Source organism: Carassius gibelio, chromosome A17 (assembly GCF_023724105.1).
Source record: "Carassius gibelio isolate Cgi1373 ecotype wild population from Czech Republic chromosome A17, carGib1.2-hapl.c, whole genome shotgun sequence".
In the NCBI taxonomy this organism is placed as follows: domain Eukaryota; kingdom Metazoa; phylum Chordata; class Actinopteri; order Cypriniformes; family Cyprinidae; genus Carassius; species Carassius gibelio.
This window is the reverse complement of record NC_068387.1, coordinates 15,483,104-15,553,739: the sequence shown is the minus strand read 5'-3', so window position 1 is coordinate 15,553,739 and position 70,636 is coordinate 15,483,104. Positions and strand designations below refer to the sequence as shown.

Here is a 70,636-nt window from a genome sequence, read left to right as displayed (position 1 = left end):
TCCGCCGAACTGGATCCCTATCACTCACTTCCGCATAGAGCGGTCATAAGCCCCGCCCACCTACTTATCATAATAACCCAAAAGTGTTTATTTATGAAAGATATAGGCAAATCGCGAAATATTATGTATAATAAGTACAATGTAATATGCACATGTATAATATGTACTTAATATAATATGTACATTTTTTAATATTATTAATAATAATATTATTTATTAATAACGCAAGTTTAGTGCCCTAATTGGAATTTTCTTTTAAATAATTTAAATATATGAGAAAGCAATGCAGATTAGCAATGTGTATTTAATATGTAATTTTAACAAATAAATAAATAATATTAACGTCATACGCACGCACCTGCACTGAATAAATAAATAAACTGACCAGTCCAGTATTTAATTTTCACTTTACTGCTGTAGGAAAACCATACAAAGATATTTTACAGATAAAAACATGAGATCATTTAAAATCATAGCCTACTTCTAATTCTTCCCGTGAATGACCAATTAATATGTTCTGTAAAAAGTTTTTTAGAAACACACAGAAGTTGGTCTGACTAAAATCTAAAGTAAATTTATCCAATATACATTTATACATTTAAGGGCTTGATAAGATTATTAAAACGAAGTGAAAAGCAAAACTGATTTTCATATGTGACAATATTATGGCAAAATTTACAGAAAGAAAAGTATAATAATAATAATAATAATAACAATAATAATAAACATAAACATTAATCATTCAAGGAATGTAGGAGACAAATTAAAAAGTCAGTTATTAATTGAAATAACATTATCTACAAACAAGATAACACACACAAACACACACACACACACACACACACACACACACACACACACACACACACACACACACACACACACACACACACACACACACACACACACACACACATATATATATATATATATATATATATATATATATATATATATATATATATATATATATTATGGACAAATCGACATCCAGTATAATATTTTTTAGGGTACTAAAAATAGTATAGGAACACTTTACATCTTGAGGGAATACTTCTCTAAAAGGCACTATTTTCTTTCGTCGGAATATTACTTTTTGCATCAAGTCCTCGGTCTTTGTTGACGCCAGGGAGATTTCGGCTCGGCATGTCACTGATTTTATGATTGGCCAGATGAGACCTGCAGTCCGCTCGTGACTGTAACAGCGTCTCTGATTGGTTACGTTAGACCTGCAATGCGTCAAGCCGTTGCTCTCAGTGTATCCCGGATCACGCAGCACTGGAACCGGCGGGTCAACAAGCCCTTCGGTTATCAGGACGAGGCTGATTCAGTTTCGCTCCGGGACCAGATCTCATATTATAGCCTCACCGTGAGACTCCTTCACATCCATAACGTTAAGGTTTAACTAAGTTTTATAGAAAGCAATGGTAAGCACTGAATACTGTGCTCTGTAAGTCTAAGTTTTATAAAGCGAATTGGACACAGTCGTTAAAAATAAATTAACACTTCAATCAGGGTGAAATGAGGGTCTCTGGAACAGAAATAAATAAATATATCAAAGTGATGATGATGATGAATTAATTTCACTTGTTAGGACCAACTTTTTGTTAAATGTACGCAGTAAAGTTTTGCAAAACAAGTAACGTTAACTTACTATTATTGAGTTTGTTCTTAATCTACCGTGCAATAAAATTGCTTAAAATATCTTATTCACCAGGGACATTTTTTTCATTCACCATTTCCCCAACTATTTTCCCTCAGCGGTCCTAACAATGCATGTTCATAAACTGGTCATTTTTTGTGTGTCAAATACTTTGAATTACGATTCTCTCACACAGTGAACCGAGTCAGTTTGAGAGTTGATCGAATCAACAGTCGAGCATCCGATTCGTGACGTACTGGTTGATGATACCAGCTTTTGGATGATTTAATGGGGAAATGCTGCTTAACTATAACATCATGAATATTACAAAGTAAACGAACTGGGAAATATATTTATAACTTGACCTGTGTGATATTTTTATCAACACGCAGAAGAGTTTGTTTAAAAATGCTTGAACTTTTTTGGAGGTAGAAGATTAACTTTGCTAATTTTGTTACTGTAAATTATATTTAGGTTCTAAATAACTGTTTTTGTGTTGTAATTATATCAGGACACAAATTAACTGCTGAATGATTTCTCGAACTGGCTCTTTAGGACAAACTGTTCGAAAGAACCGATTTGCAGAAATGAGTCATTTCGTCACTGCTTGCTTTCTTTCCAGGTCGCAGGCGGATGACGTAAGCGGCGCGCGTCTGTTTTGAGCTGTGGGAAGTAACATGGCTCTTTTCCCGTCCTGCGCTGAACTGTCAAGCAATAACAGCTCTACTGGGGATAGAGGTAAGCTCTCTCTGCGTTCGGAGTTTAATACAGGATCAGGCCAGGTGCACTTGAAAACGAAGCCTAACAGTTGTGCTGATTATTATTATAACTGCTTCATGGTTTACTGTATCTGTGTGCAGCTGCATTACACGTTGGTTCACTAGTTTTTTGCTTTTTCTGAAAACGGTTTTGCCTGTGTATGAAAATTGTCTTTATGTCCATACGCAAACATGTGTGACAAGTAACACTGGAAAGTTAAATTTTGTTTGTTCAAAGTGAGCAAAAGTTGGAGTGATGCTTATAAGCACTGATGAATAATTAGCAAATATTCTGCGATCTCAAATGATTTTGTAGGCCAAATACTGGAACTTGGATTTGGCTGCAGTTCATCGCAGTGTAATCAGTCAGCCGTTCTGTTTGAGTGGATCCCATCTTTGAGCACTTAATAAAGTAGATGAAGACACAGATCCCAACTAATCAATATAAAATTATTGGGTAAGGACCGTTCACACGTTGAGTACAGTAGAAAAGAACACACTACTCTTGCATGCAGAAAACTTCTGCTGCCATAGGGGATTTGTGAAGAATATCGGCCAGGTCAGCAATGCGTCTGGCTCCTTCCCAGGCTGTCCACAGAGTAACAGAATCACGCTTCTGTCCTTCTCACTGCTTAAGGGATTCAACCCTCTTTAATGGACAGTTGTGTTTTTGTGTGCAAATCACATCAGTTGCACTCCTCTGAGATTTTACTTCATTTAGACAGACTGTCTGTCTTAACTGACTGGTTTATCAGTTCTTAAGAGGCCAGCATAGCTAATTTGATTTGACTGAATTTTCATCTCTCAGCTCCAGCAGATTTGGAATGGCTGAGTAATCAGAGCTTCAACAAAGAAGATGCTTTGAAGACTCACCAGCGGGCCACAGAGAGAGCGCAAGCAGAGGCAGAAGAACCAGCAGGCATAAGGTCATCTGGTCTTTTGAAGCACAGTCTAGTTATTTACTCAATAAATTATCTTTATCATCTGTGGAACTTAATGTGCTTAAAAAACTTACCTAATAGGTTGCAAAAGGGGATCTGGATTTCAAGCTAAATCTTGTGTGAATTATTATAATTTTTTTTTTTTAAATATAGTTTTCCTGTAGCTCAATTGGTAGAGCATTGTGCTATCAAGCGCAAGGTTGGGGGTTCGATTCCCCGGGAACACATGATAGGTAAAAATTGATAGTCTGAATGCACTGTAAGTCGCTTTGGATAAAAGCGTCTGCTAAATGTATAAATTTTAATTTAATTTTAATTTAATTTAAATATATATAAAATAAGAAGATATGCATGGACTTCAACCAAAACTGAAGCTAATAAGTTAAATGTTTCATTGTCCTTCCAATATTAAAGTGTATTAAGTAACATTGAAATATCATGTACAAGTAAATTAATCATAAATGTGTCTTTTAAAGGCTATTTTAATAATCCTAATTAAAAATCCAAGTACATTAATATAGGACTATTATGCATGTTCTAGACCAGGCTTGAAATGCAGGACCCAGTTTTATAAATATTTACACATATACATATTTATACACATTAAAATATTAGCTTGACTGTAAAAGATATACTTCTACAGAGTGCCTGTTTATCAGAGGACACCGTGAACTTGCTTTTCTATGTCTGTGCAGAGAGCAGAAGCATAAAGAGAGAGAAGATAGCCATGGCAGATCGAAGAAGAGAAAGAAAGAAAAGAAGAAAAAGCAGAAGAAGAAGAAGAGCAGAGATAACTCGGAGAGCAGTGGATCTGAATCAGACACAGTTTACCCCAGCGACCTGCTGAAAAAGGATGCTGACAGGTGTGTTCATAGAAAAATCCCACGGTACATTGATCTACAGTCAGTCTCTGATCTTTGTACCCACTTACATCTATATCAGACTTAAAAGGCATCACGCATTTAATCTCTTAAAGGGACAGTTCACCCAAAAGTGAAAATTCTGTTATTATGTACTCATCCTCATGCTTTCTCAATCTGTATGACTCTCTTTCTTCCACTAAACATTAAAGTAGAAATTTAGCAGAATGATAACGCAGCTATTTTTTACACAGCTAAAGCAATTTAAGCACAACTAGTCTTTTTGTGGCATGTAATTTAAGTTTTTGAGTGAATTGTTTCATTTGGGGGAATGCAAAAGATTTGCGAGTTCTTTGCATTGTTACTTGCATTGTTTAAGAACATTGAAATGTACAAAACATCAACCATAATTTTAGACTTTTTGTTTAAGAAACTTTCAACCCTGGATTTTTGGATAATGGTGTGGGTTGTTTTTTATGTCCTTGTCTTTCATCTTCTTGGCTGCAGAGAGGAAGCTCAAGTTCGGGTGAGCGAGACCTTTATGTGGCTGGATGACCTCCAGACCCCCTCTGACTCCCCCTTCTGTATTGACAGAAGAGCTGACCGTGCCAACTGGGAATATAAATCCCTTTATCGGGGAGACATAGCAAGGTAACTTTACTCAGTATCTCTGTGTGTCTGTCTGTCTGTCAGTCTCACAGACGGATGCTCTCCTCTTTCATTTTTTCTGTTTGGCTCTGTGAAGGTCAGCCAGTCTCAGCAGTAGCAGCAGGTGCCAGACGCTCCATAATGCAGGAGAGAACGAGAGAGCTGCAGTGCATATTGTCTCCATGTGTCTCTTTCAGCTGCTTTTATAACCCCAGCTTCTGTTTGCAGAAACCCTTTGAAATCCACATGAAATTTTTTGCATCCCAACTCCAGAAGTACTTTTTTCTTCCCTTTGGCACACACCGGTTCAGTTTTTTTTTTGTGTGCTTCTTTTTTAATCTAAAATTGCAATTTATCCAATGATTAACATTCAGATTTAAATTTTTGTTTAGTAGATAATACTTGTGTACTTATTACTCAGAAAAAAGTGTGACATTTGCCAAAAAGATATAGAGACTAGTCGGTTGAACAATATTACTGCTGCTTGTTGACATTGGAAATACTTGTTTATGCTATAGAATGTCAAAAGATTCTATTTTTTACTTAAAGGGGTCATATGATGCTTTTTTAAAGATCATTATTAGGTGTTTTGGTTTAACAGAATATGGTAACAGTCTTTAATGTAAAAAAAAAAAAAACAAAAAAAAAAACATTATTTTTCAAATATTGTACATTAATGTAGGTCCTCTATGCCAGATTGTCGTAACAAAATTTAGAATTACTTCCTCTCCTAGGTTCACGAAATGGTAAAATGCGTTGCTGTTCTGTTGTAAGTAATCTTAAAGACTCCTAAATACATCTACTTTCAGAAGGCCAAATAAAGTGCTTTTGCTTTCACTTAGATACACACAGCATCTCCCTGACATGGCTGCTTCAACACTAACTGCGGTTACTGAAACCACACCTTCTTTCTTTGCGTCAACATTTGGGTGGCATTACGCAAATATTTCCACACAGTGACGTAGACATTTGGGGGCGTGTTTGAATGAGACGTTTAGGGGGCGTGGCAGAGTCTTAACTTTGATAAATAATATCTCTTTGGATTTGAGACTATAGTCTTTGCAACTTTACAGATCTTCTTTATGCACAAAGAGCTTGTAACACTCCAAAGAGAGAGGAAAAATCAAAGTTGCATCATATGACCCCTTTAATATCCTTACAAAAGCTGTTTAAATTACTGTATTGCTAATTTTACATTTAAAAAATCTGAAATGTCTACTCTGAAAATGAGCAAGGTTAAGGAGTATTTTTATCAACACAAATCTTTTAAGTTTTATCCTATGTCAAACTGGTATATTACAGTTAAGCTCGCTTAAAGGCTATTAAGCAGTATCAAATTTTATAAAGAATTAGGGGAAATACTATGAATTAAACTTACTTAACACTGACAACAGCACTAGATTCTATGTCCATATCCTAATGAATAGAATGTTTCGCTGTTTATATGTAAACACCTTTACTGGTAATCTGTTAATATGCATGTCTGTTAAGATGCATGTTTTGATAGTTATCAGGTTGAACGCACTCACTTTTAAAATGTTTGCCTGAGAGTTTAGCTGTAATCCTTAATAAACACACCTAAACCAAAGGAATTCGGGCTCATTTGAAACTTTGTTTACAGTGGGTATGGAAAAGGATGTTCTTATGGTTCTTATGACTCATTTATTTTATGCAAAATCAAAGCTTAAAACTTAATTTGCTGACTTGAAAGCACTGATGTTTTTTTTCTAAAACATTTAAATGATGTGATGTCAGCTTGCAGCTGTAGTTAAAGTTCCGTACCCCTGCTTTCCATAAGCGTCGTTCTGAGTCTTATTTACTCCAATGTTCTGGCACTGCAGGCTAAAGTGATGGCTTCTATCAGCTTTAAACTGGTGTCAGAGTTGCCATCTATAACTTAAGAGACCACGATCAATTCTCAGATTCTCTCTCACTGTCCCTCTCTCCTGACATCCCCCTCTGACACAGAAGTCCCCATACACACTACTCTAAAGCTGATTGGTATCATGCATGAAGAGTGTGTACAGAATAAGTGTACAGAGGTGCATCACAGCACTCTTTTTTTGAGAAGGGCAAGTGCTGCACTAAAGAGGATACAAGTCCCTCATCTTCGATCCCTTTCCTTCACTTTCTCAATTTATCTCATCCTGACTCAGACACCTGCCAACTGCTGTTTTTATGTTGTCCTTCATCTGTCAGTAGGCCCAGATGGAATCCAAAAAGTTTTGTCATATTTTCTGCACTGGAAAAAGCTCATTTGTTCTTCCCAGGTTCAATATGTTTCATGACACTTATGTTAACAACTTCTGCTTTTCAGGTATAAGAGGAAGGGATGCTCATGCCTGGGGCTTGACTTCAGGATGCAAGCTGTGAACTGGAACGATGGAGGCCCAGAGAAGAAGCGAGTGGACAAGAAACCCGAGCGCTATTTCTGTCTTTCCACCCGTCAGCTGCTCCGTTCAGATCCGTTGAGTCTGCCTGCTTTGCCTGTACTCTCTGAGGGCAGTGCTGTCAGCACTGAATCCTACATTAAGCTCTCAGCCTGCAGTGTAGAGCAGGGCTCTTCCACTCAGGCACCCGTATCATGGGTAAATCCACTGGGCATCTATGACCGTGGAACCTCTCTATGGCTGGAGGGCAAGGGTCAACCAGAGGTCAAGGGAGATCAGCCGGATGTTGAGGCTCAAGGGAGCAGCAGCAGCTCCCTTCTGAGTGCACGGGTGGAAGAGTTTAACAGGAAGCTACGGGAGAATCCCACAGACACCCAGCTGTGGCTGGACTTTATACACTTCCAGGTAGGCCTCCTGAGAAGAAACGTTGCCGGTTTCATTGTTTCCTTACCTAACTTTAATTTCTCTCTCTTTGTCTCTGATCAGGATGAACTGGCCTTTGGTTCGGGGTCATTCTCTGCTGCCGGTGACACTGACAATGAGGGTGACATGAAGAAGATGTCTCTTCGTGCCGTGCTGGAGAAGAAGCTGTCCATTGTGGACAAGGCAGTGGAAAGTAACCCTGCCAGCGTGGAGCTGAAACTAAAGAAACTCCACCTTTGCAAGGAACTATGGGAGCCTGCCACCCTGCAGAAAGAGTGGAAGAAACTAGTGTTCATCCATCCAAACAGCGCACCTTTATGGAAGAAGTATCTTCTCTTCACACAGAGTCTTTTCAGCACTTTCTCAGTGTCAAAGGTCAACAGCGTGTTCGGAAAGTGTTTAAGCACGCTCAGTCCAGTCCAAGATGGCAGCATGGTATCTCACCCTCCACTTCCAGGCACCCAGGAAGACCTCTTAGGTATAGAATATTTTATACTTGTCAAATATAGATAGTCATATAGATACAGATACTCTCATCATGTTTTTAGCATCTTTTAGACTCTCCAGATACCTTGTCTCCAGGTTCTTGTTAATGTCTCCTAGTGTCCTCAGATCATATTTTGCATTGCCATCGTTTGAGTTTCACTTGTTTAGATGTGAATTTGCAGCCTGGGTTGTTTTGTCTCTCCCTCTCCTCATATTGCTGTTACAGCAGTTGGTAGAAACTGTAAACATGTTTTGATTACATGCGTAAATATTTGTAGAGTCAAGCAGCTCATGTAAAATTTGTGCAAGTGTATGTTTTGGAGTATGTTTTGGGCTGTCCACCCTTTGTGTGTGTGTGTGTGTATGTGTGTGTGTGTGTGGCAGGGATCGGCTGACAGGGAACAGTAAAAGGTGATGATGTGGTGTTTTTGAAGTTGATTGGCATGTCGTTTGTCAGCTAGTTTAGAGGGTGTTTTGTGTGGGTCTGTTTAGAAAGAGACGGACAGTGAGTGGGAACACAAACATCACTGTCCTGGGCTTCCCCGTCCTGGGATTTGCCGAAATGAACAGGCGTTAAAATCTAAAATGACATTGTGTGTGTGTGTGTGTGTGCGTGTGTGTTTGTGTGGATGAATGATCAGATTTTAAGCCAGGGCACTCGCTGTTCTGTGCTGTCTATTACTGGCTTCTCAGTTATCCTAATTAAACAATTTCCTCCATAGATCAGGTGAGTGTGCAGCGTGTATCTGGAAAATCACTCCCTCGGTCCACATTTTCTGAACTGAGCTGAAATTTACACTCATTCATACAATTAATTTTTACACAGATTGGGCCGAATTCATTATTAGGTCTATAGTGAAATGCACATAAATGTGTGACATTGTCATTTTAAACGGGTGCATCTAAAAAAAATGAATATCTTGGAAAAGTTATTTATTTTTTGTTATTTAATTCAAAAAAGCAAACTTTCTTATATCCTAGATTCATTGAGTTTTTTGTTTTAATTCTGATGGTTATGACTTTTGCATGAGGTGTTATTGAAGCCCAGGTTGCTTTGATAGCAGCCTTCAGCTCCTCTGTATTGTTTGTCAGATGTTACTTATCTTTCTCTTCACAAAACCCCATAGATTCTCTGCGAGGTTCAGGTCAGGCATGTTGGCTGGCCAATCAAGCACAGTGATATCATGGTCATAAAACCATGGGCAGATGCTAAAGTCCTGCTGCATCTCCATAAAGCTTGTCATCAGATGGAAGCATAAAGTGCTCCAAAATCTCCTGGTAGATGGCTGCATTGAGTTTGGACTTGATAAAACACATTAGAGCAACACCAGCAGATGTCACGGCACCCAAATCATCTCTGACTTCAGAAACTTCACACTGAACTTTTGATTCTGTGCCTCTCCAGTCCGCCTTGATTTCCAAATGAAATGCTAAATTTACTTTCATCTGAAAAGAGGACTGTGGACAACTGAGCAACAGTCAAGTTCCTTTTCTCCTTACCCCAGGTGAGATGCTTCTGATGTTTTGTTTTTTTCTGGTTCAGGAGTGGCTTGGTTCTAGGAATGTGGCAGCTGTAGCCCTTTTCCTGAAGACGTCTAAGTTTGGTGACTCTTGATGTGCTTCACTCCACTCCTTGTGAAGCTCTCCCAAGTTCTTGAATCAGCTTTTTCTCACCGGCTGTGGTCATTCCTGTTGCTTGTGCAACTTTTTCTACAACACTTTTTCCTTCCAGTCAACTTTCTATGAATATATTCTGATACAGCACTCTGTGAACAGCCAGCCCTCTCAGCAATGACCTTCTGTGGCTTACCCTCCTTGTGGAGGGTGTTGATGCTTGTCTTCTGGACAGCTGTCAAGTCAGTAGTCTTTCCCATAATTGTGGTTGCATGTTCTAAACTAGCCCAAGAGATACCCAGTATTTATACTCAAAATTAACTAATCAAGCTCAAATTGGAATATTCAAATATTTTGAGATACTGAATTTTTTATTTTCCTAAGCTTTAAGTCGTAACCATCAGAATTAAAACAAATAACCTTTTGAAATATTTCAGCTTGTGTGCAATGAATCAAGAATAAAGGAAAGTAAAAATTTTTTAAATTAAAATACAAAAAATAATGACCTTATCCATGATACACTATTTTTTTTAGATGCACATTTACACATACAACTGTATGAGCTGAACAGGATATTGGTCATGTAGAACATATAAAGTCTCTTCATCTCTTACTAAACCACGTGTTGTTCTAAACCTGTTCTATGTTACTTGGGTTAAAAGACATACAGGTTTGGAGCAATGTGGGTGAGTAAAAGATCATTTTTGGGTAAATTATTCCTTGAATGGTTCTGTGACTCTGTGCTGCCCTCTTGTGTTCAGAGCTGGCAGTGCAGTATCAACTATGTATAGTTTTTAGGTAAATTTCATTCATATTTAGTCTCATTACGCATGCACCCCCCCACACACATATATATGATCATAATTCAAATGAAACTAACTGTTCTCTCTTGTCTGCCAGATATCTTTCTACAACAGTGCCATTTCCTGCGGCAGGCAGGTCATACAGAGAAAGCTGTGTGTCTCTTCCAAGCCCTTCTGGACTTCACTTTCTTCAAGCCAGACAGTGTGAAGGACCTGCCCACTAGACAACAGGTACACACACAAACAGAAGAACATTAAAACCCTTCTGTAAAAGTTATAATTTTTTCCTTTTAAAGCAACACCATAAAACTTCAGATGAATGTCTTTTGCATTCTGTTCCATTCCATTCTGCCCAACTTGGGTCAGGTTGACCTAAAACCTGCCTATTTATATCAAGCTCCTTTAACGACAGCATAATCATCTAAAGATGTGTTTGCATGTTCATAAGAAACTGTGGTTGCTCTACCCTCTGTTTCGGTCACAGGATTTGCTGATGTGGCATATTTGTATGCACTGTTGCTTTTTAAAACGAACTTTTTCTTCAACAGCAGAAATATCTGCCCTTTCAACAACCACATACATGTTTTGCTGAGCAAGATCTGAGGAGTCCTAGAGAGTCAAAATGCTCCCTTTCCTATGCTTTTATGAACTTGATATGATCAGAAACTGATTGTTAGTTAAAATTAAAATACCGATTTTTGTATGTATGGTTAACTCTAAATATTTCATAAAGAAATGATGATTAAAAAATGTTTTAAATTCTTATCCAGTAATCGGAAAGAGCTTTGTTGCCAAGTGTGTTAACACACACAAGGAATTAGCTTCCAATAGTCAGAAGCTTCCAATACAGAAAGTAGAAAAGTGCAGACTTGCATATAATTCAAGGAAATAAAAACACTAATAATAAAATATAAAGTCCCTAGACTGTAGACTACTGTCATGACTTAAAAAAAAAAAGTACATTTAATTGGTCAAAATGTTTGGGAACTTTGTATTTTTTGTATTTATTTGTTTCTCTACTTGTATTTTCATGATATTTATTATCTTTGTGTGTCCAGGTGGATTTTTTTGAGCCTTTTTGGGACAGTGGAGAGCCCAGGGTCGGGGAACGGGGGGCTCGGGGATGGAAGGCTTGGATGCTTCAGCAGGAGAGAGGAGGATGGGTGATTCCATCTGAGCCAGGTGTTCAAACCAAACACACACACCCACACACACAGATAGATGTAGATCATTGCCAATGCACTGTAGCATAGCTAGTGGTTCAGCATTTGGTGCAAAGGTATTTCTGACTATTTAACACGGATATGGGTGATAGGGAATGCTTGTGACTTCATGTGATAAAGATAAATCAAGGAGTTGACCAACACAGTTTTGAATGCTGAATTCCTTATATCACCCACAGTCTTTTTTTTATAGATTCTGAGAGCTAATATTACAGTGAACTCTGTGGCCCACAGATGATGATGATGAAGAAGAGCAGGACGACTCCGAGATCAAAGACAAGACCTGGCCTAAGTGGAAGATCTGGTTGGATGTGGAGGCGTCCCGAGAGGCAAACCACTGGTTGCCATGGAGACCAGATAAAACCAAGGGCCAATCAGAGGAGGACTGTGAGGACCCCGATAGGCAGGTGCGATGTTTGACAAACTGATGAGTAGGCCCAACTTAAATATTTATTGAAATGCCGGGAACAAAGTAAATAGGTCAGAGTGCATGGAATAGCATTAGACCTCCCCTTGAAATCTCTTTCTGTCTTCATGCAGGTCTTGTTTGATGATATTGGCCCATCTCTGATTCGTGTGGACAGACCAGATCTTCAGCTACAGTTGATCCTGTCATTCCTGCAGTTCCTAGGTCTGCCTGGACCTTCAGGGAAGTTCTCTACAACATCTTCCTCAAACATTCTACTGGACGATCTAACCTTCCTTGAGGAGGGCCCAGACCCGGAGCGACCGCTGACCTCTTATGACCTCTCAATGGCTGGGATCTGTGCAGTGGGTCACATGACATTTCTGAGGGACTGCAGGAGGCAGGCAGGGCTGTGTAAGGCAGGGGAGGAGTTTCTCCAGAACGTTCTACAGCAAACTCTCCAACTCATCTCCGCACAGGATCAAGCTGCTGTTACGCTCTGCTGGCTGCAGTATGAGAAACTAAAGGTCTGTGTGTGTGTGTGTGTGTGTGTGTGTGTATGGGGGTGTGAGCAAAACTATAAATATACATTTCTTGGGAACTGAACCGGTCATATTTCATGCAAAAAAAAGCAGTACATTGTGACATTATTTTAATAATAATATTGCAAATATTTACATGATAATTAATCAAATCCCACCAACAGTAATATTAAATACAAATTGATGATATTATATAAAATTATGTAACTATATTATATAACTATTTATATAATATGAATATTATATGACATTTCTTTAAAGTTATTGTGAGAGCAACCATTTTTTGTGATTATTTACTTATCACCCAGCTCCTTTGCTTTTCAATTGTAGGTGCTGAGATGTTTACGAAGTGGAAATAAAAGGCGACTGAAGTCTCAGGGGAAGCGTAGTAAACGGCTAGCGAAGCGACTGCTAAAAGAGCCAGATAACAGAGGCAGTCTGGCACTTTGGAGAGAGTATGCACATCTGGAGTGGCTTCTGGGTAATCTGGAAGAGGCACGCAAAGTATTTGACACTGCCTTGGCCATGGGCGTGACTAGAGGTCTTAATGATCCTGTTCTCTGTAATCTCTGTTTTCTCTATGCCCAGTTAGAGGTAGAGCAGGCCTTAAACAGTGGGACAGTCCCCACGTCCAAAGCTGTCTACATTCTCACTAAATTAGCTGAGGGTGCTGCCTATACACCTTTCTCTGGCCAAATCAACCCAGTGACTATCCTGAAGGCCAGAAAGGCCTATGAGCAGGCCCTATTGAGCTTTTCACCTGAGCAGAGCACAGGCACCAATGCTAGAGCTCCAAAGAAACTCCACAGAATGTCCAGCCTAGTTGGATGTTTTGGGCTTTTTCAGTACCTCACTGTTGGGATAGATGCAGCTGATGCTGTGTACAATCAGGCCACCCAAAACCTGATTTCCTGGAACCTGAATTCAGAAGTGACAGATGGATCTCTGAGGAGACCCAAGGTCTTTGCAGACTGGGAGTCTGTTGCTGTCCAGCATGTAGCACTGCTGCGCCACCACGCCAACACCAATGTGTTTCCTCTCTCCCGGCTTAGACTGGCCCTTACAGATGCCCTCTCCTTACTGCCCTCCAGCGCCTCATTATGGCAACTCTACCTTCAAACAGAGAACCGCTATCACAGCGCAGGCCGTGCCCGCAGGTTTTTCCACAGTGTGGCAAAGAAAACTGACAGTGTTGTGCCGTATCTTTTTGCCATTACTGCAGAGCAACGACTCAAACAGATGCTGGACTCTGTTCAGAGGTGAGGAAAAAAATGTGTTACTGGTCTTTTAAAATTTAAAATGACTGGTCTTTAATTTTCTTTCTTCTTTTTCTTTATTCTCTCTTTTTTGGTTTGTTGGTTCCTTTTCATTTCATTTAGTTTCTACAACAGTGATTTAGTGCCACGTAAATGTTTTTATTTTATTTTTTAAATCTAAGATTACTAGATTGAAGTCGGAATATTTTGATAATAAAGTCAGAATTACAAGATTTAAGTTGTAGCAATTATGAGATTCAAATTTTATATGTTGGCCTGGCATCTGATTTGAATATATGTGGGATTATTAGCAGAAATCATACTATGTGTCATATACTCTCAGGCACAGTATGCTTGGAAATAATATTTAACGTTTTCGAATGCATTTATTATTTGTTGTGCGCCAGCCTCCCAGTAATAGCAATAAGCTGTGCTTTTGGTACTTTTAATATAAAGCAAAGTTTTTTAAATTTTATAGCAATATTCAAACAACATATCTTACAGTAATGGGTTTATTTATGCTTAGTATGTATATCAGTGATTTTTTTTATTACAAAGAGGCATAAAACTGTTAAAATATTAGAACTTTAATCTCATAATTGCTATGACTTTATTCTCGTAATTTAGATTTTATTCTCAGTATATTTTGACTTTATTCTTGTAATTTTGACTGTACAAACACTTCTGGCAAAGCTCAGTCTAACACATCTCATAGCCATTGTGTCAAAATACATTACAAAATGTGACACAAATGTGCTGCATTCTCAGCATTGCAGTAAAGGTCACTATAGCAGCATTTTATTCTCTTACAGTCAGTGATCTCATTCAGGTCACCTGACAGCCATGCTGGAAGAACAGTTGGTTGAGGTTTTTGCAGAGCCAATTAATTTACGTTAACAGTAATCTGGTTTATTAGCAATGAAATGGTTTAGTAACTGATGTAATCTTTGTCCTAAGGTCTCATCTTCCTGGAGAAGCCCTGCCTGCCCTGCCAAATAATGGTCTTAGCAACCGTATCCGTTGTCTGTTTGAAAATGCTACGGCAACAGAACATGGGGCCCATTGTCCTCTGCTGTGGAGGATGTATCTGATCTTCATGGTAAAGTTGTAAACACATTACAGTTTAGAAATGGCTACAGGTACAGAGTGGGAACTGATTCCTGGTGTGTTTTCTTCAGGTATGTGATGGGAATGCAGAGAGGGGCAGTGGAATCTTCTACAAGGCCCTACAGGCAGTGCCCTGGGTAAAGGTAAGGTTTACTATACTTACACAAGGTAATGAGAAGCAGGTTACTGTGAAAATGTTTGCACAATTAACACTTCCATTTCAGAGTCTAAATAAGTGTTAAAATCTGTGTGTGTGTGTGTGTATCTACAGGGCTTGTACATGGACGCAGTGCAGCTGTTTCCTGAACGTGTGCAAGAGTTTTTAGACCTTATGACTGAGAAGGAGTTGCGTCTGAGAGTGCCCATGGAGGAGGTGGACATCTTGCTGGAGGACTAGCCATCAAAACCCTTCCTATAACCGATGCCCGACAACCGACAGAAACAAGCAAAAGATTTATTTTTATGCATCGTTTAATGTATTTTTCCATGATTTGGGGAATAAATGATACAATGAGTGTTAAGTCTTTTTTTGAATATAATGTTTGTGAGAATTTATCATGGTTTGTTTGTTGTACGTTTCAGTTAGCTGAGTGACCTGGATGGTTCGAAAAAGAGATGCAAGTTTAAAGCCAGCTGCAATCAGCTATTTATTTTTTTTGGCCAGCAGAGGGAAATCTTTACCTTCTCTCTATTCTCTTGATGTTGTCCTGGTTTGACCCACGAATTAACATTAGGATTATCTTCAAATACCAAGAGGTTATTTCAATGCTGTAATTGATCTTTAGAGTCTGCAGCTTTAGTCTTTTCATCTACCCAGAGCTGAATTTTATGCTCAACTGAGCTGCAGGAGGAGCTGGATTTGAACCTGAAATTGACGTCCATTAAACTGACACAAAATTATTGCTAAGAAAAAAATGCTTGAGTTTTAATGCTTTTTGCATACAATTCTCAATCCAAATTGTCTAAATGTACTCAATATGCTACTGTGAGATTGTCGTAATGACAGAGTGATTTGTTTTGACCTTTATTACTGTAATGTTTGGGGTTTCCATGTGTCTCAAAAAGTATGAGATGGAACTGATGCCATAATGAATTATGAAATGTTACCCAGCATCATCTCTGGGACGGGTACAGCTAAACTAAAGTTTCTCCACATTTCATTCTTTTCATCCTACTGTGAAAGGTCACAAGAAGCTGACTAAAGGGCTCTGAACAACACGGCACATCATAACTCTTATCTAAACACATGATCCAAAGAACCATCATCTGCTAGCTCTCTTCAAGCTTTTTATTCCTTACCATATTATGTATAAAAAGTGATAGATTTTGAGTAACTTAATGTGAATTTTCATGACCATCAGTTTGAGCATCTTCAAAGAGATTACTTTGTCCAGTGTATACCCTCATAATATTAGATAATGAATATACTGCTTATTTAAATACGATTGTATTGCTATGAATTAGATTCGGTTTTTTACAAGATCGTCTTTCATATCATCTGCCATTGTATTTAAGGTGTGGTAATTTCCTGTGGGGATTTCTTCAATGAAACACTTCAACTGAACAGTTTAGTCTGTTGTTACGAAGTGTGGCAGCAAGAACCTGACAACATCTCATGTCATTTTGAGGGGGTTTTACACAAGCATTATCCACTTCACTGCTTTTCTTGGACATATTTCAGGAAGACATTTATGACCACTATGGTTTTTTTCCATGTTGAATCAGAAACGAGATGACTTATTATTTCAGTTAATGACATTATGATCTTCTCGTAGTCTGTAGTTATAAATGTTCAGTATCATCTTTTTGGACAATTTTACTTGAATAAAGCAAAGGTAATGTCTGTTAACCATACGTTATTTTGAATAATTTAAAAGTGATTCACAACTCACTTATAACAAACTACTTATGAAAAGTAATTAATTATTTCTTCGTTTAGGGGAAGATTTTTTATATAAATGAGAAAAGTAATTTGCCTGTAGTTTAAAAAGATACCTTTGTTAGCTAATTACTTTTATGTATTTTTTGAATAGTATTTCCCAGTTATGTTATAACAAAAACAGCCACACCAGTTGAGTTTTGCGATACAGGAAGTATATACAACTTTTATGTTAATACAGTTTTAATCATATTACGAGATGAAGGCTACTTTAGTAATTTGGAGCAAGATAAAAAGGAGTGGAATTATTTTGTAAAAGAACCCCATCTGGTGGTGTATTTAAAAAAATGTTTACCATTTTCTTCCAAAACATCTTAGGTTACATCCACAATGACTGTTAATTTCATCTGTCTTCTTCCTTTAATGGCACCATTTCTGATATATAAACAGTAACTTTAGTTATTGTTGTGCCCTCAGTGTGATGGTGATGCTCAACTATATTCAGTTCACGTGCTACTTATAACATCTATATGTAAACGTATTTATAATTTGGCAAACAGTCTCACCAGTTAATGAAATCTTTTATATCTCGTTTAGTGTTTTCTCAGTTTTTGTAACAGTCTGTGACTGTGTGTGTTGACTGGGGGAAAGGCCACGTCAGACTCCCTCTGATCAGGGTTGCCAGATCGCGGAAGGAAAACAAGGTCAAAACAAATGTCTAAACCTCTCAACAGAAATAACAAAGAAAATTGCTTGGATTAATTGATGCTATGTATTGAACAATGAACTTGCATAGCATATACTTTAAACAAGGTAAAGCTGCATTTTAATACTGACCATCAGAATAAAGGACTAATCAAACTATGTATTCTACCTATGGTAAAGGGAAAAGTGTGTACTTATAATTTGGGGTGAAGCTCTTCAGCTCAGAGAGAGAATACAAATGACAGTAATTTAATTAAACAACATGTTTAACATGGACAACATGTTTTATGTTATATTATTTAGTTGCAAATGAAAACAGTTACATGAGGTATAGACATACTATCAGATTTTTTTATTATTTATAAAACATTAAGTATAAAACATTGAAAGCAAAACAAGCAACCACAACAACAAAAAAACATTTGACAGCTGCTATTTATGGTCAGTCATATTTTGTTGTGGTAGGGGACCAAGCACTTTCAAGTCCAGATATTCTGGAAATAAACACAAATGCAACCTACTTCCCCTATCCATGTGCACCTTTATAAATAAAGCAAGCCTGTGGGAAAAGAGTGGATATGGCAACACCGCCTTTGATCCACCACGTTCTACAGTCCTGCAGTGCCGCCGTGTGGCCGCGAGGGGCGACAGAGAGGCGCCACACGCTCGTTCAATGACTCGTGGCCGTTCGTTCGTAGTATTTCCTTTTATTTAGGTGAGTTGCAGATCAGCCAAATAGAGGAGTGGGTCGAAAACATTGGCAAAGTTTTAATTATTTTTTTCGTTTTTGCTTACTGTAATCGGTGAGTGTGTTCACACAGCATGGGTTCTTTAAGGGATCGAGCATTTTGACATTTAAGAAGACGAAAAAGTCCGATGCAGCTATCCGCCGCGTTTCAAGCTGCTGGCTGTCAACTTGTGCTCTAGCTGCAACGGCTTTGACCGAGTCTTTTTCTCCATTTGTCCTGGAAAATAACTACTGCAGGATAGTAAAAAATAACAACGCGAGGGCGTTTGTGCTTTTGAACCATGACCACTGAAGTTGCGAGTGACTTGGACGTGACAGTCAGTTGTTTGGGCGAAGGGAACCAAAACAAGTCGGACACTGATCGACCCAGGAAACCCGATCGAGAGAGCCACGAAGAGGGTCAGCAGGATCCTCCTCAGGGCGACTCTAAACATCAAAAACAAGGGGTCATGGAAAGTAAAGCGGATGGCGAAAGCACGGACAACACGAACGACAAGGAGAACGAGCAGAATGCATCGAGCCACAAAGCAGAAACTGGCAAGAAAGTGATCGAGGCTCCTCCGCCAAAAGTAAACCCGTGGACGAAGAGGAACGCTTGCCCTCCTAATAATACCACCAACAGCTCGCTACAAACAGGTAACGTTAGGGAGTTTAAGCTCACAACAGCACACATATTTATGCCTCCAACAGTGTTTATTCTCATGCACACATGTGCTCTGTTAGCTCGCATGTGCTACTACTGCGGCCATTAAACTCCCGTCAGTTCACTTGTATGCCCTTTTTCGCTTGACCGTGCACCTGTGCTTTGAAACAAGCAATAACACCGGCCATTCTCTCTATTTATGATAATTCATAAACTTTGTGCCCATATCTGTAAAGTGTGTTATTCATACATGGTCAGAAAAATGGACCAATCAGTGGCGGGGGCGTGGTCTGTTAGCTTTAGCACCGGTGATGGGACGTCCGACTCATTTCAGCGAGTCGGTTCTTTTGAGCAGCTCGTGTGATTGACTGATTCAGCCGTTGTTGTACGTTATAACGTCGTCCCTGGCAACCTGGCGTGATATAATGCCCTAAAACATTTGAATATAAACGTATGAGGACATTTGCTGTTTATTAAACTTGTATTATTTAGAACGTTTATTGTAATTTGATTAAACAACGTTTAATTTGTGCTTAGGAGCTGAATAAAGGGTTCAAACAGTAAACTATAATTAGAATTTACATTACATTAATCAGTCCTATAATTACTGTAAACACGTTGATAAAACTGGCATTAGATTACGATTCATAAACAATTCAGAGATCGCTTTGATCTCATTGAAAAGATCCGACTCTTACGAATTCATTCACGAATCGGACGTCACTATTTAGCAACACCTCAGATCGTTTAATCCTGTAAAGCGATATAAAGCAATGAAAGTCAAACTACTCTGCTTGATTCACATATCTGAAATGGTCTATAAGTGGCTGTTTAACCGTCACTGCAGTGTTTTAGGCTTTTACTCTCGGAGCCTCGTTTGTGGTTTGGCTGACATATGCTGTGCTGTCCTGGCTCGCCTGATTAAAAACACGACTGTTGATAAAAGTTAGATAGTACGTGAAACACGCATATAAGAACATGTCCGTGTTATGTTACTCGTATGTACTTATATAGATTGTTGTAATAGGTTTTAGGCTAGTTTAAGTAGTTTTAGTTGTGTTAAACGCACTGCATGTTGTTGTCAGGAAGCCCGGAGCTTCTTTTTTTTACCATTTGTGATGTGACCAAATATGGTGGTAGTGGGAATAAACGCCCATCAAAAACTCCCGTTCCCACTTGATTCTAACGACTGACCCGTGTGTTGGGTGTATTTGGACAGACTTGCTGATGTGGGCAGATTTAACCCCTCTCCCCACCCCATCTGATCGAGTTGCACTGGAGCACGTGGAGTGCTGAGCACTGCAACTCCAGCAGGAGCTCATGAGAGGCCTTTACACCCTCACCTCTCTACACTGGAGTCTCAACCCCACTCATACAACTGTTAAACACTTCTTCAGCACTTAAACACTTAGTTGTTGGAAATATATATATATTTTTTCAAAAATATATATTTATCTCACCTAAAAGTTAGATCATGCTGTGCATTTTTCTTTACACTCATGCAATTGTTGCACAGTAGCTTAAACTCAGCACAAAAAGTTGCTCAAGCAAGGGGCAAAACATTTAAAATACTTTATCACAAACATTCTAAATTAAAACTGGCCCCTGACAGAAACAGTCAGCTCTAGGGTTGGGCCGACAGACTCCGATTGCTTATTTACATTATGGCTCAAACAGTGCATCTCAGGAAAAATAGATCTGATTGCTTCAGGTCATCATTTGACTTTGCAGTATTTTACATAGTTAAGTCATAACTGGAAAAGTTTTGACAATTAAGGTGCAATTAATTTCACAAAATTTCTGCAAAATTCTGCAGACAAAAAAGGTCCATTGTCTGTTGTCAATAGCATATGAAAATGAAAGCTCACACCAAAGTCACTTAAAACCTGTTGGCCCGCCTGGAAAATTGTATGACCAAGTTGAAAATTAGCGAAATCTGCATGGAAATTTTTTTTTTATTCACACACAACATTTCACAAAGCAACGTTAAGATGGCCACACCTTTATGTGTCTGGATACCAGCTAGACTAGTATTAGAGTGATTGGATGGGTGCCCACCTGATACATAAAGTACACAGTTTATTAGCAATGCATTAAAAGTTTTTTTTTTTTTTTAAATATAGCTGGAAACTTGCTTTTTTTGTAATTAAACTGAACTTTGTGTGATGTTCAGGGTGTTGTGTTCTCAGCTGAAACCAGTCACAGTAAAATTCTTCAGCCTTCTTTTGATTTTTCAGATGAACAAATTTCTACATATTGCTTCTCTAGCATCATTTTTGGTTACAATGAAGTGTGTCCACACTGCCAACTTGTTTCTCTTTTGAAAATGCGATGTTGTGAAACTTTTGGACCATCATTATATTTTGTTTGTTTGTTTTTTCCTTTGTATGCAGTATTGGGTGATAGACATTTTGTCAAATAGAGATGATGTTTTCAAGCCACTCCTGGCCAATCAGTGTTGTGTATGGTGATTAAATTCCTCTGTCAGTCAATGAATGATTGAACCCCTCAGTTGAATTACATTCCGTTGAGTAGGCCTGTCTGAACTACACAGCCAATTTCCTGTTTTTCCTTATGACAAAACAGTTGTTCAGTTTGAATGGAGACGTGTCTTAAATGAGCGTTTCTCCTTTGTGGTTTGACCGAACCAGTACAGTCTGTTGTTGTGTGACTTATGTCAATCCATATGCATTGCACGTGTCATTGTTCTGATGGAAAAAACAGAGCTGTAGATCGTGCTGACCCTGTTAAGCCAAAGCTGGGATTCAAGTCATGATTCCAAGTATTTGCTAATGGCACAGTGCTATGAAAGATGCTCTCAGGTTGATCCTCAGGGATCCATGTTGAAAACAAGAAATGTGTGCGTTGCTTTGAATGATCAGAATGCTGTCAGAGGATATATGGACTGATAACAGGGCTTTAGCTACCATTACTCTGGTCTTAGACTCTGTACACATGACTTATTAGCTGACATTTGAGAATAGGCTGCTCCCCTGTCAAACAACCATGGGGTTTGTTGTAAGCAGCTTTGTCTGTTTAGACTGCAGAAATACCTGAATGTGGTAATTTTTTTAGGTTCTAAAACTTTTGGCTTAATGTGAATACCACATTTTCAAACTCTAGTTTTAGGTGGTGCAATGTTTATGGACAGTAAGATGTTTTTGAGCAAAGCCTTTTATACCTAGACCACAACCTAAATCACTCTATCATCTTAGAAATCATTCTAATATGCTTATATATATATATATATATATATGTATATGTATGTATGTATATGTGTATATATATATGTATATGTATGTATATGTATATATAATTATCATAGTTGAAAACTGATGAATAGAATGTTTTATTTGACCGATACACCACTTGGTTTTAAAACTTTTCTTGAATTATTATTTTTTTAACTATATGAAACCAACATGAACACAAAGAACATCTTGAATGAATTTAAAACTGGATTTGTTTGAATTTAACTTTTTCTTCTTTCTTTTACTTGACAAACTTTTGCTAAGCTTTTATTGATGGGCATAGTAAAAGCCACCCAACTGGTTTTCCATAATGTTTCTGACTTAACATTTTAGTGATTTTAAATGAGCGTTTGCATCAGATTAGGTTATTAAGCCTCAGGCGGTATTTATTTACTGACAGAAAGGTGTCGGCGGGACAGTATCAGTAGGTTTGAATGTATGGTCACACCCCACACTGTCAGCAAGCGCCCAGTGCCTTATCATACAGGCCATCCTTTCAGTAATGATAAAAGACCCCGGACACTCCCAGGAATAGGCGTCCCTCGGTGTTGCCTGTTTAATCCCGACAGCTTTCTGTGGTGTTGTTTTGTTTTGTTTTTAAGTAAAGAAATTTAAACTGGTTTTGTTGGCAATTACAACAAAGTAGTGTTTGATTCTCCCACAGGGAACAAGCTTTGAATGTTGCTGTATTTCTGAAGAATAAAGCTGATTTGATGTGATCGTTTAAGACTAGGATGTTAATCTTAGACGGTTCATGATTGTTTCTCCACAACCACAAAGAATTTAGACTCCTCCTGTGTAATTGTGAAGCCCCCGATGTTGCAATGAACGGATAGACATTTATCAAGAGTCAGACATATGGTTGTGTCACGTACATTGTGCTAACCTCCTTAACGTTCTTGTCTTTGGGCTAGACTACACCAGAATCAACACTGTTAGCTTCAGCATCATATTCCTTTTGCTGTTTTTAAAAACACTGTTTATATCTGCTAGTGTGACTTTGTAGATCTGTTATTATGGTGGGGGCAGTTTGTCAGGACGTGGCCCAACTCTTTGTTGGTTATGTGAACAGTGGCACAAATACCCATAGGGGCCATGTCATTGTGTTTGGGGTGGTGGAGGGATCGGAATACCACTTTCACTGGTCCTCACAGAAATTTTGTTTTCTGCTCCATCTTGCAGAGGAAGTTAATGTTTTACGTGTATGGATGCATGACCTTGCTGTGCAGGTGCTGGCGTGTGGCTTTTCAATATAAGTGAAGCTGTTCCCAGATAATTGACCATAGCACTTCATCCGTATTGACCTGCCACACTGGACACACAGAGAGAGAGAGAGAGAGAGAGAGACGTTTGTAGATTTTAAGTGAAGATCGGTGATACCCGGAGGATGAAAATCCAGGGTTCATTCATGAGTCATGTGTAGGGCTGAACAATTAATTACATTTGCAATGATATCACAGTATTTTACCACTTTGAATTTTGGTGACCCTCCCTCAAGACATGCTTTAGCTAGTTTTGAGTAGCAGTTGGGTTGGTTTTGTTGTGATAACCTGGCAACCCTGGCACACTACATGCGGAAATATTTGAAAACATATATAATATGAACATACTTCAAAATGGCACATTGAGATTACGCAAGCAGTAACAGTGTTACTGTGCATTTCTGAAGACTTTGACCATAAAATTATATATAAAATTAAATATACAGCAGATGCTGGCCATTCTAAAGATAAATGCAGAAAATGGGACGCAAATGTGACTTCACTCACTTTGTCTATATCGGACGCTATAATTGTTGCATCAAGCCACAACAACTGTACACTGGACACAACAAAGCGACCGTTGCAAATAATTGTAACTTTGTGTCAGTACGTCATAAATAGAACAAGGCATCAGTTTAATGTTGGGTTTTGCCGTGTTGTGTCGCCCCCGCGCTGGATCCTGTGTAGAAAGTGTCACTCATTGTTTTGTGTTCTACTGTATTTTGCCACTCTGGTGTAGAAACAGTGTTTAATGTCATTGGTGAGAAAGAAATCCTGTGTCCTTCGTGGACAGCATGAAACCCACAATAAATAAATAACAGAGGGAATAATAACAGTTATACTCTCTATGCTATTTTTTTAAATAAAATAAAAAAAACATACATTTTTCATAATGTTTAGTGAAATAATTTGGCGTGACCAAAAAAGTTTGAAAACCACTGGTCTTAGGTTAACAGACAATGTTTAAAAAGTGCAGTCCACATGTTTACATGTTTATTACAGTGACTTTAATTTGCCTGAAGTAGTGTGGTAAAGCAACAGATTTGTTTTTATATTTCTGCAGTCTACTTTTAATTTTTGTGATTTGTTTATTAATGTTTACATCAGGGTTATTTGTCATTGCGTTATGTTGTCATAATTACTACATGCCTATCACTTTGGAAGTTCAACAAATCAGTCAATATACTGTGATTGTAGTTCATCATGCATCAACTAATTTCATTGTAACATAGGCCTGGCCTACAGAAGAGAACATTTCTGTTTAATCTATCCAATATTGTGTTTGGTCGTACTATACAATGATTTTTAGCTTTAAAATAAATCACAATTAGATAATTTTCCAAAATCATTCAGCCCTAGTCACGTGAATAAAGAAATGCTATATTTACGGTCATAGTTTGAGTTATTAATTAACTAAACTTTGTAGCCTGGAGGTGTTTTATAGAAAATCTAGACAATGGGTCTCATTCATGAAACACGAGCAGAACGAATTTTTGCGTAAATCGCGTGTAAAGTGGTTTTGGCATAAATTTTCGGAATCATTAAAACGTTCGTATTTTCCAAATGTTAGTTGGTACGAAAGAAATCTACGCCTGCTCCCAGCCACGCGTAAATAGTGCGTTTAACGTCTGAACGTTTTGCTCATTAATATGGCTGCATTTTAATTCGCCTTAATCGGGTACATATTTACACAGCATTTTGAAAAAAAATATTATATATATTAATTACGTACGGTTTTTCTTTTAACTTTTATTATGAGAGCCAGTAATAGGATCTGTAATATGCTGCCAAACTTCCTTTTTTAGGACCTGATACGCCACTAGTACGCTTGAAAATAAAATGTGGCGTTTTGAATGAACTTCTGATAATAAAACTTCAATTTCTGCAGCTGAGAAATGTTTCTTTTTCAGTCGCTTTTGAGAAGACATGTTGAAATCCTTCATTTGGTGTCATAATATGATGCTCATATATAGTTGTCAGTCGGATTTAATAGGCATGATTTATGGTAATTGAGAGTGAGCGTGCACGCGCGTCCCATTTACGACTGATTGGAATTCATTAACACACACACACATTTCACCATCACATCTGACGTTTACGAAGTTTTTGTGAATCAGGAGAAGAGTTTTCGGGAAGTTCTCTTTACTCGCAAATCACTCGGATATTTACTCGTATATTTACGAATGTTTCATGAATGAGACCCATAGTTTGCTTATGTATTTAACAATGTGAATGTGTGAAATAATGTGTTGTGTGCCCTGTAAAAAGCCTGGAAAGGTGTTTTACCTAGTGTTATTAAGTAGTGCGATGACATTGCACAAGTCTTTCCCGTTTGAAATTGTTTTAACAGATGGTTACTAACTATATGGATGCATATGTAATATGTAGGAGTTGGTTTAATGTGTAAATGTCCTCAGAGTCATTATTACTTTAGTTAAACTTAGACATTTCAACTCATATTGCGCATGTAGACTAACTGTGTTCATACAGTGTCACTTATAGTCAATAAAAGCAACCAAAGTGCTCTTGAAAGCTGAATTAAATATAGTAAAATATGACAGTGGGTTAAGGTGTTTTTTTTTGTTTTTTTTTTAGCATTTAAGCATTTATTACACTCAGTGGTTGACTAATATAGTTCTGCTTTTATAGTTTTTTTAAGCTTTTATAGTTTTTTTTACTTTGCAAAAAAAACTTTAACTTTGTATCCTCTAAAAGTATCTTCTTTCTTTCTCTCTTTCTCTAATGCACTACATCAAGTATAATCACTCTCTTGTTTTTGTTCAGTGTCCTCTGAACCCCAGAGTCCTACCAAAGTTGTCCGTGTCAGTAAACCCAGATCCAGGAAGACCAGTAAGGTAAGTCATTTTTATGTAGTGGATCACCAACAGCATTTATTTGTTTAATGGAGATGAAATCATAAACTTTAATCCCTGCCATTAATTATAGATACTCTATAAATCCATAAGGACAGATTACCTTCTTTTTATTTGTGTAAATCTGCAGTTTTATCCTCCAGTCTGTTTGTCTGGGTGTCCTGGATCAGGGGTCAGCAGCAGCCAGTCATTGAGCAGATTGGCTTGTGTTTGTATTTAGGTGGATATTTGTTCGCTCTGTTCTGTCTTTTGTGTGGGTGATAGTCAACAGAGAGTCAGCACATGAGTTTTTGACTTTTACTTCAGTGGGACATTCCAGAGAGAGCACATAGAGGACTCAAATTCAGTCCTAAGTGGGGCAGTAGAGTTGTCCCCATGACTGACTCCAAGGCATGTTAGTTTGTCTCCACTTACTGACACATACAACACTCGACAGGTTCCATGGTACTTTCGGGACTCCTAGCATGTTATTCAGTGCTCATTCCTCATGCATGTGACACGTTTGGGTTGTTTTGACCAGCCTTGTTAGTTTACGCTGGTTACACCCTTTTAACTCCAAGGCACTCCAAGGCCTTACAAATTCACTTTCTATGGTCTAGCTTTAGCATCTGGGACACCCAGGACCCATTTCTGGACGATAGTGGAATCTGATACTCTGCTTGAGGAATGATTGACGTTCCTCCGGTAATAGAAGGTGAAATGATCTCTGGGGAAGGAACAGCCACACTTCCCCCATAGCGTCCAAATAAAGTTTTGTGTGTTAAATACTGACAAAGTTTTTGTGTAGATTGAAACTCGACATGAGTATTTGACGCACAGATGTCAGTGGAGTGAAGCAGCTGCCTTTTCATAAATCATTCAAACTGGACGTTGAGAGAGCATGCATCTGCACATTGCTTTTCAGTTGACTGTTATTAGGAAATAATGTTGTCTTTTTATTTTTCTGTTTGTTAAAATTAAATGAGGTGGTGTTAGTTTTCTGCATTTGCCCCTCATTTCTTAACACAGGAATTGGCTGTTGCAGTAATAGATCACGAAGGAGGATGCAAATTTTCAATACAGATGTAACTTTAGTTTTTTCTTTTTCCTTCATTCCCATCTGCAGTCGAGTGACTTCAGTGACATCACAAACTGGCCAACCCCTGGAGAAATCGCCAATAAGGAGGTGAGGAAGACAATGCATTACAATTTAAATCTTCCTTAATTTTGTTCAGTTTCAGGCCTTTATTATTTGATTTACATAATGAAAACAGTGACACTTTACGTTATTACCATGTGATTTTGATGTGGGACATTGTAAAAATGACTTATTTCTTAGTATGCCCATCTTGATACGGAAGAGCAGCTGTGTATGATTTGCTACAAATGGTCTCTTATTAATATTTCTCATTTTAATTTGTTACTTTAGTCTTGGAAGACCTGGATGCTGTATATGAGTGAAGTTTAAAAATCATGGCAAATTTTAAAGAGAATATGATCTTTTTTTGTTGCAATGTCAAGTTCATAAATGTAGAAATTGCTTTTTGTGGAAAAAAAATTAATTAATTAAAACCCTAATCATATCTGGTAATCAAGACCATTCATTGGTTGTAAAAAAATAAAAAAATGTGAAGCCTGAAATACATTTAGTTATTGAAAAAATAAATTAAGGAATTTATTTATTTTAGATATTCAGATATTGACTTGGAATGTGGGTGTCTACAAGTCTAAAAGGTTTATGAAAGGCCAAAGGAGATTTAGAAGAACAATCGAAACTGCTCTTTTCCATTCAACAAAAGTGGATTGGGATGTAGACGTAACACTAGTTATGTAATCAGATTACTTTTTCAAGTAACTAGTAAAGTAACGCATCACCTTTTAATTTACAGTGAAATATTGAGTATAGATCTCCATTCACTTTCATTGAATGAGAAAGAGCAGCCTGGACATTCAGCTAAACATCATTTTTGTTGTTCCATGGAAGAAAAAAAAACTTTTTAAATTAACTATGCCTTCATGCCTCTCTTTCTGCGTATATGTTTTTCATTGTTTATGGCAGAGTAAGATCTATGAAATGAAAGCTTTATGCACTGTCAAAGAGTGTTCGTTCCATATCATTTGCCTGCAGAGACTTGTGGGAGAAATGTATCCGTGTTGGTTTTGGCTGACTGGACTGCTGGCTTCGTCCAGTTTTAATTTACTGAGAGCTTGATTTGATTGTGCCCCTCAGCAGCAGCAGAATGTGATAAACGTGCAGGTGAGGAAAGGGACGTCCGGACGGAGGGAGAGGAAGAAGGATCACGGGGGAGAGAAGAGAGAGAAGGAGAGCGGAAGTGATGGGAGTGACAGTAAGGAGAACAGGGAGGCGCAGTCGGATCCAATCACAGGACTTTCAAGTGAGCAGGAGACTGAGGATGGAGTGGAAACGCACAACAGTGCCACCCACGGGAGAGGAGGTAAGACTAGACAACATTAACACACATAAACAGTGCATATCCATATCTGGTTTGACCTAAAAATATCAAAATTAAAACTACTGTGGAAACAAAGACACCGACATCTTGGATGGCCTTGAAGTAAGCTAAAACATACCAAAATGTAGTTTCAAAGTGAAATATCCCTTTAATATCCTTGAAGTATTACACAATACTAAATACTTAATTAAATGGTTCTTAATTGTTCATTGTTTAATTCAAGATGACTGTAAATATTTTACACTGTTAATTGAAGTACTTATTTTGTCCTTTTCCTTTGTGTGTTCCTCAGGCTGGCGAAGAGAGAGAGATTTCTTTGATGAGACAGTGAGCGTTCGCAGCGAGGGCAACAATATCCGCGGAGGCCTCAGGGGCAGGGGCAAAGGTCGTGGCCGAGGCAGAGGTCGTGGACGAGGTAACCAATAAACATCCCTAAACAAACTAAACATTCATTTTCACAATCAGACTATGTTAACAATGACTAATTAAAGGAGATTTTTATATTTGAAGTAGGGATGTCAATTTTCATCATTTAATGCTGCAAAATGCATCTATTGCAGCAACAAAGGATTTACAAAACCCACTCAAAAAATCTGTGGTTTAGTTTGAATAAAATGCTAGTAGAAGGATTCTAAAATGAATAGAGGTGATTATGATCATTTGATAAAATGAAGAGAGCACGCCATACATTTGAGATAACTTTACTGACCGCTGAATGTGCCTCTTTAAATGGTTTCCTCGTGCTCATTGTTGTATTTTAAAATGCAATTGCAATGTTTTCAACTGACATTAATGCCATTTTTAAAAAAAAATGATCTCAAACGTAACTGTCGTGCGTGTGACTGCGCAGTTAGAGAATCGCTTCCATCGGCGCTGCTGCAAAACAAACTGTTGCTCACATGAAACATTTTTATCTGAGTATTATGACCAGTACTTAATTAGATCCTGCTTGATCCTGTTCCTGAAAATGTCAGATTTAGAGTTTTTGCGTTCTGGTAGGCTTGTTTTTCAAAATCCGGCATTTACAGTGCATTAGATCATGACAGTATGTACATGTGTGCATACGAGGATGCAGGTTTGGCTGGATTTATTTGGAGGCTATTGCTCACGTTGGCACAAATCCAAATGTTTCCATATTCGCACTGTATTTGAATGTTAAAATATTATTTATAATGTAAACTACTAGGCTTGTGCTTTACACACATTCGCATATAGACGGAAAAGATCATCCTCTTCATATGAGTGCATGAGGCTTCAGCGTGATCGAACAGCAGATCTTTAGGTTAGATGTAATTTGCAAAAGTGTTTACTTTCATTTGTGCGAACACACAATAAAAAACAGAAGATTTGTGCTCTTGTAAAATAAAGCAAACAGACATAAAGCGCATTGTCATCCTTTCCTTTCCTTTATGGAGCGCAGTGCCACACTTCTGTTTTAAATCCATCTTTATTAAGTAAGATATATTTTGCTTTTTTTTTTTTATGAAAACAAACTGTTATTTTTATTCTAGGCCTATTACTTACTAGGGATGATTTTCGAATATTCAGTTAGTCGATTTAATTACAGAATATTGTTCAAACCCGTTTTAGGAATGAATAGCCTAACTGTCCTGTGTCCCGCAGCACAATGTGAAATAATTATCTGTTATATTGACTTAGTTACTACATTTCTATTGATTTCCATGTTGAAGAACTTTGTGTTGTTTCTGTTTTAATTTAAATCACATCAAAAAGCTTAATTTGTACAATATGAATGAATGATGATGCATTTATATATGGTCACAGTCACTCACATACTCTCGCATGTGTTTTGCGCACAAGGCACATGTGGCCCAAGATTAAATCGGTTAACCGACCATTGATAGCTTTAATCGAGTGCATCTCTTCTCGACAATTAATCGATCATCAATTAGTCATTGACATCCCTAATTTGAATTTTGTGTGTCTTTATAACATAAAAGTGAATAAAATGCACTCAATTTCCTTTCCTTGAAGAACTTTCCATTTGTTTTTTGTATGTGTTAAGGCAACATAAAGGTTTCCCAGGGCTTGATATAAGCTTATCCTGGTAAAAACAACTAAAAGTGATTAGGATAAGAATCATTTTAAACTTTAAAATCAGTCTTCTGTGTAAAGCGTTAATGGATTTAGTCATACAACTCAGTTTTAGGGTTTAGGTTTCACTTATTCCGTGTCAAGTGTATGTATAGAAATATAAAACCTGTTTTAACTTGTATCATCTCTCTCTTATTTCAGGTCGCTATGACTACTCCCACAGTTACCGGGACACTTACCCGGAAGGGTCCACTGTTCCAGCTGAGTTCGGCACTAACATGGTCTATTACTACGACGATGGCAACCGCGTGCAGATGTATACGATTGAGGAGAATTTACTTAAAGAATACATCAAACGCCAAATGTAAGTTTAGTGTCTCTCTTCTCTTTGAATTCAAACAAAAACAGCACACGTTTTGTTTTTCCAGCTGTCCAGCTTTCAATTTTGCACATGATTTCTTTTTATTGGTCACATCACAGCAAATGTAAGACTTTATGAGGATTTGTACTTTCAAGGTGTGTTTGGTTGTATTGTATTCTCAGTGTTTCATGCATTGCCGCCAGCAGGAGGAGCAGCTGCAGCATTAGGCGGCCTGGCACTGCCTGTCTGTGTGTGTCCTTAATTTAGCTCGTCTGCCTTATGGATGATGGGGAAGAGGTCAGAGAGATTAGGACAGAGGACACTGGGTGCATTGTGTGTGTGGGTGTGTTTCCTAGTTAGTCAGAAATAATGACTTTTACATTTCATGTGGAAATGAAAAAGCGTATCAGTTTTGCATAGTCAAAGTGTGTGTGTGTGTTTTACCCAGCATGAGGTTAGTGTGTGTGTGTGTGTGTGTGTGTGTGTGTGTGTGTGTGTGTGTGTGTGTGTGTGTGTGTGTGTGTGTGTTTTCTTGCCCATGTAATCTTCTCCACGGAGTTCAGCCAAGCTTACTTCACTCAACACTGATCATAACGAGCTGAGAGTCCACAGGGAGTGCTCTCGCTCTCTCTCTCTCTCTCTCTCTCTCTCTCTTAAACACACACACACACACACACACACACTGGCTGTTTAACACTGGTCTTTCAAAAACAGGATCGCTGCTTACTGATGAAAAACTGTTCACAGATCAGTAAGAAAGATGGTTCTTACGCAAATTTTGGTGGGGCTGAAAACACCATGGTTTATAACGGGTAGTCTTTAGTTTCATTAATCTATTATTTGTTAAATATATAAGGTGATTTTATAAGGTAAAATCACATAACTTTATATTTTATATAACTTTAATGGTGTATATCCGAGTGCTGCCTTTGTACTTTTGACTGAATTGCCTAGCAACTTTTGTGATGGCTGTTGGTGTTCAATATTTGAACACTTATTAAATATTATTAATAAATAAATAGTAAATATTACTATTTAGTATTGGGAAGCGGTGTTTGTGATGTTGATTTTTAGTTACATTGTTGTGCCATTAGATTGCAACAAGAGACTTTTATACTGAAAGAGACTGAAACAGCGTTGTAAACAAGAAAGTTATTTTTACTTTCAAATAACACCTTGTAAGACGCAGCAAACAAGTGCTCTGAGCAGTGCGGTCATCTGAAATCACAGATGAAATGAAAGAACGCCAAAGATATCGCTTTCCTCAGCAGACATTCAAACTAATTCTTTTTTTGCGAATATGAAATTGATTCATTTATTCATTAATTTTTTACGTGTTTTTTAATCTTATGAAAAGAATTTGCATTGTTTCCATTCAGAAAGCACATTTTATATATCAAATATATATATAGGCTCTGCGCCCGAACTCTACTTTCAGTGGAGGGTCTGGGATGATTTTTGGATGTATCTTTATTTTTTTATTTTTTTAGGATATGTGTGTGTCCATTTGGCATGTTTCTTAATTCCTTGTCTTGGATGTTCTCAGAGGCCAGTGTCTACTCACACTTAAACATACAAGTGAGTGAAACTTGCGCAACATCTCCGCTGAAACTCCCAAAATCATTTACCGTATGGCACATGGGGCGACCCGACCTCAGCTGACTAAAGCTGCTGGAATGTGAGGTGTGTTCTGGGTGGAGGACACAGCGTTCCTCTCAGAGCACTTCTGCTTCTTACAAGAGTTTTATCAAATGTTTATGTATGTTACACATTAAGGAAGCTTTTGATTGGTTGATGTATATCATTGGTGAAGTCTCTCGGCTTCAATCTTCAGGTGCTTCATCAGGGTACTTTGTAGGAACTTGCGTGCGTTAGGAGAAATGTAATCAACTTTTCTTCTAACCACTTGTACACAAAATCCCTTAAAAATTACCATACAATATTTACATATGAAAATGAGCAGTGATAGTGGAGGTCTGGTCTGCAGTTTTGGTCTCACTGCAATCCTGCAAGAGGCTTTGTGCTGTGTTCCTCACCTTACACAATACACAATACCCAGAGGACAGAGATGGAAAGAGAAGCGGCGTTGATCTGTGAATGCATATGTTGGTGGAAAAAGAGATGGAGGGATGAATAAGTAAAGGGTTATGAGATTTCTGTCTTTGCACTTATATAACAGTTAGTTTAAGTGCAACCACCTGCAGCAGTTACAAGACTGTAATCCCCAGCTGCTCTTGGATATGATTACATGTGTTTTACACTACTCTGAATGCTTAGCGATAAATTGTATTAATTAATGGTCATATTAAAAAGGATTTCTCACATAGTCAAATATCAAATGAAAGGGCTTATATTGCTGTATTATTTTATATTGTTTTAAAAACATTGTTAAATTATTACCAATAGGCCCAGTTTTATAGACAGGACTTAGGATAAACCAGGATTAGGCCATAGTTCAATTAGGACATTTAAGTAATTTTTATAAACCTACCTTAGAAAAAAGCATAACTGGTGTGCATCTTAAGACAAAAAGGCACTGTGTGCAGTAATGTGGTCTAAAATCTGAGATTGTTCTTGCAATCTAGACTTTTAGGTTTTTATAAAATTACTTTAAGTAAAAATATTCTGTTCATGTAGCTTCCTTGTCATTAAAAGAGATACTAAATGTCTGAAATACTAAGATACTATGCGATATTAATTTTTTACTTGATTTATTTTTTATATAATTTATAAAAAAAATATATATCTTAGAAAAACGCACAATTTGCTCTATCGGTCTCATTCCTTTGGTTCACACTTTATAGACTTTCTAAATATCTGATTTCTTGTCTTTTTATACCTTTATGCACATTAAAGGTGAATTGAAAGAAAATAATATTTTATTGCCATTATACCAGAAGTGCATGCAACAAATAAAACTATTAAATGCTATTCACATGCATTATAGTCTGTTTTTATTTGTATTTGTGTTTTAAGTACACCACTTTAACTATGTGATGTGTACATAATTATATCTAAGTTGTATATAATTATATCTTAATTGCGTATATACATGACGTAGTGGTTCTTATTTAAATGCACAGTAATTAGAGGCAGCAAATGTAAAACTGTGCTGTTAAATTATTATTTTGGAGTTTAAAGATGACTGTCTGTTTGTTTGTTTGTTTGTTTTTAGTGAATACTACTTTAGTCTTCCAAACCTGGAGCGTGATTTCTTCCTACGGAGAAAGATGGATTCAAAAGGCTTTTTGCCCATCTCTCTGATCGCCAGTTTCCACAGAGTCCAGGCCCTCACCACCGATATCAACCTCATTAAGGAGGTGACTATTGACCCTTCCCCTCTGCTCTATCAGAGATTGTTCTCTTTAGCTGTGTTCTATCTGGTTTTTGTGTGTATGAGCAGGCGTTGAAGAACAGTGAAGTTGTGGAGCTCGTTAATGAGCAGATCCGTAGGAAAGAAGAACCCGAGCAATGGCCTATCCCGGCTCCCTCTCTGGACTCCCCTCGCACAGATTTTTCCCAGCTCATTCACTGCCCTGAGTTTGTCCCAGGACAGACGTTCTCCTCCCTCGGCAAAGGTTCTGATGTGTTCCACTGTTTAGCTTTTTTTTATTGTATTTTTAATTGTTTTGCAGTGTTGTTATGCAATTACACCGTTATTTAGCTTGATTCTGAAAATAGCAGCCCTCATCACACTTACTTATTTGCTTGCAATCTCTCTCTCTACATGTGCCAAAGTGTCGTCCTCCCCAGTCAGTCAGCACATAGATGAACCCGGTCTGGTAAATGGCCAAACTAGTGATGACACAGATGCAGCCAAACCTCAGTCCAAAGAATCCTCTCCTTCAGGCTCAAAAAGCAGCTCTAGTGAAGATGGGAATACACCTAAAGAGAGGTCCAGCAGTCTCTCTGACCCAGATGCCCAGCCGTGGATACAGGTGGAAAAACGGCATAGAAGCTTTACTGGAAAAAATAAGGTACTGCCGTATCAACTATTCAAATGATAGTGTACAAAATCGCTAAAGGGCAATAACTGATAAGCAGTGCATGAAACAAATAATAGGGATGCACAATACACTGTTACTAAAGTCAATTTGGAGAATTGATCACCTACATATTTCCTTTTCCTCCTCCATATTTCTTCATCCATTATTTCTTCTCTCCATAATTCCAGTCCTGTCCTGTTGGTGTGCAGACCTCAGTAACTCCTCTTCCTCCTAGCCCTCCTCCTTCATCTTCTCCTCCTCTTCCTTCTTCTCCTCTACCTCCCCTTGTTGAGTTGTCTCCATCTGCAGTTGAGTATTCCCCTCTGCTTTGTGTGTTCTGTTTGCATGATTTTTTTTTTTCACATTTATTATAAATAAATAAGATATGTTTCATGTTTGCTTCAGGAGCCCAAAGAATTGTTTCAGTCCAGCTCAAAGCAGCAGCCTGAGGCAGATCAGGAGGAGCTGGACTTCCTGTTTGATGAAGAAATGGAACGACTCGCAGCGCCTCGCAAGAACACCTTCACTGATTGGTCAGATGATGATTCTGATGATGAACTTGATGACCGAGATGTAAACAAGATCCTGATTGTTACTCAGACCCCCCCTCATCTGCGGAAACACCCTGGGGGTGATCGGACGGGGAACCATGTGTCTCGTGCCAAAATTTCAACTGACCTTGCCAAAGCCATTAATGATGGTTTGTTCTACTATGAACAGGATCTTTGGACAAAGGAAGAAGGGCAACCAGAGTGTGCCAATGCCAAGGTGAGAATAGTTGTGCCCTCTAAATTATTTATTACATGACAAAAAAATTCCTCATTCACCTGTAGCAAGTCATCATCCACCTTCACTGTATGTAAGAGAACAGCTTTGAAGACTGGAGAAATGATGTCAGAGTCACATGATCCTTCAGAAATCATTCTAATATGCTGATTTTCTGCTCAAAATAATAATTTTTATTATCAATGTTGAAACCGTTATGTTGCTTAATATTTTCTTTGGTAACTGTGATCATTTTTAAGGATTCTTTGATGGATAGAATGCATTTATTTGAAATAAAATAATTTTGTGAAAATGTAAGACAAAGTCTTTAAGGTAATTTTTGATCAACTGAATATATCCTTGCTAAATGAAAGAAATCTTATTGACCCTAAACTTTTGATCCCTAGTGTAAAAAAAACAAAAAAACAAGTCCACGTTCAGCAGTAATATGGGAATTTTCTGCTGCAAATGTTTGAATTGCTCTGTGGTGACCAAAAATATGCTGAAATATTTGCTTAAGATCTAATATCTCACATTAGGCAGCACATTGTGTCATCGCTGATTTATTTCTCAACCAACCTGTGCACTCTTAGATTTGGCATGTGTTCACAGACCTCTTTAGGTTTTGAAATGTGCTAATACCTTTCAATATCATATTATGTTTTATTAGCACGGTGTCATTTGTTTTTTAACAGAACAGTGACAAATACCTGTATGTACCCTTCACAGACGGCCAATCAGACGAGAGCTCTGTGAAAGCATGTGGTCTAGGATGTGTATATTCTTTTAGAGGAAAACTTCCAGGAAAAAAACTAATGTATAAGCCAGTTCATACTAACATCAACTGAATCTGAGCCATCTGCAAATGTCAAAAAAGCTGAAAGAATGTGGGGTCAAATAATTAGAATCGAGTGGGTGCTATCAAGTTTATAGTTTACACAGATATGTGTTTGAACTGTACTGTGTTGTCGGGGGTGCACGCCTGTTCCCGCTCATGAGAGTTGTAACACCTGGATTAACTGTGCCAAGGTCTCTGTGGGCTGAAGTTCAAAAGTACAGACACCTGATAAACAGCTGCGCAAAATGACAGAAATGAGCATGTGTTTTTATTTTTATTTTTTAGATCATTTAATTTAAAATGAAACTTGTGACTTTATTGTTCATACAGGCAGAAACTGGAAGCCCATCAGGGCACTTTGTCTTCCTCTTGTCCTCTTTATTTTTAAATATGGAGTGTGATGCTCTACTTGGTGTTTTTATGTTTTAGCTCTCTAGTAGTTGTTTGTTTGTACTCTCTGTAATGTGTCCATATGTTCCACTTTTTTAGGAGGTGGAGAACTTCAAAAAGCTCAACGTGATCAGCCAAGATGAGTTTGAAACTCTGACCCCTAAACTTCCTGTTGATCCCAACCAGGAGGTCCCGCCCCCTCCACCATGTCAGACAGGTGATTATCTATCAATCTATCTTTATTTTATTAGTAAACAAGCAATTAATCCTAAATAAAATTATTTATGTATTTAAATGTATGTATTTTTTTGTGTAGATGATTCTAGCATGGCTCATTCTCTCCCCACGGATGTCCCAGAATCCTCCAGTGTGCCTCGTACTCCACGTACACCACGCACTCCTGGAAGACAGGACCCCACCAAAACCCCACGCTTCTACCCTGTCATCAAAGATAGCGGAGACCTTGATGGAAAAGTATGTTTGTAACAGGCAAATATATTCTGGGATTAAAAGGATGACCTTTTTATGTGTATTTTTGTAATGATACTTATGTATTACCTGAGATATATTAACATTTATGCTTAATGCCGGAGTTCTTATATTTGTCATAACCATGTGCAAATAACCAGGTTTTTTTTTTTCTTTCTTTTAGACACCCAGAAAGAGGAAAACCCGTCATAGCTCTAACCCTCCACTGGAGTGCCATGTAGGCTGGGTGATGGACTCACGAGAGCACAGACCCCGCACTTCCTCCATCAGGTTTCTGGCTTTTTTTGTTTTTTTTGTCATGCACTCATTACTGAGATGCCAATATTTCAGAGACTTGAGACACTTGAGAAAGTTGGCTCTGCCTAATGGTTTTTCTTTCTCTCCCATTATCCTCATCCTCTGTACAGCAGCTCGAATGCGTCTCCGTCAGAAGGAGCTCCCGCGCTGTCAGGCAGTTACGGCTGCACCCCGCAGTCCCTGCCTAAGTTCTGGCATCCATCACATGGGCTTTTGAAAGAAAATGGCTTCACCCAGCAAGTTTACCACAAATATCGCAGAAGATGCCTTAATGGTACAATGATTGTTTGTTTGAACAGCTGTTCTATCTTTATCTACATTTATTTATATATATATATATATATATATATATATATATATATATGCACTTGTTTTATTTGAATTTCTCATTTTTGTGTATTTTCTTTCCTCAGAGAGGAAGCGATTAGGTGTGGGTCAGTCTCAGGAGATGAACACCCTCTTCAGATTCTGGTCCTTCTTCCTCAGAGATAACTTCAACAGGAAGATGTATGAGGAGTTCAAGCAGTTTGCCCTGGAGGACGCCAAAGAGAACTACAGGTAAGAGTCACAGTCCTGAATTCTGTGTTTTATCTGCAGACCCTGCCTGAAGAAGTTCTCCGCCTTTGAGAATTCAGGCAGCTATTTCCAGAATAGCCAGGCAGTAAGTCAACCAAGTTCATTTGACCCCTTCTCAAGTGCCTCCAGTTTGGCAGGAGGGTGCATAAATTACATACCAAAAATATAAATGTTTCTGCCCATGAGTCCCTCGGACTACCGTATTTTCCGGACTATAAGTCACACTTTTTTTTTTCATAGTTTGGCTGGTCCAGCGACTTATAGTCAGGTGCGACTTATTTATCAAAATTAATTTGACGAACCAAGAGTAATGAACCGAGAGAAAACATTACTGTCTACAGCCGCTAGAGGGCGCTCTATGCTGCTCACTGCTCCTGTAGTATACACTGAAAACAGCTGTAGATGGTAATGTTTTCTCTTGGTTCTTGGCTCTAAATAAATGCGATTTATAGTCCAGTGCAACTTATATATGTTTTTTTCCTCATCATGACAAAGTTTTGGACTGATGCGACTTATACTCAGGTCCGACTTATAGTCCAAAAATACGGTATATACATAACCAGTGGTTTAAACGTAGGTATTACAGGTGCTTCAAAATTCTCCCAATTTTAATTTGTTTTACAGAAAATGCTACAGAAGACATGAAAATGAATAATCCCTATTCTTGAAAATAATATATTAATTTAATATTGAAGTGAATGAAGTGAATGAAGTGAAGTGAAGTGAAGTGAAGTGAAGTGACATTCAGCCAAGTATGGTGACCCATACTCAGAATTTGTGCTCTGCATTTAACCCATCCGAAATGCACACACACAGAGCAGTGAACACACACACACACACACTGTGAGCACACACCCGGAGCAGTGGGCAGCCATTTATGCTGCGGCGCCCGGGGAGCAGTTGGGGGTTCGATGCCTTGCTCAAGGGCACCTAAGTCGTGGTATTGAAGGTGGAGAGAGAACTGTACATGCACTCCCCCCACTCACAATTCCGTCCAGCCCGAGACTAGAACTCACAACCCTTCGATTGGGAGTCCAACCCTCTAACCATTAGGCCACGACTTCCCCTTATTCCCCTATTGGCTATCATAGCAGTAGCTTGTTAGAGAGTGTTACAGCTGGCATTTATGTTCAACTTACATAACACTCACATTAAAATGACTGAAAAGTCTGAATCCTATACAGGGATGCATAAACTCTTCTGGTTGTTTATTCACAGATTGTTTGTATTAGTTGTTGTGTATATTTCAGTACTAAATTCTGAATGCTGAAGGCTTGGACTCCTATTTAACTCATGCAATATTAAAATCATGTAAAATTTTTAAAGCATCTTGAACTTAAGATGCTTTCGATCATGCAGATTCGTAAACAATAAATTTCCTTTCATGCAAAAACAAAAACAAGTTTTTGCAAACAAAATACATATTTCTGGTAAGCCAGATCATTGCAAAATAACATTTCAGAATCTTGTGTATGTTTTTTGGGCACAATATGTCTTAAGGCAAGTGCAAACTGTACTGTAAACTATACCAGCTCTGACTTTCTGCTTGTATAGCATTTGCAATGCTTATAGTCATGCAAATAATTGCACTGGTAAAGGACATATAAGGTTTCTGTATACTGTCTGCTGTGCTACCTGGGAAGGCCAACACTAGTTTCCTAATGTGTGTTCAAATGTTTGTCATAGGTACGGACTGGAGTGTCTGTTCCGGTTCTACAGTTATGGACTAGAGCGCAGGTTCAGACAGGATATCTTCAAGGACTTCCAGGAGGAGACCATCCAGGACTATGAGAAAGGTCAAACATTCATAGTTTAGTAAAACAAAAAAAAATGCAAAGGCTGAAATCTTTATTGTGCCATTTTAACTTTGCATATCACCCACCATCTCCGTGTCTGATGTTTTGTGGGTCAAATTCATTTTACATTGGTGGAACCTTATTTATAAACCTTTTTTTTTTTTTTTTTTTTTTTTTTTTGCTGAAAGATGTGTCGGCGTGTGCTTGCATCTAATGTTTGGGGGTTTGTTTATACGTGTAGGTCAACTATATGGACTGGAGAAATTCTGGGCTTTCCTGAAATATGCAAAGGTGAAGAATCAGCCCATTGACCCCAAGCTCCAGGAATACCTCAGCAAATTCAAGAGCATTGATGATTTCAGAGTAGATGTGAGTATAAGCATCAGTCTTGAATTGTAATTTAATCCCAGAACAACACATTAACCCTCTAAAAGCCTAACATACTAAATAGTAGTTAAAAAAAATTTTTTCTGAAATGGAACAGTTTTTTGTAAACTTAAAATCAAATCTAAAATAAAAAGGTTAATTTGTGTGTTTTATGTTTAGCATAATTTTCTTAATATGATATAGCAGAATATGGAGCTCATACTCGAAGAAAAACGTAGGAATTTTATTTATAAGTGCAAACTGAAAAAAAAAATGGAATTTGGTTCAGTTGCTGATGTGTGTGTGCTCTTGTTTTTGTGACATATCAGGACACAACTCTGTATAATGACACGGATATGACATATGAGGACATAACCCATCTCCCCATTTTTCAAAACGCTTATAAATCATACAGAATGAGTTTTTTTGAGAAAGTAAAAATGCACAAAGTTTCCTGTTAGGTGTAGGGTTGGTGACTGTGTAGGGCCTTAGAATATACAGTGTGTACAGTATAAAAACCATTATGCCTATGATATCTCCCCACTTTTCACAAAAACAAACATGTGTGTGCGTGTGTAACCAAAAAGTATGATGAAATTCTGACAACTTTTAAGCTAAATTAATTAGATTTCATAACAGTATATACCGTATTTTCCAGACTATAAGTCGCACTTTTTTTTCATAGTTTGGCTGGTGCTGCGAATTATTGTCAGGTGCGACTTATTTGTCAAAATTAATTTCACATGAACCAAGAGAAATGAACCGAGAAAACATTACCGTCTACAGCCGCCAGAGGGCGCTCTATGCTGCTCAGTGCTCCTGTAGTCTACACTGAAGACATAGAGCGCCCTCTCGCGGCTTACTAGACGGTAATGTTTTCTCTTGGTTCTCGGTTCAAAAACAAATGCGACTTATAGTCCAGTGCGACTTACATATGTTTTTTTTCCTCATGACGTATTTTTGGACTGATGCGACTTATACTTAGGTGCGACTTATAGTCCGGAAAATATGGTAATAGATTATGTGCATAAAATGTAAATCCTAAATTGCTTCAATCCAGGAATTGTTTATCTTGAAATATTACTTAAAATATAAAGAGAATTCTTTTTATATAATATTATTTTCACGGGCGTAATTTCCTATGGGGACAGGGGGGGCATGTCCCCCCCACTTTTCAAAATCCCGTTCGTGTCCCCCCCACTTTCAAATTAGTTTATGATTTTTTTTTAACCGCGCGCCGTCATCGCCACAGAGGAGCAGGACGGAGCAGAACCTGCCTGTCTGTGTCGATGCGCGCGTCCGCGTACAGGCAGGGACGTCTCGTGCACACTCTAAATAGTGTAAGCGCACTAAAAGTTCGACTGAGCAGCCGGTATCACAGTCAGTCATGAAACGCCAGCAACAGATGACTTTAATGTCTTCATGGATGAAAAAAGAAAGGAGATGTGAGTTGGTTGATTAAGTAAATTAGCTCAGGTCAGGGTAATCAAAATGTCTGTCTACTTATTTTTTTACAGTCTATGGTCTACACCTGTTGATGAGCTAACGTTAACATACACTGTTGCTAGGTAACTTCAGAACGTTAGCTAGCTAACCTAAACATTTAATGTTGCCTTGAACATTCTGTGTCCACTTTAAACAGCAGCGTTTTCTGTCAGCAATGTATGACAAGCAGACTCTGGCTGCTGTTATAGGCTACTCAACTCATTATACTCAGATGCAGAAACAAAATAAGTCTTAATAATAAATGTTTTTCTAAACTTGAGCTATTGTTGTTCACTTATAATATTTGTTCATTTAAAATGGAAGTTAATTTGTAAAAATTGAGTTACTTGTTCAAAGAAAAGGCTTGATGTCGAGCCAGCCTGAGTTAGCCTATATTTAATATAGTGTTATGGTTATGTGGTGAGCCTGAGTATAGTTTTACACATCAGCCCAGTCTAGTCCGTAAAGTTATTGATACGCAGTAGGTTTTTTTTTACACATTAATCTGAAAATGAATGTGGCACACCCAGTTTTTAAAATGTACATCCAGAGACTCTTTTCTGGCTATGTGGACTCAATATGATCATAACTCAGTTGTTTTCATATCAGAGCACAGATGAGGTGGAGCTGCTTCAGAACAGAGAGGGTGAGATAGGGAAAAGCAGTAGCAGCACAACGTTACAGGTAGGGTTATGTGCTGTATGAAACGCCAGGTGATTTTGATTTGTTGGTGATAAAAGGGAAGAAGTGTACATGATAAATAGTGAATACAGTTAGAATATTATCAAATTAAATGTTCTTCTTGTAGGAGCCAAACTGCGTGTTGTTATTTGTTTAGAATATTTTTTTAACATGGTCACATCATCACATGGGTGTGGTTTCATATTATTTACCTGCTCACTTGTGTGGTAGGAGAGAAACAGAATCAGGCCCTGATACTTTTCTGTTCACTGTTATAATATAGTTTCAGTTGTGATGAACTTTTGTTTATTTTTTTTATGCCATGCTTTCATATCAGAGAACAGATGAGGTGAAGCTGCTTAAAGACAGGGAGGGTGAGACAGGGAGAAGTAGCTCAGAGTTGCAGGTATGTGCTGTGTAAAGGGTCAGGTAATTAATTTTAATTATGTCATGTCAGAAACAGGCTAGCACATTTTCATATTTCATAGGTGAGACAGGGAAAATCTTTAGTGAACGTTTTTGATATATAAAATTATTCTCTCAAGTCTTTGGTATTCAACAATAAATAAAGTATCTTTTTCTTCTACATAGTAGCCTATTATTCTTTTTGGGAGAATTCATCATTATAAACAACTTAATTATTTCCTGGATTTTGTATTACCATAGTCCCTAACTGTATGTAAATGGTGGAAATGGGATTCAAATCGAAAAAAAAAATTCCCCATTTTGTGCCCCCCCCACTTCTCAAACCAAAGTTACACCCTTGATTATTTTATAAAAATCAGTAAAGATTTTACAGCAAAAAGACACGGTAGGTGTTTTTAGAATTATACTAAAAGGCTTATTACTTAGGCCTACTTAAAAAAATTTTTTTTTTTTAAATCAATAGTATAAACTATAGATCAGAAGGCATGTAGTAAATTGTGCCCGACAGATTTTTCAGCAGTTTTGATCATGTTGATAATTTAGAGGCCTTAGCTATTTGTATATCATGTATTATACATTAGGCTCTATAGGGTTAATGGGATTAGTAAGTACACATTTAATCACTTTCTAATTGTTAATATTAGTCTGTTGAACTCTAAACCAAATGTAATTTCCCTTCTCTTAGCCACCCATAGCAGAGGATGGAGTAAGGAGGAAAGCACACTCATCCTCCACAGGGGATGAGGTGAAACGTAGGCGGCACAACTCAACATCATCATCCAAACAGACCCCAGTTGCCAAGACGTCTTCAGACAATCAACCAACCGCAGGAGTGATGGCAAAAACAACCACAACGGATCAAGCCGCTGCCCCAACAACAGGGAAAACCACCAATCAACCATCAGCCAAGCCAGTCACAGCCAGTCAGAAACCAGCGCCTCTTAACGCCAAAAGCAGCACGGCTAATGACCCGTCTACAAAAGCCCCACCCAAAGAGAATGTGAAGAAGAATACCTCATCAGATGCTCGTAAAGGAGAGGCGGCGACGAGCAAAACCAACGATGCCCAACAGCCAAAGAAATGAACATCTTACTACACTATATACAGTATTTGAGTGTGATTCTAACTCTGGAGCTGTGAAAAGATTTTCAGTGCTGGTGCTGGCTTACGTTTTTCACCACAACCTCGGAAGTGAGCCAGTCAAACGTTAGAGCAAACACCAACTGTCAGACCGTTGCGTTCACAAACTGAAGAGTAAACCAGAAATATCTTTATGTTGTACAAGGTGCATTTTCTGGACAGGTTAACTTCCATAAGAATTTTTTTTTTTTTTTTTTTTTCTGCAGTTAGTAGTTTCAGAATCAATGACGCATTGTGAACTTGTTTTGCTGTAAAGTTTACAAAAGGTGCGTTCCTACATTGAATGCTGTTTTATCTCTTTTTAAAATTAGTTTTACCTTTGCAAATGCCTTACATTTCAAAAGCAACTATATATATATATATATCAGCTTAAGTAATTAATAATATCTTGGTTTTTAAGTGTTTTTAATTTGTGCGAAATGCACTGCACACATATTTAGTTCAGTTATTTTAAAAACTCAAATAAAAAAAACTTGAACTGAGGTTGACACAAGATAACACACTATATAGCTTATTGCATTTTTTGCTCTTTTAGATTGTGTAGGAAATAAGACAGTGATGGAATACTAAGTTCTTTATGCTTTTATGATTAGCTGAGTGTCTGAGCTGAATATTGGAGAAGTACGTAGATATCAGTGGCGAGGGATTGTTAAAAAGTGTTAACATCATCAGGAACTACAGGATTTGTCCTGCCTTTCAAATGAATATTAGGTCGTTCACATTGCTGAGCTGGTGATCTTGAAGACGCCACGTCTCAATTGATAATTTTGACTTAAATTGGAAAACATCTGTGTACTTGAAGTTTCTAAGAAATGTTAACTTTTTGAAAGGAATTATTCTTCCTTTTAAATTTTGAATCCTATTGGAGTTTAGTTTGAGATAATTTATTGTTTTACTCTCTTTTGAAAGCTTAATTGATTATAATCTTTTTTTTTTTGTTGTTGTTGATATTACTGAGAGAGTGTAGAATGCTGCAAACATTGTGTCCCAAAGAATACTTTTATTTGCATTATATTTTTATTTTTCACTTTGGAAAAGTAAGTAATAAAATTGAATCTGTGTTTTTTTCTCACTTATGATCAGTAATCAGACACTGAATTAATGTCCCGATTGTATCATATTTGCTTATGAAACCTGTACATAGAAAAATATTAGAAGCAGCTCTCTAATTTCAATCAAATAATTTTTATTGATTCATTTTATTGTGGTATTTTTGTTTGTGTGCGCTTGTGTGTTGGTATGCATGTCGGTTAAAAAAAATTATTTCCTCAAATTGTAAAATGTAAAAAAAAAAATTAAAATATATTAAAATCTGTTTATAAAACCCCAAAATAACATGTATTGTATTTCTATGTGCCTTACACATTCCACATGACACATTTTGGGAAAAAACTGTTATTTGGATTACTGGATAATGATTTAAAAAATAATAATTTTCACTGACAAAGAACAATATATATGCCCAATGTTTTAATACAGTTGAGCATAACCTGAAGCATGTGTGCATTTTCCATGATTACGGGACCCATCTTAAAGACAATAAACCGTGAGAGGAATCCAGCAAATCCAAAGAATAGACAATTTTTAAACAACAACAATAAACATACAGAAACTGCAGCGATCAAGGGCCATTTTGTACTTTAGCAATAGTAAAAATTGTCAATACCGATTTGAGAAGATAAATGGCTCATAATGGATATTGTTATCTTTGTTGATTTATGATTGTGATTTTTTTTAATGTTTTATTATAGCCTGCCATGTAATATTCAAAGCAGTTAAATCGATTTTGCATTTAATTCGCATTCCTTGTTTTTAAACGTGTTTTTGTTTTCTATATGAAACTTTTGAGCTGCAAGCTAATTAAAAACATATTTCCTGCATATTCTAGTATTTTATCGCGGTTAGCTACTAATAAATATAATCATAACGGTTACCGCCTTTTCATTACCCCTAGCCTTTGTCTGGTCCATAGACTGATCTGGTCGCATGCGCTCGGTGGTCTTGTAGGCGCCACTGTTGAAATGAAACTACAAATCCCAGGTGCCAACACGGTGTTCCGGTGACAGGCAGCCAATCAGACGCGCCCCTGAGTGCCAGCTGGCCGGGCGCGCGCTGTGGGAAGGCGCTATCGTTGCAGTATGGCGGACGATGGGGACGGTAAGAGTGCAGCGGCGGACACTAGCAGTGGGCAGGAGACGACGGAAGAGTTGGATCCGGGGACCGGTCTCGGTATAAGCGGCATGCTGCTCGATCTCAGCGTTCTAGTGCTATTGTTGGCCGCGTGCTACGTGGTTTACGTGCGGTGGTGGAGGAAGGCGGGCGCATACGCGGGCCGGGGCAGCGAGGCCTCGCCGCTGCCCAAGATGAGGAGACGCGACTTCACCCTGCAGCAGCTGCGCGAGTACGACGGTGTGCAGAACCCTCGCATCCTCATGGCAGTCAATACCAAGGTCTTCGACGTGACCAGCGGCAAAAAGTTTTACGGACGCGGTAAGGAGAGCGCTGGGCTCAGGCTCACACCCACATTCAGCGGTGTTTTTTAACTTCAGCCGTGGAAAAGGTAACGTTACTAGTATCCAGTAAACAAAGTCTACTAAAGCTGGAATACGTACTAATAACTACTTGATAGTTACTAGGACTAATAAAAAAGGCATTAGTGCTTTATTAATATTCTCGGTAGCCCTTTATTTTACAGCTTCCCTGTATAAGAGCAACAGTACATTATGCGTAACAACAAGAAACTAGCCACAAACCTATAGCAAGTATATTTGGTTAATTAATATTACTCCGCACTCATTTGTATGAACAAGGACATCTTAAAATACAGTAACTTTTTTTTTTTAAAACTAAAACTGGAAGTACCAGCAACAATGCATTCCAGGCTGATGGGAATGTTTCAGATTTAATAGTTACATGTTATACATGTTACCGCTGGATACTAGTAATTATTCCAGCAGTGACTAACATCTGTTGAATACGAACTGGTGACTAATTGTATAGATACATAATGAAGTACTAACATCTAATGAGTAGTTGCTAGTGAAATAGTGAAGGATACAATTAGATTACTGGAAACTATTTATTTTGTTGTCCATGTAGTTACAGTAGTAATAATAATAAATTGTGCATCATTTTAACCAGCTAAACCTGTAGTAAGGTCTCACTCTGTTTTGCCTTGGTGAACTCTTTCCCAGGCATCAACTTTTCATGTCAGTGCATTTTTGAATGAGAGCCATGTGTGACGTGGACATACGGGGTGAGAGCCATGTGCTGGCACACCCGTCAGGTATGTACTGTACAAGTACAGCTGTACCATGCATTAATCGATATGCTTCTTTTAAACATGTAAAGCTATAACAGCTTGATTTGCTATGACGGATATTAGGTCAGCTAAGTTTAGCAGTGGCCTTGGTTAAGAAATCAAGCCCCGAGCTTCATTCCTTCCTCTCTCCCCTGCGGAGAAACGCTCGTTTCTTTCCTTTGTGCTTTAAGAGCGGTTTACAGGCTTTCAGCTGCTTGGCAAAACAGCTGTTTGCTACACAGAATACTTGAACTATTTTCTCTCAAAGGCAGAACAGCAGTCTTTTGTCTGTCTGGAGTCTATATTTGGACACCCAGGTCAGAAGTGAAACCAAGAAGGCACATAAAACTAGGATTGCCACAGCCTTTGATTGCTTTTACCAAGTTTTGATTCACAGTACAAACTAAAGCCTGTGATTGGGCCTCACATCTCCCTCTGCTATATTTGTACATGAGATATGTTATCTGACCATCTGTGGCGTTTATGGGGGAGCACGGGACGTTTAATGTGTGTTGTCAGCAGTAAACCAGACTCTGACCAGTGCGTCATTCGTTTAGACACCTGTAGTCCCATGTGGCATCTTGCAGCGTTTCACCCAGAGAGAATATATGAGATCAGTTATATTTGCATGTTGCTGCATTCATATATAACCCCGTGAGACTATAGCTGAGGTTTGTATTTGTAGGCAGATGTGGTGTCTTTATCACTTGACCATAGGGCGGCTTGTCTTTTTGGTCAATGTTTTTACTGGACCTGCTTGTTTCTTCTAAGATTGCTCAACTGCTGAAAAAAAGAGGCTTTTGCACATGGAGATCAGATGATGAACCAAAGACAAGAAGTGTCAAAAGTGATTGCCCCTACTATTGCCTTCTGTTCTGGATAAACAATGACTAAAGCTCAGTCCCTCTGTCAAGAAAGAGAACAGAAGAATGTACACATGCCAGAGCAGCCTAGTCATCATCAGACTTGATCTGGAAGGCTTTTGGCAGTCATGTTATTTATGAATCATGGATTAGTTCCTGTTCATGAGGTTATGGAGTAAAACTATGAATGCAGCGAGTATAAGTGATGTGCCTGTCCTCTTGTCGTCTCTTTTTATTACATCTATTTGTTTGTTTGTCTTGATTATGTGTCTGAAGTTCATCAGTCTGTTGTGCTCATCTGTCACATTTCAGGTTTAGGAGGAAAGGTGAGGCCTGAGTGGTTTGTGCACAGCTGTTGGTGCATATAGTGTATTGTAGCAGCACCTCGCTCTCATTTCTTTACTCAGTGCGGTGTGTTGTTCACAGAATCTCTCACAGCTGTTCTGTAGTAGCTGTTTGTTTACCTGTGTTTCTCTGGTTTGTGTGAGTGGCTCCATTCATCTCCAGCTTGTCTGGGATTTTCTGAACCACTGACTCCACAACTGTTTTACTTTAGTAGTTTCACCGCAGCGTTTTTTTTTGATTGCATTTAAGCAGGGTTCTTCAAACTTTTATCAGGCAAAGGATTTTTAGCATAAAATGTATTATTCAATAATTATTTTATTTATTATAAAGGTATTATTAATAGTACTGCTTAAAATAATATAACATTGATGATAATAAATATAAATTATTGTTAGTTAGTAATTGTTTATTATTCATTATTATGAATAATTATATAACTGCTATTATTATTATTTTAAAGACTTTGCATACTTTACCTTCACTTTTTAACTTTTTTTAAATGTAGGCCTAACTTTTTTCAGTTTGAATATATAAATATAATTATTTATTTTTTTATGTGGGAGGGACATTTAACTTAATTTAAAATTCAGTTTAAGTTTAATTGTTTTGTTTTATGCATAGTTGCTGTTGTTGTTTTAATTAAAAATTTTTTTTGTTTTGATCAGACTCAGACAGTAATTGATGAATCCCTGGCAATATTGCATTTTCCGTTCTTACTCCTATATCTATAATGTGCAGAAGTTCCTAAATTTGTATTGCTGACCTTAATGCTGATGATGTGCTTAATGTCTGTTGTTCCAGAGGGCCCCTACGGGATCTTTGCGGGACGGGATGCTTCTCGTGGTTTGGCAACATTCTGCCTGGAGAAGGATGCATTACTAGATGAGTACGATGATCTTTCAGACCTGAATGCTGTACAGATGGAAAGCGTTCGAGAATGGGAGATGCAGTTCATGGGTAAGCAGGAGAATTCTACTTTGAATTCAGAAAGGAAACGCATAATTTGTCCCAAAAAAAAAATTACAGTGTCTGAAAGATTTCCCCCGTTTTTACAGATTGGGCTTAAGCCTAGTCCCAGACTAATAATGCATGTTTGAGCTGTTTTCACTTAATGAAACTTGCACTAACATATTTTAAATGTATATTGGTGACATTGGTTTGTCTCAAGATGCACAACTGTACTGTTGTTGTTGTTTTTTTTCTAAGGAACATTTATAAAAGATACTTAAATGTCCTATTTGAACTATGGCCTAAACCTGGTTTAGTCAAAGCACTGACTGTGAAACCAGGCCTTTATTGGCCTTTAGGGTAATCGGAGCTATGAAAGTAATGCAGGTAGTTAGTTATCATTCCTCCTGGACCACAAGCTCTGCATGTTGTTCCTGTTGTGCTGGTTTGGGCTGATCTCTACATTTACTGTAATCACACAGCTGATGCAGGGATGGGGTACTGGGGAAATTCTCTAGATGATGAGTGACAGTAACCTCCGAGAGCTGTAAAAAAAAAAAAAGAAATGCCAATATATCATTCTTTTTCCTGGTCCATTATTCAGCATTGATGTGTCAGACGGTCTCTAAATGAGAAAAGATCAAAAGACTGGTTAGTCAGTACCACAAAATAAAGTAAAGAAAACTATTTTTATGGCATTGTTTTCACTAGCTGCCCTCAAAAACAAATATAACATGAATCGCACAAATGAGTATCTGTGCGTGTATGTTGGGGATATTGACTATTGTTCTGTAGAAACATTCAATTTTATTTTTTATTTTTGACTGGTATAAAGCAATTGATTTGGTGTAGCACAGTCTGAGATCTATTTGTGTTGTTATGTGAGAAGCTGCTTGACTCCCCTGTCAGTCACCACGTGTGGGGAAAATCAGGCATGTAATTGTACAACAGTTTTATGCTGCTTGACAACTAAGTTACTCTGGTGATGATAAAGCATAAGACTTTTCCACACTGCTTGTTTGCTTTGTTACTACCAGAGATGAATTCATGTTAATGCCTTTTAAGAACCCTCTAAAAATAATTAATAAAACTGGTAGTTCTTTTTTAAATGGCTGTCAAAGGCAACAGTGTTGTTAATACAGTTTTTATTAATATTATTAACATTTTTTTTTTAGGTAAAATCAGTACTTCAACTTAATGATTTAAATTAGTTGGCAAAGCTACATTTCTAATTTTCATTTAATATTATTTATTATTTAACAAAAAAAAGTTTTTAACCGTTTTAGTTTTGTTTTAGTTAACAATAACACTGATGGAGAAAGATGGTTTTTTACAGCTAAAATAAGCTAATAGGTCCACGCTAACTTCTCCCTGTCTGTTACTATAAAAGTTCAATGTCCAAATAAAACTCCTTCCAAAAGTTTGCGCACAAGATAAATATACTCATAATTTGCATGAACAAGAAATAGCATAAATGCAGTTTTATTTTTAAACCGTTTTATTCATTCTTTTTCCAATTGTTCCTCCCTTTCAGAGAAATATGATTACGTTGGCCGTTTGTTGAAGCCAGGAGATGAGCCGTCTGAGTACACAGATGAAGAGGACATGAAGGATCATCAAAAACACGAATGATCTGCTGAAACATCACAGCAGCTGAAGGCCAGGACTGAGAAGGCCACCATCCAGAATAGTTAAACCCCAGCAAGAAACCCCCTCAGAATCTGCCCTTTGCCTTGGTTGTACTGTATCCCCACTACTGCTCCACCACAGAGATAAACGTGTCTGTCTAAAAGCCCCCTGCTGTTCTGACTGTTCTTCTTCCAAACAGACCAATAGCCTGTCAGAGTTTCCTGTACTCTTCTTGTCTGTTCTTGATACCTTCTCCTTAATCCAGCTCCTTGTCCCCTCGATCTTCCTGTCCCACCCAATCACTCAGTTTACACCGTAAATACCATCAAACACTACTTTAATACCATAAGTCACCAGTCCTACATCCTAAATCATCATTCATACTGTAAACCCTAAACCCTACAGTCCAATGGAAAGTGAAACGCACCCGAGGCTTTTAGCATCCTGCACATTTGCGTGTTCAGACTTCGGATTGACAATTTGAAGAGATAAATAAAAAGGAAGAAGGACAAAACGCTGAATACACCTACATGTTTACTCACTTGATTTTCTTTGGGGGACTTCACCGTTAATAACCTCAAAGGTCAAATACATAGAACGGGGCAGATGCCTGGAGTTCAGTACACAACAGGTTAAAAAAACGCAACCGGGTCTCTTTTAATTCTCCTCCGCCCGATTAAAGTGATATTTTTTGTTGTTGTTTTAGTGCATCAACACTTCTCAAGCATCTAAATCTCATGCTTATTTGTTGACTCTGAGAACGTTGTCATTTTAAATCAAAGTATGTCGAATGGATATGGTAACCAATCCAAAAGCCAGATTGTCTACCATCAGCCAATCAATCCAAAGGTTGGGAGGGTCTGGGGTGGGTGGGCGCTCTTAGCTATTTTTGTATTGTGTGCACCACTCTAGTGTGTAGCAATTTTTGTCACAATGTGATTGTACATCATTCAGGATGGGAAATGTTTGTGTGTGTGGGGGGGGCATCCATTAGCGTTCTCACCATAAAACGTGTTTTATTTGAAATGTGTAAATCTAAACAGCTGGTTGGGATGCAAAGGGAAGATCAGTTCGGTAGTTTGGATCAGCTTGTCTGCTCATCGGTCATCAGAACTCTCCCGTCAGCGTAGTTATTGTGCCTTATTTCCGTTTAATTCTACTTCAGAATAGTCAAAGAGATGAAGGTATGAAAACTAGAGGGAAAAAATGCAAAGATTAAACATGTTCTGCTCTGCCCTTTTCACAATATTTACTCTTAGAAGGTTTTTCAAAAGCCAAGGCATATTTCCCCTCCATTTCCTCGGTTCATACGAGGCGTGCTCGTGTCTGTGAGGGAATCCCACACAGGAGGCTTGACCATTATTGTGACCTTGTATATAGACTTTATGAGCTATTTCAGTGTTACTGCCATATCTGCGCTGTTATTAAACTCCACGCACTGCTGTGTTGTACTGGCCAAAAGATCCATTGCTCTTTCCCCATTTCCATCTTTTTCCACCTTTTTGTCTTCTATGCTGAGTTTATTTTTAATTGTGGGTAACTTGCAAATCCACCCTTAAGTGTTATATTTTGTTTTTGTTTTCTGGAGAGGGGAACTATGAGCTCGGAAAGATATTTTGTCTTGCTGAGGGGAGGGGGATGAGGCGAAATTCAAAAATTGTGGATTCTGTAAATATGTGTATCATTTTATTAAAGCATGTGCAGCAAACAGTGAGGTAATGCTGGCTCTCACGTCATGTATTTAAATGGAGTTTGCAAGGATGTGTGCGCGTGTGTGCTGGTTGCGGGGGGGGACGTGAATGTGTTGTTGCAGAAATAAATACATTTGGTTAATAACTACTGTTATCCTCTGCCCCTCTGTTGTGTCGTTTTATGTGGAAAAAATAGGCATTGTCTCTCACAAAGGGTATTTTTTCAAATAAAACAACTATGAAAGTGGAAGCAGAGCCTGTGACAACTGAAATGTAAGATGTGTCGAGAAACCACTAGGATGATTTACCTTTATGGATTGTGTCATTCTACCACTGTTTGTACTGGGAGTTTTGGACTAGTTAAAAGTTTGCACTTCCATACAGCATTTAGCTGGGAATGATGTGGTGAAGGGATAAGGGAGGAAATTTGTGGTTGGTTGAGGTATGTCATGCTCCAGTTATAAATACTGAGAGTGCATAGGCAAAAAAATGTAGCATGGATAGAGTAATAGCAATAGTTTGTCAATTTTTTTATTGACTTGCAGACTTATAATTTGAAGCATGATATAGCAGTGTGAAATGTCACACAATCTTATTAGAGCTGAAAAAAGTTATATATTATAAAAGGGTACATCAAACTTTGGTGTGGACACACTTACCCATTGCTAATGCTATGTTATTAGTGTTGTCTTCCTACTATAAATGATCACTTTCTGGGAGATGATTTCATTAAGGACTTGGGTTATTAAACAAAAATGACAAAACAAAACCTCTCAGTGATTGAAGTTGTTCGGCGTTAACCACCAGATGTCACTGAAACCATAATCTGAGGTATGTACCAATGATGGGATGTCCGAGTCATTTCCGTGAATCGGTTAATGCCGAAAAGCAAAAAAAGAAATTCCCAGGAAGAATTATTTTACAAAAAACATCAAAATATTTGTCTTGTTTTCCAGATCTTTAAAAAAAACAAAAAATATACTTCTGTTCAGGAAGGATATATCAAATTTATCAAACATGAAGGTAAAGAAATTTATAAAAACTCTCAGACCATCCACTCTGGAACAATCTGGTTGATGCTGTTAGGTAGACATCAGTGTTTCCATCATCCATCAGCGTCTGAGAAACGTTTGATCCCTGGCCACTTTAAAATCCTTCCTCTGTGATAAATCTTTCATTGTAGTGATTTTCAAACACATCAGGATTTGTGATCAATGAAAAAGAAAATCCTGACGACCTAAAAACTAAACAGTTTAGAAATAATATGCATTTATTGAGTAAAATATATATATATATATATATATATATATATATATATATATATATATATATATATATATATGAGCCCACCATTATGTGTGTATGTGATTGTGAAAGAATGACTTGTGTTATTGTATGTGTGTTTTGGAATCGTTGGGGTTTTTGTGATGATGTGTGTGTGTGTGTGAATGCATCTCATGCTCTGTGCATGGAATTATGTGGAAATGTTAATTATTTTTTTACATTTTTGTTACACATTTTACACATAATTTTATTAGATTTTACCCATAATGTTTTTAATTATTAAGGTACGTTTCTGTTTTATTAAGGACTTAGAATAAGTGTAATTTTTGCCTGAATTCATGAGGAAAAGATTCATATGTTGACACCAGTATGCATTCAATTCAATTCAAGTTTATTTGTATAGCGCTTTTTACAATTCGAATCGTTACAAAACAACTTTACAGAAAATTATGTTTCTACAATATTTAGTAGTAGCTTATGGTGGTGACTGTCAGTTTGTGCACGTTTGACAGGATTTTTAGAAAAAATTAATACAAGACGTAGTCAGCTAGACGATGAACATTATTAATATTATTAATTAATAATTGTTATATGATGCAGTCACACTTGTAGCAATAATTGTTAGTTCTGTTTGTTGATTCAGGGTTAGCATCATCTGAGGTCCTCTGAGGGTCAGCATCATCTCTTCTCAAGTGTTCTGGGTTCAGACTGGAGCTTGTGTAAATCCTAGTGACCCCGTGGCAAAACAAAGAAACAAAATAGAGACATCATTAGCATAGCTGCTGATCCAACAAACTAAAATTAGTTTAACCCAAGCTAATGAATAAAAATGCACATTTCATCAGATGCAACAACACTCACAATTTAAGAGAAACATTATTCGAATGCTTGGTGAAAGAGATGTGTTTTTAATCTAGATTTGAAAAGAGAGAGTGTGTCTGATCCCTGAATATTATCAGGAAGGCTATTCCAGAGTTTAGAGTACCTCCTTTAGTGGACTTTGCTATCCTAGGAACGACCAAAAATCCAGCGTTTTGTGACCTTAGGGTGCGTGATGGGTTGTAACGTGGTAGAAGGCTAGTTAGGTATGCAGGAGCTAAACCATTTAGGGCCTTATAGTAATGATAATTTGTAACTGATATGGAACTTAATAGGTAGCCAGTGCAGAGACTGTAAAATTGGGGTAATATGATCATATTTTCTTGACCTCGTAAGGACTCTAGCTGCTGCATTTTGGACTACCTGTAGCTTGTTTATTGACAAAGCAGGACAACCACCTAGAAGTGCATTACAATAGTCCAGTCTAGAGGTCATGAATGCATGAACTAGCTTTTCTGCATCAGAAACAGATAACATGTTTCGTAGCTTGGCAATGTTTCTAAGATGGAAGAATGCAATTTTTGTAACATTGGAAATATAATTTTCAAAAGACAATTTGCTGTCTAATACGACACCCAGATTTCTGACTGTAGAGGAAGTAACAGTACATCCCTCTAGTTGCAAATTGTAATCTACAAGATTCTGTGTATTTTTTTTTGGTCCAATAATTAATATCTCTGTCTTATCTGGATTTAATTGGAGAAAATTATTTGTCATCCAATCTTTTACATTTTTAACACACAACATGTATATTGAAAATAGAAGGGGACCTAGGACGGATCCTTGTGGCACTCCATATTTTACTGATGATAAATGAGATGACACCCCACTTAATTAAACAAAATGGTAGCGATCAGACAGGTAGGATCTAAACCATCTTAGAGCCTGCCCTTGAATACCTGTATACTTTTGTAATCGATCTATGAGTATGTCATGATCTATGGTGTCGAACGCAGCACTAGATCAAGTAAGACTAGAAATGAGATGCAGCCTTGATCTGACGCAAGGAGCAGGTCATTTGTAATTTTAACAAGTGCAGTTTCTGTGCTATGGTGGGGCCTGAAACCTGACTGAAATTCTTCATACAGATCATTTTTATGCAGGAAGGTGCTCAATTGAGCAGACACAACTTTTTCTAAAATTTTTGACATAAATGGAAGATTTGAAATAGGCCTATAATTTGCCAGTACACTAGGATCTAGTTTTGGTTTCTTAATAAGAGGCTTGATAACCGCCAGCTTAAATGGTTTTGGGACGCGACCTAAAGATAACGACGAGTTAATGATATTGAGAAGAAGTTCTTCGGCTACAATAAGTTTATTTAGCTCTTCCTGTCCTATGTTTGTAAAGCACTGCAGTTTATCTTTGGTTGCGATGGATGAAACTGAAGAGTTAGACGCTGTAGAATCTAATATATAATAGGTAATTTGTTAATTTAGCCACTGTGTTAAATAAAAACCTTGGATTGTTATGGTTATTTTCTATGAGTTTGTGTATATGCTCTGCCCTAGCAGTTTTTAGAGCCTGTCTATAGCTGGACATACTGTTTTTCCATGCAATTCTAAAAACTTCCAAGTAATTTTTACTCCATTTGCGTTCAAGACTACAAGCTTCTTTCTTGAGAGAGTGAGTATTACTGTTATACCATGGCACAGTACGTTTTTCTCTAACCTTTTTCAATTTGATGGGGGCAACAGTTTCTAATGTATTACAGAAAATAGTGCCCATGTTGTCAGTCATTTCGTCTAATTCATGTGTATTTTTGGGTACAGATAGCAGTTGAGATAGATCAGGCAGGTTATTTGCGAATCTTTCTTTGGTGGCTGGAACAATAGTTAATATCAGTTATACGTAGCATGCAGGATACAAGGAAATGGTCTGTAATATCATCACTTTGAGATACAATATCTATAGCAGTAAGATCGATTCCATGAGATATAATTAAATCTAGTGTATGATTAAAACGATGAGTGGGCCCGGTGACATTTTGCCTGACTCCAAAAGAGTTTATTAGGTCAGTATGTGCATGTTTTGCTTAACCAAAAATCTGATAGTCATGTGCTGATGTTATTTATAATACCTTTAGCATTGCATTTCTCCTGGAGAAATATAGTGCATGTAATACTTTTATATAACAAAGTTGTGTTAAAATGATCAAAAGTGACCGTAAACCATTAAAACAGAAATCTGGTGATACTGGAGTCAGTGTTTAGTTCCAGGTCAGAAGAGGAGATGCTGAAACTCATTGGACTGATGAACTCTATGAGGGTCATTGACGGCCATGACAAAGTGACAGCTTTCGATCTTTCTAACTTCATGACCGTCATAGTTCTGGGAGGTGAGTATAAATGTTGTTTCGACTCTTTCCTTATGAAATATGAATAGAATTATTTTAGATAAAAATAAAAAATTCCTAAAATGTTTTAGAATATATGCAAGAAGTAGTAGGTTTGCTGGGTATGTTATTTTGGTATGTTTTGCAGGCTGCTCTTGTGCATTATTGTGAGAGCTGGCTAAAGAGTATCCTTCCTCCACTGTCACGGTGCTGGATCTCCCGGCTGTGGTCCAAACCACTCAGCAGCATTTCGCCCAGCAAGAGGACACCATCTGTTTCCAAGAGGGTGCGTAATGACTAATGACACATTGTAACATTCTTAATGGTTCACATTTGACTGGTTCTCTGTCCTTCTGAACTTGTCGAAAACAACAAGCTGTCTAATGGCTGCCCTAACCACAGAATATTTTATGTGTGTTTTTTTTTTTTACAAGCGTTAATGAAAACTGAAACTAAATAAAAATACGGTATCTAATTGTTTTATAGATCAGAATTGCCATTATGATTTTTTTTCTTATTTATTTTTCTTAAAGTCGCATTTATTTAGAACCAAGAAAAAACATTACCTTCTACAGCCGCGAGGGGGCGCTCTGTGCTGCTCAGTGTAGGCTACAGGAGCAATGAGCAGTATAGAGCGCCCTCTCGTGGCTGTAGACGGTAATGTTTTCTCGGTTCATTCATCTTAGTTCATTTCTCTTGGTTCATGTCAAATTAATTTTGATAAATAAATCGCACCTGACTATAAGTCGCAGGACCAGCCAAACTATGAAAAAAGGTGTGACTTATAGTCCGGAAAATACGGTATATGTCATTTTGTATTTGTATGGGACTTTTTTTGAAGGAGAAATCCCTCCTGCAGACTTATACATTCTGGCACGGATCATTCATGACTGGGAGGAGGAAAGAAAAAGTTCCAACTATTGAAGAAGATTCATACAGAATGTCATCCAGGTGGGAACAGATTTCATTAACTGGTCAATAATATCAATAAGTGGCCCGAGAATGATCTAACTCTTTTCATCTTCATCATCTCTATCTAGGTGGAGGCGTTCTGATCACAGATGCACTGTTGTTTGAGAACCGCTGCGGTCCAGCTGTGGTTCAGATGTTTTCTCTGAACCTGCTGGTCCAGTCTAGCCTCTCATTATAAACATCTGCTTACCGAAGCAGGATTCAGAGAAGGTCTGTCAGACTAGAAAATGCTATTTTGGCACTCAAATGAATATGCACACATGTATTCATGTAAGCATTGTCAGTAATCAGAACCCTTCTGCCGTATCTGCAGACACGGGAGTAATCATATTCATGCACATGTCAGACATCTGTTGTTCCACCTTGGCCTTGTTTTGTTAAGTTATAAAGCATTTTATTTCTCCATCAGAGAATGAGCCCACTCCTGATCCTTATGATTCCTTCAAAAGGCTGTTTTAGCATCAATTCGTTTTAGTTATTTGTGAACTTGGCTCCTGAGGCCTACCAGATGTAGTCTGGCCAGTGGTGTGTCAAAATAAACTCCTCCCTCGTTCCCACCTTGTGTATCTAGGTTGTCTTGACAATTGGTTAAGTATGACCCCTTGTGGTTATTTGTTGAACTAACAGTCCAAAAAAAAGTAGTTGATTTTTAAATAAAGAAAAATTTAATATCAATTCCTGGCTTCATTTCATTTCAAAAATATGATTTTTCAAATCTAATAATCCTAATACAGTTCATTTACCATCCTTCTAAAAAAATGGCTCTTGATTTTTTTCTATTGTTTGTGTACTTGGTTTTTTTTTTGTAAATACCTTGCACCACCCTTGACGTTGCGCCACACATTTATACTTGTCCACTGAGAAAAAAAATCCTATAAAAGGAAACAATGACCAAAATATTTTGTTGTGAGGTCACCTCAATGGGATTTCCAGCTTTTGTATTTTGCACCTGTCATCAAAGGTTCAAGATGTTCATGATGCATCTCAGCTGTTTACAAACAAGTAAACAACTGAAATGGATTCGTATTTTCGTAACTGAGATTATTTAAACTGGACTGATATTTCAAATGCATTACATATTTGATATGTACTTCTGATAAGTAGTTGTGATGAATAATAATACATCTTTATTTACAGAGGTTTCCTATTGATTCGTATTAAATAATGAGTAGCTTTTAACCTGAGCTTTACAAAACAAATCCCTGTCATCGTCTCCAAAACAGATGTGGATGTCAGGGAGCAGCGAAATGGAAGTGATATAGTGATAATCATGTTCGGGCGTGAGCGCGCACGGGCATTAGCTCCCCCTGCAGGTGGACGAGGAGCAGCAGCGGCGCGCATACGTAACCTGCATGTGTTTGTGTGTGGGGTGGAGGAGAGGAGAGGAGAAACGAGACTCAAACTCTGAGAAAGCGCCACATAGAAACACCAGCGCAGGATCAGCAAGATCTTCCTATGAAGGTACACTAAATTTTCTTGGTGTGCTGTAGCATACATGTTTTAAAGGCAGGGACGTTCAAGTGCTTTCCAGGATTTCTGCGAGCTCTTCATGCAGATGGTCCGGTTCAAATGTAGCACGTAATTAAAATGGCGCCAAAGATTAAGTTGAGAAACAGCAGACGCTGCCCTAAATAAATGTTTACATGTATTTGACCTCTGTATTAATTTCTATAAGCTCCTGGTGTGGTTTGCTTTAATATTTGTTAGTTACTTTGAATCGCGTAGCTGCTAGCCGTGCGCGCGCGCGCCGTGTGTGTCAAAGCGTCATGTCGCAAGTTCGGCGCGCGCGTCCTGGCCTGAATGTGCGCCTTATCTTATTTAACCCAAAGGTTTTGGTAGCGAACCGACAAATGTCATCAAACGCATGCCCATGTTTTTGCAGTTTAAGTGAATATATGAATTTTTGTTATGTTTAGAGAGTAAAACATTCCCCGTGCCACGGTCTGGGTTGGTCCGGATTCAGCGCTGCCGTGATATTGGGATAAATAGCGTTAGACATTATTAATATTTTATTTTATGTTTGCGTTAGAAGTTAAATCCGCCAAATCTATGTATTTGTGCAATTAAAAAAAATGTTTTCTGATCTACGTAGCTTTGTATGTGGACTTGTATGTGTCGTGGTATTATAAATTGTTGTTTTTTTAAATATATCAAAGTGCAGCAGAGGTTGTGTATTAAAACACTGTAAAATTGATTTGGATTCAGTGGGAAAATTAATTATTAATAATAATAGTTTTGTTTTACTCTGGCATTAAAATGGACAGCTATGTGACGTCAAGGGGCGTGTTCTGCAAGTAGCGTCACATGGAGCGTTAGCGCAGCGTGAGCTGCTGTTTGTTTATATGGAGCGAGACCATAGACCGTATGAGCGAGACGTCGAGTTTGGCCAGAAGTTTTTTTTTATTGTAATTCAGTTGAAATTAGCAGAAAGTTATAAGATTTTGATGTTGTATCTTTAAATGTATTTATAACCATATGTTTTTTAAGTTTGGCATATCTAATCAGTTTTTTGAAAATCTGTGTTTGCTTTTGCTCAGTTAGTTGAGTAAATACTAATAAAAACACGAGGTCACTCGTCCTCTTCGTGTGGTGGTGTTCTGTAATGGAAAAATTGTTCGGCTTTAATCATTTTAAGTCGTTGAATATTCGCCACATGATTAAAAAAACAGTATATAAGGAGGGTTTATAATTTCCCAGCGTGAGTGCGTTGCACAGAAAATTGGAGTTTGCTAATTTTCAACACGGTGCCCTGGGTAATTTAAAAATCGGATTTTAATTTAATGTAAGTTACAGATGAAGCGGATAAGTTAATGGTATGTACACATGACTAGACTAGAGCAAAACAACCAACTTAAATGTGAAGTTTTTACGTTTCACGAGCATTTCAGTCTACCATTGGTCGATTCAACAGATAGTCCCGCCTTTAGACCCACCGGATTGGTTGCCCCGATAATATTTTGCTGTGCTCAATCAAGCAGCAGCGGTTAGAAGCTGGTTAGAAGTCTAGTTGGCATACCGCAAAAACTACTGGGCATGCGCACATCAATATAGCGTAATTTTTCTTACACCGTACAACGTTAATTACTATTTTTACCTTCTTGTAAGGGATTGGTGTAGACCTTAATAATTTTTGCTGTTAGCAAATTTCTAACAACAACAACAACGGTTGAATAGCTCCGCGTTTTTGAGTCTACGAATTTCTTCTAAATTGATTCTGCATATTAAACTCGAATAGAAGGACTAAGTTTTATAAAGTATAATATTAAGTAACTTAACGTAGTTTTTAAGTTGAGTTAGGCTTGTAAAGTCTTCTTGAACGCTGAATGTGTGTCTTCTGGCTTTAGTCAAGCTGTGGCTGGTTGGGGGAAAGCAGTGCACTCAGCAGTCATTTAGATTTCTGCATCACTTGAAGGCCACAGCAGCTGATGATGAAGCGAAGCCGTGTCCCAAGCACCAGTGAGGACTCGGATAATGGAAGTAAGACAGACAAACACTTTATTTTCTAGTGCCAACTTGCCTCGAGCAATCTAAAATAGCCTTTCTGGTAACACTGAAGTTGCATGTTATTAAAGTCACCGTGAAATCCAGATTGGACCGTTCTTATTTTTGCAATATGTTTATTGTAAATTATCTGCCCACATCATTATTATTATTATTTTAATACATGTGTCACAAGCCATCTCTTTATGCATAACTATTACTGCCATTTTTTAAAACTAATATAACCGTTAATAACATATATTAATTGTGTATATATATATATATATCATAACACTAACAATTAGTGCTGCTAATAACATGAATATCCCTCTTTCTCAGAATCTTCAGCACAACACATTGCATGCATTTGTTACTGTCTCTTTCAGGTAACTCCACATCCTGCTCTCAGCATTCCAACTCAAAGCACAGGAAACAGAATGGAAAAAGACCCTCAGAGGTACACAGATCTGCATTCACACTCCGAACCACCTCACATACGACCTTAACAGGCTAAAAGATAATGTGGTAGATTTTTGTCACACATCTTTTGATGCATATTCCGATAGTCACCCCCCACCCCCCCTTTTCTTTCTCCTCCAGGTGTTCAGGACAGACCTGATCACTGCTATGAAGCTGCATGATTCATACCAGCTGAATTCAGAGGATTATTATGAGCTGGCAGATCCCTGGCGGCAGGAGTGGGAGAAAGGGGTTCAAGTCCCTGTTAGTCCCAACTCCATACCGCAGTGTATAGTGCGGTATGAGTTGTATTTTTTTTTTTAACAAGTCAAATTCTTCTTCTTTAATGGATGCCATTGATTTATTCCTGTTTTCTTTTTTCCCTGCAGCACTGTAGCTGAGAAATCCCCAGCTCCTCTGTTCATCAGGCCGAAGAAGCTGATTCGCTCATCTGAGTCATCGATGCTGGGATACGTGGGTATTCAGACGCTGGCTGATGGCATGTGTCGTTATGACCTGAATGAGGAGGACGTCGCTTGGCTGCAGATTGCTAACGAGGAATTCAGTAAGATGGGTGAGCAGATACAGTCAGAGTTTTCATTTGACCCATTACGCACTCAAATTTCTTACACTGTTGGAACAAATGTTACGTGTGACTAACTGATTTGCTTGTAGGCATGCAACTCCTGGATGAGCTGACAATGGAGCGGGTCATGGAGGAGTTTGAGCACCGTTGCTATGACAACATGAGCCACGCCATGGAAACGGAGGAGGGGCTTGGCATAGAGTACGATGAAGACGTGGTGTGTGACGTCTGTCAGTCCCCTGACGGCGAGGATGGCAATGAAATGGTGTTCTGTGACAAGTGCAACATCTGTGTGCATCAGGTGTGTATGTGTTTGTGCACCTGAGTGTCTGAATGCATGTGCAAGCACATATATGTATAACATTATATAACAATGTACCTCCCCACAGGCGTGTTACGGTATACTGAAGGTTCCCGAGGGCAGCTGGCTTTGTCGTACCTGCGCACTGGGCATCTTTCCAAAATGTCATCTGTGTCCTAAAACAGGAGGGGCCATGAAACCCACTCGCAGTGGCACCAAGTGGGTTCACGTCAGCTGTGCCCTCTGGATACCAGAAGTAAGGATGCATGCAAAACTTAAGACTTATAAAGTCATTTTGTTAAGAGTAGTGTGTGAGCTCAGACTGGTTTTTGTTGTGTGCTCTTTACTTCTAGGTAAGCATTGGTAACCCTGAGAAGATGGAGCCTATCACTAATGTGTCCCATATACCCAGCAACAGATGGGCTCTAATATGCTGCCTGTGTAAAGAGAAAACAGGAGCTTGTATTCAGGTACACAGTGCTGATGTCTAACTAATATACAGATGGTTAATGTCGTTCATTTAGATATTCAAAATCTTCCAGAGGGCCTAAAGTGCATTTTAAACCTGAATATTTTCTCTCAATTTGAGCTCTGGAGAATAAAATATCATCAACTGATACCATCAGTAATTTAAGGTGGAAGCACTTAGTTACCTTTCATAACCTTAATAAAAAAGTGACACAATACAAAATAAATAGTATTTCTGAAAAATGTTTGAAATAATGTAAATTCTCTTCGGTTGAGGTCATATCAGTATTCTGATAAAGGCTGTTTAATTTTCCATGGACTGAGTCACCTCATGGGGACCAACATGTTGAGATCACATGACTTTTCTGATATTTCCGTAATCCCCCTCAGGTATTGGACGCTTTCAATCTCGGAATAAATTAATAGTTGCTGACTGCCAAAAGTAGTTTTATTTATTCAGTTTGGTTTTTGCAAGATGCTGCATCCATGCTACTTGGTTTAAATGTAGAATTTTGTTAATAATAGTAGAATTATTAATAATAATAAAAAGAAAATCAACTTCACATTTTCCCCATCTTTCTATTTCTTAATCCTGGCATTCTCTCTTTCCAAATCCCCCTAGTGTTCTGCCAAAAGTTGCCGTGTGGCATTCCATGTGACCTGCGGTCTGCAGTGTGGGTTGAAGATGAACACAATCCTCACAGAAGCAGATGAAGTCAAGTTTAAGTCTTTTTGTCCCAAGCACTCAGGAATGGACTGGAATGAGGAAGAGGGAGATGATGACAGGCCAGTGAAGGTCCAGACCAGCGAAGAGAGAGGGAGAAATAGAGGAGTGAACATCTCATCCTCTTCACAGCCCAGGCTAGCACAAAACCCAGAAGAAACCAGTCTCAGTGAGCGTAAACTTCGAGTTCAGCAGTTGGAGGACGAGTTCTATCGCTTTGTCGCCGCTGATGAAGTCGCAGAGCACCTGCAGTTGCCCCTGGAAACTGTGGACTTCCTGTTCCAATACTGGAAATTGAAAAGGAAGGTGAACTTTAACCAGCCACTCATCATGCCGAAGAAAGAGGAGGAAGAAAGCCTTGCCCGTCGGGAACAGGAAGTGCTTTTGCGACGACTCCGCCTCTTCACGCATTTACGACAGGATCTAGAGAGGGTAAGTTTTGCAAAGCCATTCTGTAGCCACATTACCACTTGGCACAATATAAAGGAAGACAGCAGCCACCAGTCACAGCTCAAGACTGTTGAGCCTAAAGTATTCTTCAGTTTTTTTTACATACAGTCTAATGCACAGCTTTTCAAAGTAATACTCCATTTGATAGCTTTTGTGAACGCAGGCTCTCTAGAAAGCTTAAGCTTAGACCAGTGCTCTGTTTATCTCTGGAAGTTATGACCAATAAAAATGTCTTTGCACTTCTTTCATAACCCTCTCACACAAGCGCTTATCAATCGAATGCAATTTTCATGCGCATCTCGTCAGTAAAGCTGCTCCTGTGATTAGAAGTAGATCTCCAGCACGTGCTTTCAGATCGGGATTGCCAGGTTTTCAAAACAAATCCTGCCCACTTGCTTCTCAAAACTAGCCTCAAAACTAGCCCTGATAAAAATTGCGTCCCAGGGTTAAAATACACGTTTTTTTTTGGTAGGGTTGCCTTGGTAAAATTCGCATTTCAGGGGCTAAACATCACGTTATTGGTATATATTGGTCCTCTCTGCCTTGTGCATATTAATCAAAATCATTAAACATGATAGAAAAAGGGCGAAACACCAAAGTTTCTGGCGCGAATTATTTTGTAATTTTAAGAGCAATAAACATATATTGCAATGTTAAGGAATTCATGTTTTTTCATTCAGATATGTAAATCAACATGTATAAATAGAATCGGTCTGAAAAAATTAATCGCTAGATTAATCGTTTAAAAAATAATCGTTTATCCCAGCCCTAACCCGCGGACATGAAAAACAGCTGCCGACTTGGCAACACTGGTTGGCCTTTACTACACAGAGCCGTAGTTCACTGACAAGCTACACAAAATCGTGTTCAAAATCAGCAAATGGAATCGATTTTTGTAATCGATTTTGTGTAGCAAAGTTCAAATGATTTGCAATAGTCACTTTGTCGCGTCCATGACACGGTGTGACAACTGTTGCAGCGGCTGTAGACACTTTGTTAGTGAGTTGCAGATATTTCAGTGTGGGTTTTTGTGGATTAGTATGAAAATAACCATCGTCCAGTCATCAATTGTTGGATTCCTATAATTGTTTTGTTTTTTTTATTCAATATTGTTACTAAAAAACTGTTTTCTCAAGGTTTTAAATTACTGTCATCACTAACATTTGACAACGTTTCTGTCCCTGTGTCGTTCTGTCACGCCACAGTCATTACAACACCTGTATCTCTATCATTAAACCATAAAATATGTTGCTTGGCCAAACCCAAATAGAAAATACACACTAGCCCGTTTTTTCAAATAATAGGAGAGTCAAGACGTCAGAAGTGAAGGAATTAAAATTTATTTTATGGAAATGTAATATAACTCTCTGTGAACTCCAGCTGCAAGAATTTAAGATTGGGACCCTAAAAACTATTCCCACTACACAAAGGAAGTTTTAGACAAATAAACCATTTTTACAGAGTAGGTAAGTCTTTAGATTATTATGTGCTATATTGCCACAGCTGCTGAGAGTATCTTTCATGTTTAGAAACTCCACACAATGGTTAGTTCACCCAAAAAATGAAAAACTGTTATTTATTAACCCTCATGTTGTTCCAAACCTGTTCATCTTCGAAACGCAAATGAAGATATTTTTCATATTCTCTTACTGTTTTTCCATTTAATCTCCATGCAATCGAATCACTCATTAAAAGTTGAAAAATATATTGAAAATGAATCAAGGGGTTTCAAATAAGAAACTATCGCTTTAAATAATGAACAGATTTCATTTAGGCCTTTGTTCATACATTAACATTGCAGATGCATAGAGCAAATCAACTGTAAACAAAAGCTCAGTCATGCTTGCTTGACATGCAAGAACAAACCTTATCAAGAAAGATGAGAAAATATTAGAAATAACTTCATTTGTGTTCTCAAGATGAATGAATTAGGCTGAGTAATCTGAGTAATCAAAATTATCACTTTGTTTTGTTTGTAGAATTCATATGTCTCACCTACATATATGTGTGTTCAGGTGCGTAATTTGACATACATGGTCAGTCGCCGGGAAAGAATTAAACGAACCTTGTGCCGAGTTCAAGAGCAGATCTTTCATCACCACATCCGGCTGCTCGAGCAGGGACGTGCCACTGGTCAGTATGATGCTCACTGCACTCACTTGAATGAGTATATTTCAAATATGAGAATATATACAATACAATATATATCTGTCTTGTCTGTATTCCGTTTATTTTTTTATTTTTTAAACCATTACCTTCTCTCCTGCTCAGGTATATCTTCTACTAGACGTTTGGAGGAGGCTATGTTTTACTTTCGGACAGCACCTCCTGTACCTGCATCCCCTCAGCCTTTGAAGGGTCACTGTGGCCACAACAGCGCCCTGGGCACCACTATTCAAAATCACGAGAATGGGAGCAACACCTATAGAGTCTCAAAGCATATCGAAGCAGACAAGCCTGCAAAGATGCCCAGATTGGAAAGCCTGGTCATGGACAATGTTCCCAGTACTGAGGTGGTTGATTCAGGCTCTGCAGGTTGTAAGACGGCAGCTTCAGCTATGGTGACACGTTCAGAGGGCAGACTGAGGGGCTGTGAATCTCATAGAAGAGATGAGGAGAGCGAGCGCCCCCTGGAGGACAGGAGGAGGAGGAGCAAGCTGTTGGAACAGGTGTCTATAAAAGACAAACTGAGACAGTCGAAGTCTATGGAGGACGCGGTGAAGAATGAGACTGATCATGACAACTTGGATGACAGATTACTGCTGTCTCACAGCAGAACCACTGCTAGTTCTGTAGTCACTGCTTCGACCACTTATAATGTATCACCGAGGAAGACCAACTCAAGCCATCATCAAGAAAAAATTGTGCCAAATGGAACAACTAGGCGGAATCTGAAAAACTGGGGCAGTTTCAGAATTCCTAAACGGAGTGAAAGAACGTCATCGGGGAAAGATGGACAGGACAGAAATGACATGGACCAAAATTCTTCCTTAATTTTTAATACAAGTCCCACCGCCACAACCTCCCCTCAAATTAGGACCCGGCTGCGGACAGGAAGTGAGAACCGAAGCCATCTGGAAGAGTCTGATCTAGGCCAATCAGAACAGGGTAAGAGGTGTCATGCTCAAAGACTTCGAAGCCCGATGACTAGACGTTACGGTTCAGATGTGATCCAACGTGGAGTTCTTGCATCATGAAGTGTCTAAATATATTATATTTCTCATTTTCATTTGCTCTTCAATGAAAGGTGAACAGGTGGAATATTTATTTTTCTATTCTGTAATTTCTGCTGTTGCTGAAACAATTTTTTTGAGTGTATGTCAAAAACATACGCAGAGAGGTGTCAAAGACCAAACGATTGGCTGATGACGAAGAAAAAAAGTCTTCTTAATGAATGAAACTTAAAATCAGGTTAAATTAACTGGCACAATTTTTAGATGAGTTATTAGCATTTATAACATATGTTACCAGCGTGAAACAAAGCCAGTACAGCCCAACTGTCTTAAGTTCCACAGAATTACTGCACTTAACTGTTTGAAAGAATATCATATCTGACCACAACTCTTACCAGTGTCCAGAATTTGGTTTTATTCACCCAAAAATAAAAACTTGATGTTTATCTATATGTGAATTTGTTTCTTCAGTAGAACACCAACAAACATTTTTAACTCTGACTCTTTCAGTCTGTCAATCATATAATGGATGTGAATGGGAATCATGGCTTTGAGAGTCAAAAAAACACAAACAAAACGCTGCAGCTCTTGACGATACATGGATGTGTAAAGACAAGAAAAAAATTGGTCTGTGCAAAAAAACCAAATGGTATTTATATCGTTTTTACCTCTGATTCACCGCAATGTATGAACTGTCCTGATCTCAGACTTATAAGTGCATTACCACCACCTATCTCTCGAATGCACCATTGACACTATCTACAGTCTCAGTTGGGAGTGTCAGTGGTCCACCTGAGAGATAGGTGGTGGTAATGCACTTATAAATTCAGCGATCCACCGTAATGCAAGAAGACGTGTCACGCAGGCTGTTGAGAACCACTCGGGACAGTTCAGACATTGTGCTGAAAAAGGTAAAAAAATATATATAAATACTTTTCAGTTTCTTGCACAGACCAATCGTTTAATGTCTTTACACATCAATGTATCGTCACAAGCTGCAGGGTTTAATTTGGTTTTGTTTGTGTATGTTTTTATGACTCTCAAAGCTGTGATTCCCATTCACTTAGATTATATGACTGACAGACTGCAACGGTTCGAGTTAAATATCTTTATTTGTGTTTTACTGAAAAACAAAGTCACATACATCTTGGATGCCCTGGGGGTAAGCAGATAAAGATCAAATTTTCATTTTTGGGTGAACTGTACCTTTAAGACTTTTAAATTGATTTCTCAGTATTCTGCTAACTTAAATGGCCATCATGTTGTGTGTATGTGACTCGTGCCATACTTAAGTTGTGGCACCTTTTCCTTCTCAGGTAAAATCTTATATTTGTACGTAATTTATAGTATTATTTCTTGTTTTTCTTTCAAACAACCTTAGGGTGTAACAGGTTAATGGCCTTAAATGTACTCTCTTTGGTCTCGAAGTAATTCCTTTCCAGAAAAATACAAACAAAAAAATGATTAACTCTTCACTTAACCATAATCTTCAGCAATAGATGGACTCTGTAGATGCAGACAGACAAATCCACACTCAGTATGATGACATTATGACACATATAGTGAACGCCATTCGCAGTTCTGTTCAGGAAGGCTTTTAACAATCATTTACTTCCAGTATCCATTACTTTGAATTCATGTTTGCACTTGATATTAAACAACACAAGACACTATTATAGTTCTGATGAAGACACTGTTGCAATGAAAGGACTGATCTTCTTGACATGGTTGCCTTGGAGTAGTACTCAGTGTGTTCTTGCATTTTTCCTTTATAGCTGTAAATGTATATTCTCATGCAAAATGTGAGTTGATCTCCTTAAGAAAAAGTGAATCTTGTGCCTGAGTGTTTTCGTTGAGATGTTGCACTAGAACATTAGCCAGAAAGCTTGGTATAACTGTTCACAGAAATGTTTCTTTTTCTTTTATTCTTACGCAATACTTTAGTTTTGTTGCAGATTGTGAATAAATTTTCTTGAGGTTACTTCTGGAGATGTCTGGATTCCTTGAGAGGAAGGTTTTCTGCAGGTTTTCTATTTCAAACAAGGCATCAGACTAACAATTGGCAAACGATAGACATTGGCTTCTACAATTACTGTAAACCATATTTGGGAATCGTATTTCTTTTCATTGTTGACAAATTACAAAAGTGTTTTAGTTCACATTTGACGCTGTCATTGTAGTGAC

At 38.0% G+C, this 70,636-nt stretch overlaps 4 protein-coding genes and 1 long non-coding RNA gene across 16 annotated transcripts; all 5 read left to right on the top strand.

Moving 5' to 3' along the window:
• Positions 1-1,408: 1,408 nt before the first annotated feature.
• On the top strand, positions 1,409-15,614 carry LOC127933498 (nuclear exosome regulator NRDE2). Of its 3 annotated transcripts, XM_052530530.1 has the most exons (15): positions 1,409-1,427; positions 2,265-2,380; positions 3,209-3,326; positions 4,037-4,204; positions 4,709-4,852; positions 7,167-7,644; positions 7,726-8,140; positions 10,663-10,796; positions 11,624-11,747; positions 12,023-12,195; positions 12,329-12,721; positions 13,067-13,995; positions 14,950-15,091; positions 15,171-15,242; positions 15,371-15,614. In XM_052530530.1, the coding sequence occupies exons 2-15, from the start codon at positions 2,320-2,322 to the stop codon at positions 15,494-15,496; spliced, it is 3,477 nt and encodes a 1,158-aa protein (XP_052386490.1). In that variant the 5' UTR covers positions 1,409-1,427; positions 2,265-2,319; the 3' UTR covers positions 15,497-15,614. The 3 variants fall into 3 exon arrangements, with proteins under 3 accessions (XP_052386490.1, XP_052386492.1, XP_052386493.1); XM_052530532.1 differs by lacking the exon at positions 1,409-1,427 and having other exon boundaries at positions 3,215-3,326; XM_052530533.1 differs by lacking the exon at positions 1,409-1,427 and having other exon boundaries at positions 2,279-2,380; positions 3,218-3,326.
• A 2,697-nt stretch (positions 15,615-18,311) lies between these two features.
• Positions 18,312-45,896, top strand: LOC128031535 (la-related protein 1B-like). Of its 10 annotated transcripts, none has more exons than XM_052619830.1 (21): positions 18,313-19,067; positions 26,372-26,442; positions 27,566-27,625; positions 28,670-28,895; positions 29,206-29,328; positions 31,170-31,332; positions 34,505-34,649; positions 34,733-34,907; positions 35,068-35,306; positions 35,504-35,623; positions 35,721-36,083; positions 37,408-37,525; positions 37,625-37,782; positions 37,961-38,067; positions 38,208-38,368; positions 38,508-38,652; positions 40,357-40,466; positions 40,708-40,835; positions 42,927-43,001; positions 43,336-43,404; positions 44,110-45,896. In XM_052619830.1, exons 1-21 carry the CDS (start codon positions 18,713-18,715, stop codon positions 44,506-44,508), a joined length of 3,510 nt encoding a protein of 1,169 aa, XP_052475790.1. In that variant the 5' UTR covers positions 18,313-18,712; the 3' UTR covers positions 44,509-45,896. The 10 variants fall into 10 exon arrangements, with proteins under 10 accessions (XP_052475798.1, XP_052475790.1, XP_052475791.1 ...); XM_052619831.1 differs by having other exon boundaries at positions 18,314-19,067; positions 28,673-28,895; positions 38,205-38,368; XM_052619829.1 differs by having other exon boundaries at positions 18,314-19,067; positions 38,205-38,368.
• Positions 45,897-46,633: 737 nt separating this feature from the next.
• Positions 46,634-53,486, top strand: LOC128031544 (membrane-associated progesterone receptor component 2). Its single transcript, XM_052619854.1, has 3 exons — positions 46,634-47,054; positions 49,875-50,030; positions 51,556-53,486. The coding sequence occupies exons 1-3, from the start codon at positions 46,703-46,705 to the stop codon at positions 51,651-51,653; spliced, it is 606 nt and encodes a 201-aa protein (XP_052475814.1). The 5' UTR covers positions 46,634-46,702; the 3' UTR covers positions 51,654-53,486.
• A 1,917-nt stretch (positions 53,487-55,403) lies between these two features.
• On the top strand, positions 55,404-59,436 carry LOC128031547 (uncharacterized). Its single transcript, XR_008188116.1, has 4 exons — positions 55,404-57,842; positions 57,988-58,125; positions 58,681-58,790; positions 58,880-59,436. It is a non-coding gene; the product is annotated as an uncharacterized LOC128031547 (long non-coding RNA).
• A 670-nt stretch (positions 59,437-60,106) lies between these two features.
• Positions 60,107-70,433, top strand: LOC128031536 (protein Jade-1). The gene is made up of 11 exons (XM_052619840.1): positions 60,107-60,272; positions 62,156-62,288; positions 62,678-62,748; positions 62,892-63,049; positions 63,140-63,324; positions 63,426-63,637; positions 63,726-63,893; positions 63,991-64,107; positions 64,728-65,261; positions 67,295-67,412; positions 67,551-70,433. The coding sequence occupies exons 2-11, from the start codon at positions 62,237-62,239 to the stop codon at positions 68,474-68,476; spliced, it is 2,541 nt and encodes an 846-aa protein (XP_052475800.1). The 5' UTR covers positions 60,107-60,272; positions 62,156-62,236; the 3' UTR covers positions 68,477-70,433.
• Positions 70,434-70,636: the final 203 nt, after the last annotated feature.

What these genes read in the sequence shown, in the direction of transcription:
- LOC127933498 (XM_052530530.1), top strand. Translation starts at nt 2,320, where the DNA reads ATGGCTCTTTTCCCGTCCTGCGCTGAACTGTCAAGCAATAACAGCTCT. An exon ending in TATCGGGGAGACATAGCAAG is followed by an intron (nt 4,853 to 7,166) that starts GTAACTTTACTC and finishes TCTGCTTTTCAG; the next exon opens with GTATAAGAGGAAGGGATGCT. An exon ending in ACCTGCCCACTAGACAACAG is followed by an intron (nt 10,797 to 11,623) that starts GTACACACACAA and finishes TTGTGTGTCCAG; the next exon opens with GTGGATTTTTTTGAGCCTTT.
- LOC128031544 (XM_052619854.1), top strand. Translation starts at nt 46,703, where the DNA reads ATGGCGGACGATGGGGACGGTAAGAGTGCAGCGGCGGACACTAGCAGT. An exon ending in CAAAAAGTTTTACGGACGCG is followed by an intron (nt 47,055 to 49,874) that starts GTAAGGAGAGCG and finishes CTGTTGTTCCAG; the next exon opens with AGGGCCCCTACGGGATCTTT. An exon ending in ATGGGAGATGCAGTTCATGG is followed by an intron (nt 50,031 to 51,555) that starts GTAAGCAGGAGA and finishes CCTCCCTTTCAG; the next exon opens with AGAAATATGATTACGTTGGC.
- LOC128031535 (XM_052619829.1), top strand. Translation starts at nt 18,713, where the DNA reads ATGACCACTGAAGTTGCGAGTGACTTGGACGTGACAGTCAGTTGTTTG. An exon ending in CCCTCCACCATGTCAGACAG is followed by an intron (nt 37,526 to 37,624) that starts GTGATTATCTAT and finishes TTTTTTGTGTAG; the next exon opens with ATGATTCTAGCATGGCTCAT. An exon ending in TTGATGATTTCAGAGTAGAT is followed by an intron (nt 40,836 to 42,926) that starts GTGAGTATAAGC and finishes TTTTCATATCAG; the next exon opens with AGCACAGATGAGGTGGAGCT.
- LOC128031536 (XM_052619840.1), top strand. Translation starts at nt 62,237, where the DNA reads ATGATGAAGCGAAGCCGTGTCCCAAGCACCAGTGAGGACTCGGATAAT. An exon ending in TACGACAGGATCTAGAGAGG is followed by an intron (nt 65,262 to 67,294) that starts GTAAGTTTTGCA and finishes ATGTGTGTTCAG; the next exon opens with GTGCGTAATTTGACATACAT. An exon ending in CGAGCAGGGACGTGCCACTG is followed by an intron (nt 67,413 to 67,550) that starts GTCAGTATGATG and finishes TCTCCTGCTCAG; the next exon opens with GTATATCTTCTACTAGACGT.